This window comes from Lissotriton helveticus, chromosome 5_1 (genome assembly GCF_964261635.1).
Source record: "Lissotriton helveticus chromosome 5_1, aLisHel1.1, whole genome shotgun sequence".
NCBI lineage: Eukaryota > Metazoa > Chordata > Amphibia > Caudata > Salamandridae > Lissotriton > Lissotriton helveticus.
In genome coordinates, this window is record NC_136065.1 from 2,138,160,635 (window position 1) to 2,138,232,373 (window position 71,739).

The window sequence follows — 71,739 nt, forward strand, 5'->3', positions numbered from 1 at the left end:
ATCTATGCCAACTGAATTGGCTGTCCATTGATGCAAGAATCAAATATAGGATAGCTTGCCTAACCCACAACACTCTGCATCATAACACGCCCTCTTACCTAGCAGACAACATCACTTACATTTTTAAATGCTGCTCACATCTTAAGTGCTACCTGTCCTTCATTGCAAACTACCCTGTGCGCAACACAATGGTGACGTGCTACCTTTGTATGTAATCTGCTTTTACTGTTGTTACTGTGACTTCGACTATATCTTCCCGCTCTGGTCTAACAAGGGGGCGACGATTTACAGCACTCTGATACCCTGTCGGGTCATGTTCACACTTAATAAAACTTTTCAAATAAAATAAAATAAATATTAATGCTAATAGCCAGTGACACATCACTAAACAATATATTACTGGCTATCAATCAGCAGCTTTCTAATCAATACAGCACTAATAGTCAGTGACACATAACTTATTTATTTATTTATTTAAAACATTTGTATAGCGCAGCTATCACCTTACAGGAATCCTGGCGCTGAGATAGCTCCTAAGAAAGATGCACTGGGAGACAACAGTTGAATAAGCAGCAGTTAACATTTTGGAAACAGCCAAGTTTTGACCCGTTTCCTAAAAGGGAGAAGTTCACTTGTTTGACGGACATCCAAAGGCAAGCTGTTCCAGAGTTTCGCTGCTGCAACCCTGAAAGATCTTCCTCCTGTCCTGACTTTTTTAAATCTTGGTACTTTGACAAGACAGGCCGTTGTAGGTCGGAGGGCTCTGGTTGGAATGTACCAGTCAAACATAGATTGCAGGGGGTCGGGCCCGACTCCATGCAAAGCTTTAAAAACAAGACAGAGAGATTTAAAAGCAACTCGCTGTTTCATAGGGAGCCAATGAAGCTCAGCCAGTGCCGCTGTGGCCGAGGATCTCCTAGGCCAGCTCAGGGCCAGTTTGGCAGCGGCAGTTTGAACTCTTTGCAGTCTGTCTAGCAGCACAGACGGGGCCTCGAGCAACAGCGCATTGCAATAGTCAAGGCGACTAAGAATGGTGCACCTGACTATTAAGGCCCGGGCCTGTGAGGGAAGGAGTGGCAAGATCTTGCGAAGTGATCGAATAAGGGCGGAGCAGGTGGACACTGTTTTCGCAACCTGGGCTTCCATGCTGAGTTTGTTGTCCATCATAACCCCCAGATTGCGAACAGTGGTGACCGGCTGTGGCTTTTCCAAGGTTTCAGGGGGCCAAAACTCCGCCGGGAACGGGCGAGGAATCCGACTTCCGGCACAGAACAGAACCTCGGTTTTAGAGGCGTTGAACTGTAAGGAATTTTTGTGTAGCCAGCCAGCCGTGTCTCGCAGACAGTCATGAAATGACTCCAAAGGAATCGCTTCCTCGCCCTCCCAAGAGAGAATGAGCTGAGTGTCGTCGGCATAGTTAATTGCTTTTAGCCTGTGGGATTTTATTAACGTAATCAGTGGTTTTAGATAGACGTTAAATAAAATCGGGCTGATGGACGAGCCTTGAGGCACCCCATGGATCACCGGGGAGAGGGCAGATTGAAACGGGAGGAGGGACACAGCCTGCTTCCTATCCCGCAGGAAGGAGTGAAACCAATGCAGGGCAGTGCCGCCCACCCCGGCCTCTCTTAGTCTCTCCAATAGAATCATGTGATTGACCGTATCGAATGCGGCAGACAGGTCCAACAGGATCAAGGCTGTTGCCTGGCCCCTGTCTGCATGCATACGAAGGTCCTCCATGGCAGTAAGTAAAGCTGTTTCAGTGCCATGGGCTGGACGAAAGCCAAATTGTATTTCGTCCAGGAAATGATTCTGCTCCAGATGTTTGGAGAGACACGAACTCACCCAGCGCTCGGTAATTTTTGCCGGGAATGGTAGCAGGGAGATAGGCCGATAATTCTGTAGACACTCAGGGTTCAGAGAGGGTTTCTTCAACAGAGGCCTAATGAGAGCCTGCTTCCAAGGGGCAGGGACTAGGCCAATGCTCAGGGACTGATTGCAGATCCTGCGGAGAGTGGGAAAGAGTTCCTCTCCGGATGCCTTCCAGTTTTTAGGAGGAATTGGGTCAAGAGGAGAGCCCGAAGAGATCCCTTGAGCGAATCTGTTAAATTCTACCTCAGTCATAGAGGGAAACTCCCACAAGCGGTCCATAGGCTGGCACCCTGGGCTCGCTGCTCCATAATCACTGATGACGACCCCAGGGCCGGTGGGGCCGACCAGAGTGGGGGAGATGCTCAGGTTTCGAATGATAATCTCAATTTTTTCTTTGAAAAACAGCGCAAGATTGTCGCAAAGGGATTGTGTGGGAGGGATTGATTTTTTAGCGCAGTCAGGGTGGGTAAGGTTGTTCAGAATCTGGAAGATACTTTTGGAGCTGTTGGCGGCTGTACAAATTGTGGATCAATAGTAAGCGGACTTGGATTTCATAATCGCAGTTTTATATTCCAAAAGTTTGGTTTTCCAGAGTTGCTTGTTAGCATCAAGGTAACCCTGTCTCCATTTTCTTTCAGCCTGCTTACAGGCCAGTTTAAGGGCCTTTAGAGAGTCGTCGAACCAAGGAGCTGATAGTCTACCCTTGTGCTTACATTTTTTAGTGGAACTAAGGAGTCAATAGTTGTTGCTATCCTAAGGCAGAAGGCCTCATAGTTGTCCTCAGCTGGACAATTTGGAGAGAAGCTGTCCTCCACTTGGAACACGGCACCAGTAGTTCTCCGCCTTTCCAGAGCTTTCCAGTCTTTGTACATGACTTCAGAGGAGGTACTGCGTGCCGGCATTTTAGCTCCCTTACAGTTGATATAGAATTTAAGGAGAGAGTGGTCAGTCCAGCCCATGGGCAGGATATCATTCAAATGTACTAGCTGCGGGGTGGAGAAGATAAGATCAAGTTGGTGCCCTGCTCTATGAGTTGGTTCCCTGACTAGTTGTTGCAGCCCCACGCTCTCACAGGAGAGCAAAAGATTGTGCAGTCCAGTATCTAAAGGACCGTTCGGCCATAAATTAAATCCCCTAAGATAATTAGCTTATTGTGGGAAGTCGCCATGTTGGAAAGAGAAGTAAGTAGCGATTGTTGATGCTGGGCACTGAAGGCCCCCGGAGGACGATAACAGATGATTACCGTTAAGGTAGCTCCTATATGACTGTTAATTGAAAGGCCGATGAGCTCAGTCCCAACAACCGGGTCCATATCTAGGATGTTAACGTGCCAGGAGGCTCTATAGATAATTCCCACCCCACCCCCTGACCTTTGGGTCTGGGTAAATGCAGGATTTTATAATCCTACGGACAAGCCCAGTCAAGTTCGATTTCACAGTCAGAGTGGGTCCACTTCTCGGTACAAAAAAGAGCATCTACCTGATAAGTTTCTACTAATAGTTGAATTTCAGCAGCATGCTTCGGCAGTGATCTTACATTAAGAAGTCGGCATGATAGTAGACCCCTGAGCGCAAAGTCATTCAGAGGGAAAGCAGTATCGGCAAATGAAAAGTGTCCTTCACACGCATACTCACTCAGGTTGAGCAGAGTCTCCCAAGAGTATAGTGAAGGGGAAGCCCCATGGCTTATGGTAAGTTGGGCAGAGTGGCCCGCGCTCGCCGCGGCCCAGTCGCGGACGGGCCCAGACGGGCGCAGACGGGCTTGCCTTTGGCGCGCTGCCTGCGCGCCCGCTGCGCTCGTCCGCTGCGCTCGTCCGCTGCGCTTCCGATTAGTGAACATTCTTATTGGCAGAGGCAAGATAAGGGGCGTGGCTTGTTGTGGGGGGCGTGGCCTATCGACTCGAGGGTGATGGCGTCACTGTAGTGACCCTCCCAGCAACAGCGCTGGGACCGCTGTGCAAGGTAACCCCAAGACCAGGAGCAGCAATAAACAACAGCAAGTAAGCACACACAGTTTTAAAATCACAGTAGTGCAAATAGGCAATTTTTAAAATAATCCAAAATGTGACTCCCGGCTTCCGCCTCAGGAGAAACTAAACAATATATCAGTGAGTATCAAACAGCAGACTTCAAATCAATACAGCACTAATAGTGACACATCACTAAACAATAAATCACTGGCTACCAATTGTCAGCCTTCTAATCAATACAGCGCTAATAGTTATACATCAACTAAATAAAATATTACTGGTATCAATCAGCATCCTTCTAATCAGTACAGCGCTAATAGCCAGCGACATAACACTAAACAATATATCACTGGCTATCAATCATCAGCCTTCTAATCAATACAACGCTAATAGCAAGTGACACATCACTAAACAATATATCACTGGCTATCAATCATCAGCCTTCTAATCAATACAACGCTAATAGCCAGTGACACATCACTAAACAATATATCACTGGCTATGGATCAGCAACCTTCTAATCAATAAAGCACTAAGAGTCAGTGAGTCAACAACTAAACAATATGTACCTGGTATCAATCAGTAGCCTTCTAATCGATTCAGTGCTGATAGGCAATGACACATCATTAAACAATATATCACTGGTATCAAACAACAGCCTTCCAACCAATACAGCACTAATAGCCAGTGACATATCAACTAAACAATATATCAATGGTTCCAATCAGCAGCCTTCTAATCAATACAATGCTAATAGACAGTGACACCCCACTAAACAATATATCACTGGCTATCAATCAGCAGCCTTCTAATCAATACAACACCAATAGTCAGTGACATATCACTGAACAATATATCAGTGTGTTCCAATCAGCACCCTTCTAATCAATAAAGCGCTAATAGCCAATGACACATCACTAAACAATATATCACTGGCTATCAATCGTCAGCATTCTAATCAATACAGCGCTAATAGCCAATGACACATCACTAAATAAAATATCATTATGTATCAAACAGCAGCCTTCTAATCAATACAGCACTGATAGTGACACATCAATTCAACAATATATCACTGGTATTAATCAGTAGCCTTCTAATCAATTCAGTGCTGATAGGCAATGACACATCACTTAACAATATATCACTGGCTATCAATCAGCAGCCTTCTAATCAATACAGCACTAATAGTGACACATCACTATACAATAAATCACTGGCTACCAATTGTCAGCCCTCTAATCAATACAGCGCTAATAGTGATACATCAACTAAACAAAATATTACTGGTATCAATCAGCATCCTTCTAATCAATAAAGCGCTAATAGCCAGCGACACATCACTAAACAATATATCACTGGCTATCAATCATCAGCCTTCTAATCAATTCAACGCTAATAGCCAGTGACACATCACTAAACAATATATTACTGGCTATCAATCAGCAACCTTCTAATCAATAAAGCACCAGGGGCCTCATTTATGAAAAGTGACGCATCGCAGCCAGGCCTCACTTTTCACTGCGTCCTCCTTGCGACACCAATGATGCGTCATATTTACAGTATGACGCATCATGTCGCAAGGAGTTACAGATACGTCAGTATTTCTGACGTATCTGTATGGCGCAAAAGTCGCGCATTGCTGGGGTGTGTCACAAAAGTGACGCAACTCCAGCAATGCGTCCTTTCACATGGGGCAAGCCTCATGTGAAAGGGCTTGTGTCAGTCTTACGCCTGCTGTGAGGCAGGCGCAAGATTTTGATGCAACAGCGTCCTAAAAGTGACGCAGTGAAATCTCATAGATTTCACTGCGTCACTATTACGAGGCTTTTTGCGGGGGAACGCCCCCTCTGCATACATTATACCTGACACTAGTATAATGTAGCGCAGAGGTTTACAAAGTGACGCATCTGCTTAGATGCGTCACTTTGTAAATAGTGCGCAACAGGAGGCATGTTTTACGCCGCCGATGCGTCACAAAAAGTGACTCATCGGAAGCGCAAAACTGATGTTAGGCCTCATAAATGAGGCCGTAGGAGTCAGTGAGTCATCAACTATACAATATATGACTGGTATCAAGCACCAGCCTTCTAATCAATACAGCGCTAATAGCCAGTGACACACCACTCAACAATATATCACTGATATTAATCAGTAGCCTTCTAATCAATACAGTGCTGATAGGCAATGACACACCACTAAACAATATATCACTGGCTATCGATCAGCAGCATTCTAACCCAGTGGTACCCAAACTTTTGACTCCTGAGGACACCCAGTAAGTCACTACTGGAAGCCGGGGACTCCCAAGCAATTTGTACTATTTAAATTTCAAACATTAACACAGGGTCGGTGAAAAATACACAAACAAGTGCATACCAAACAAATACTCTAATAGCTAAAGATTAGATTTTTTTATATTGAAAAAATTGGCAAAAATTTAAAGATTTTATTGGGAAGGTTGGTGACGCACCTCGGCGACTAACTTTTCAATGTTTGCTTTTATTTTGCAGTATGAGACTCCTGCTTCCGGCAGGGCCGTACTGGACACCCAAGGCAGCCCTGGCAAATGTTGTCAAAACAGTCCCTCCACTGTGCGCACCAAGTGTAGCGAGTGAGCCCGACCACTACCAAGGGAGCATTGGGGGGGCTGCCCCCCTCAAGAAAATTTAGAAAAAATTATGCATTTCACATACATTTGTCATTATATATTGAATTGAATTAGCTTTTAACCCCTTGCGTGCTGGCCGAATATTCGCGCTGTGCAGGCAAAATAAAGAGTGGGCGGGATTCGGCCGTTCTCCGCACACGCCCACCATGACAGCCGGAGGCCATCCGCAGCACGCAAGGGGTTAAAGCATAGTAAATGATGACCTTACTGTGCAGCAGGATACAAATATCTTTTGTTGGGGCTCCTCAATGATTCCCTCACTATCACCCCCCAACAGTGCCTCTTATCTCTCCGTAGCTCCTCTGTCACATGTATTGCATTTGTTTCATAGCATCACTCATATCAGTGTAGGGCAGAGACAATGAATCATATATGTGCAAATCAGTGTATAGAAAATGTTACATAAGGCAAAGGGGACTTCAAGGTGTGGGATTCATGTCATCTATACTGGTTCAGAAAAGGGGGTGGTGATCAACAGAGTGTCTGATTTAAGCAGACCACTCTTACCCAGTCCAAAGATCAGGGCTTGATCCATCACCGTTATTTAGCTCACTGCCCCATCCCAGCTCAGAACCTGGCTATATGCAAATTAGTCTGTCCCTGGCCCAGTGCATCATGGGAACAGGGCAGACCAAACTACCAAGCCAATTCTTCACCAGAAAGGAGACAAGCTTCCGGGGACCGGTTTCTGGCATTTCAGCCGTCGTCGGCCCGGCTTGCTTGAATCCTGATGGAGCAGTGAGCAAGGGACTCATGTCTGAGTATACCCTGCCACACCTATAGTGGCCAAAAACGATTCAGAAAAGGGGGTGGTGATGAACAGAGTGTCTGAATTAAGCAGACCACTCTTACCCAGTCCAAAGATCAGGGCTTGATCCATCACCGTTATTTAGCTCACTGCCCCATCCCAGCTCAGAACCTGGCTATATGCAAATTAGTCTGTCCCTGGCCCAGTGCATCATGGGAACAGGGCAGACCAAACTACCAAGCCAATTCTTCACCAGAAAGGAGACAAGCTTCCGGGGACCGGTTTCTGGCATTTCAGCCGTCGTCGGCCCGGCTTGCTTGAATCCTGATGGAGCAGTGAGCAAGGGACTCATGTCTGAGTATACCCTGCCACATCTATAGTGGCCATAAACGATTCTGAATCTATACTGATAGGCATTTTTGTAAAGAGTGCTTGGTCTGGAGAAGCACAAACTCAGGATTCAGAACATAACAGTGGTTAGCTTTGACGTTAATAATAAGGATTTATTTCTACCCCAAATAAACCTTTATTAGCAGGATAGTGAAAGACTGAGAGAAAGCATAACTTACTATCTTGTACCATGCAGTTTGAATGCAGCTCTTTGATGGCAGTTTATAGCTCACTCTGCTCGTTTACGATTGCAACTTATGAACTGCGCAGTAACAACAGAAGCTCAGTGACAAAAGCCGAAACCCACTGAGCTATGCACATAAAATATTGTTTTTTTGAATGCATGGTACATGTCCTTTGCAGCAGGCATATTAAATTAAAATTACCATCTCTCTCCAGCAGGTACATTACTGACTGAAGTTATCTTGAAACTTTTATTGTTACTTTGAAAACTGTTGATTATACAAGGAACTTTGCAGTGCTTTAAAAACTAACTGCCTGGGGACCCCCTGGGAATGTGTCACGGACCCGTAGGGGCCCAGGGACCCCAGTTTCGGAACCACTGTTCTAATCAATACAGCGCTAATAGCCAGCGACACATCACTAAACAATATATCACTGGCTATCGATCAGCAGCCTTCTAATCAATAAAGAACTAATAGTCAGTGACACATCACTAAACAATATATCACTGGCTATCGATCAGCAGCCTTCTAATCAATACAAAACTAATAGCCATTGTCACATCAATAAACAATATATTACTGCCTATCAATCATCAGCCTTCTAATCAATTCAGCACTAATAGCCATTGTCACATCACTAAACAATATATAACTTGCTATCAATCATCAGCCTTCTAATCAATACAATGCTAATAGCCAGTGACACAACAATAAACAATATATTACTGTCTATCAATCATCAGCCTTCTAATCAATACAGGGCTAATAGCCAGTGACACAGCACTAAACAATATATCAGTGGCTATCGATCAGCAGCCTCCTAATCAAAACAGTGCTGATAGTGATACATCAACTAAACAATGTATCACTGGTATCAATCAGTAGCCTTCTCATCAATATAATGCTTATATCTAATCAGTGTAACCTTGTATAACAATTTGGAGCAATCGAATCAGTGCGCAGTTATTAACCAACTAGCAGCCTTTTAATCAATGCATCGGTAAACGACCAAAAATAGAATCCAAAATATAGAATGGACAGAATATCGACTCTTAAATATAGATAGGACAGAATATAAAATATAGTCAGTCAGAATATCGAATTTGGGGTATGAAATATCAATTTTCATAATATCGAATTTAAAATATCGATTTACATAATATCGATTTTTTTAGTGTTATGTATGGTAGTATATGTGTTTAAATTATGTATTAATTTTGTAATGTAGGTTTAATTTTTTTGAAGTAATGAATGTTATGTAATTTAATTTTTGCATAATTTAATTCCATAGCGGGCTTTGGGTTTATAGTGGAATAGGGTGGGAAGTAATTTAATTATTGTAAATTAAATATTAATTTTTATTTATATATATTGATAATTAATTGATTGATAATTAATTATTAATTGATAATGCATTGGTAATAATTGGAAATACATTTTGATTAATTAGTAATTAATTTTTATTAATTTATTAATTGATAATTATGTTGATTGCATTATTTATTTGGACCTGGTTGTGGGTTCATAGGGGAATAGGGTGGGAACTAATTTAATTGTAATGAAGTTATTATTTATTTTGATTTATATGTATTGATAATTAATTGCCTGATAATTAATTATTAATTGGTAATTAATTGTTATTAATTGGTAAAAAAATTATTCATTGATTAATTGATAATTATGTTAATTGTTTTTTTTATTATTTGGAGCGGGTTGTGGGTTTATAGGGGAATAGGGTGGGGAGTAATTTAATTGTAATAAAGTAAATATGTATTTTTATTTATATGTATTGATAATTAATTCATAATTAATTATTAATTGGTCATTCATGTGTATTAATTGGTAATACATTTTTTTAATTGGTAATAAATTTTTGTTAACTGGTAATTATTTTTTTATTTTTTTTTATTGGTATTGATAATTAATTTAATTTCATTTTAATATTAAATCATTACTTTCCCTACTGTTGCACACTCTGGAGTGGGAATAGTAATTTTTACCCCTACGCTACCCAACGCTTTCACTACTATTGCACTCACTGGAGTGGGAATAGTAATTTTTACCCTCTCACTATCCAACAAATTCTCTACTTTTTTTACATTACATTTATTATTTTTACATTTTAAGCTTGTTTACATAATTTTAAGGATGTTTTATTTAATTGTTTTTAATATTTAATTAATTTTATATTATTTTTAATACATTTAAGAAATTCCATATTTTGAGCATTCTATATTATGTCCCTCGATATTAAGCCACTGAACCCAATGCATCATTACTTACCAATCAGCAGCCTTTTAAGTAATACACCATTACGTATCAATATCAAGTCCTCTAATGCACTATTAATATCCATCCAACAGCTCTCATTCATTGTTGCCAATCAGCAGCCTTCTCATCAATGCACAGTTACTTTCCAATCAGCAGCCTTCTCATCAATGCACCGTTACTTGCCAAGCAGCAGTCTTTTCATCAATGCACCGTTACTTACCAATCAGCAGCCTTCTCATCAATGCACCGTTACTTACCAATCAGCGGCCTTCTCATCAATGCACCGTTACTTGCCAATCAGCAGCCTTCTCATCAATGCACCGTTACTTACCAATCAGCAGCCTTCTCATCAATGCACCTTTACTTACCAATCAGCAGCCTTCTCATCAATGCACCGTTACTTGCCAATCAGCAGCCTTCTCATCAATGCACAGTTACTTGACAATCAGCAGCCTTCTCATCAATGCACTGTTACTTGCCAATCAGCAGCCTTCTCATCAATGCACCTTTACTTACCAATCAGCAGCCTTCTCATCAATGCACCGTTACTTGCCAATCAGCAGCCTTCTCATCAATGCACCGTTACTTACCAATCAGCAGCCTTCTCATCAATGCACCGTTACTTACCAATCAGCAGCCTTCTCATCAATGCACCGTTACTTGCCAATCAGCAGCCTTCTCATCAATGCACCTTTACTTACCAATCAGCAGCCTTCTCATCAATGCACCATTACTTGCCAATCAGCAGCCTTCTCATCAATGCACTCCCAGCCGAGTATCGACGCTGTGGAGTTGGTCCCAGGCACAGACTTGCGGCGGCCATATTGTGTGTGGCTCTAATCTTCGCGCTCTAGTTGCGCATAAAAGGGGCTCCCTCTGTCCCAGCGCTCGATTGACTGAGTGTTTGTGGCCCTCCTGAGGCGGAAGCCGGGAGGATGTGTTGCTCTGTTTGAAATGTTACCTTTAAATTGTTTTTAAATTGTCTGCTTGCGCAATACGGCGTTTTCTTAAACTTACTCGCAACATCTCCTAAAATTGCTTGACTGAATAAGCTTTACCGCTGACTTATTCCCCCTCCTCCCCGCTGCCTTGGGCCACTCCCAGCTGAGTATCGACGCTGTGGAGTTTGTACAAAAGGGGGTGGTGATGGACGGAGCATCTGAATCAATCAAACACTCACACCCAGTCAAAAGATCTGGGTTTAATCCATCACCGTTCTTTAGCCCACTCTGCCACCCCAGTTCAGACATGGCTATATGCAAATCAGTCTGACCCTGTGCCTCATGGGAACAGTCCAGCCCGAACTGCCAAGCCATGCCTTCCCTGGACCGGAAACAAGATTCCGAGGACCGGTTTCTGGCATTCCAGCCGTCTTCAGCCCGGCCCAGACTTGCGGTGGCCATATTGTGTGTGGCTCTAATCTTCGCGCTCTAGTTGCGCATAAAAGGGGACGTCCATGTCTCCGCGCAGCGGACGCGTTCAGCGGCCACGCCGGACCTGTGCCGGAGTCGTGCCAGAGTCCTGCCCGTCTGCGCCCGTCCGCGGCCGGACGGACCCAGGGGCTAGGGATACTGCCACTCTCCTCACTTACTCTCCCACTGCCCTCAGGAAACTACAATCCGCACACTGCGTTCTTTCTCAAGTTATGTTATGTTATGTTATTTATATTTTTATAGCGCGCTGATACCCCAGCAAAGGGGCGTCCAGGCGCTCAGACAGGTACTGTAACATAACATGCAGAACAAAAGAAAGACTATTCAGAAGCAGAAAACAGGAACGTTTTAATAGTGCGCCTAAAAATAGATAAATCATTCAGAGCTCGTAAGCCGAGAACGTGCCTCCTCATGCGGCATTGTGCGTAATACTTTCCCCCTACGCCCCAGCTGCAAGCCTTCAGCCTGCCCTAGCACTACTGAGACGCACATTCGTGTATTATATTTAAATACACGTTCATTTGTAAAACACCAGGCCGACCTTTTCCTCGTTCTTCTTGATGAAAAACCTGATATCCTCCTTCTCACTGAGACCTGGCTGACTGACGACTCTCTCCCTGACATCTTGGCAGCACTGCCCCCCGATTACTACATGCTTAACATGAACCGACCCTCTGGTCGGGCTGGTGGTGGGGTGGCAGCTGTCATTCGAAAGGAATTCAAATTAATTTCCACCTCCTCTCTTACCCTCGCTGATGTGGACAACCTTATCATCAGCCTGGAGACTGGAGAGGGAGCTCTTACTCTTATCGTGCTCTACCACCCCCCCCACCCCCCCCGACCCCATGCCTCTGTTCCCTACTGCCTTCAGCAAACAGCTAGCCAACTTAATCACTTCCTCTGCTCGAGTCGCTGTCTTCGGCGACTTTAACTATTGGTACAACGACTGCAATGCTGGCCCTCATGCGGCTGAGCTGTTCGAAGTTCTCACCAGTCTTAACCTGACCCAACTTATCACTTCTCCCACTCACATCAAGGGCCATATACTAGATCATATCTGGACCCACAAGCTCATGCTCTCCTGCCCCGTGATCACACCTTGCATCTGGTCGGATCATTATATGATCGACACCGTGATCACTGTCAGGGGTCGGGTAAAGGCCCCCCCTCTGATAGGCGGGGCTGCCCGTAAATGGAGCGCACTTGACTCTCAAGGCTTTCTTTCGTTCCTGGCCAATACCCGTCCCCAGCCGCGCTCCGTCGCAACTGTTCATATACTGGAGGAAGACGTCTCCGGTTGGATCACCAAGGCCAGCGACCAATTTGCCTCTCTCTCAAGATACCCTCGCTCCAGGCACAGTAAATCACACACGTGGTTTAACACCACTCTGAAAACTCAGCAACTTGAATTACGCCAGATGGAACGTAGGTGGAGACGTAACTACTCGCCCACCGACAGAGGGTTATACGTCACTGCACGAAAAAAATACAAAAGTGCAATCTTGACAGCAAAATCCCTACATGTCTCTGAAAGGATTCTCACCGCCCCTAATAAATCCAAGGAGATCTTTACAGTTATGCGCGAGCTCACGTCCGACACTAGAACCCTCCCATCTCAGACCCCTACCCAGGAGTCCTGCGACGCCTTAAATAGTTTCTTCATCGATAAGATCACTAAGATTAAGAATACTATTCCCTCTGTCCTTCCTGCCGCCATATCAGTCCCTTCCCCTGGAAACCCACTCTCATTCCTAAACTTTCCTACCCTTGACTCTAACACTCTAGCCAAACTCGTTGCCGGAGTCAAGTCGGGCTCGCCCAATGACTGTTGTCCCCCCTCCATGTTTCAAGATATCTTCCTGGCTTTGCCGGACTGTAGCCTACCCCTGTTAAACACTTCCCTCGAGACAGGTACGTTACCCAACTCTTTTAAGGAGGCAGTCTTGGTGCCTCTGCTGAAAAAAACTGGTGCCGACCCTGAGGACTTTGCCAACTATCGGCCTATTTCTCTTTTGCCCTACTTATCCAAACTTTTGGAGGCACATGTCACCAGTTGCCTCTCTCACTTCATCGAGTGTTCCAACTATCTTGAACCTAACCAAGCCGGTTTTAGACCAGCCCACTCCACCGAGGCTGTGATCCTGGCAGTTATGGATTCTTTAAGGGGCAATGCCGACAAAGGGGCACCTCAAGCGCTCGTCCTATTTGATCTGTCAGCAGCGTTCGACACGGTGGACCATAACATCCTTCTCCACCGTGTCGAGCAGGCCGGCATTCATGGCCTGGCCTCTGCCTGGCTTAAATCTTTCTTATCGGGCAGAACCCAAGCGGTTCGCTTAGGCCCTTTTACGGCCGCCAAGGTGCCATCTACTTGTGGAGTGCCCCAGGGATCCTCCCTGTCCCCTCTACTTTTTAACCTCTACCTTCAACCCCTCATTCACTCCCTGAAGAGGTGGGATATCACCGTCTTCAATTATGCAGACGATCTGCAAATCATCTTCCCTCTTAACACCCCGAATGCAGCCTCTGACTGTCAAGCGGTGATGCTACACATCCAACAATGGATGAACCTTAACCAGCTTAAGCTGAACCCGGGGAAAACAGAACTAATTCTCCCGAACAACAGCCCCTCTTACTGGGGCCCACAGTTCTGGCCAGTAGAATTCGGCTCCCCACCCGCTCCAGCTAAGTCAGCAAAAAGTCTTGGGGTCATTATCGACACTGAGCTCTCCCTCAAGCCCCAGGTGGGTGCGGTAGTGTCATCTTGCATGTTTCAGCTCAGAAAAATCAGGAAAGTCTCCCACCTCCTTACACCTGAGGCTTTGATACAAGTCCTGATTGCCCTGGTACTGTCCCGCCTGGATTTCTCAAACTCTCTGTACCATGGCCTACCAAAATCCTTCTATGCAGGCTTCAAATTGTACAGAACCAGGCGGCCAGATTGGCCTTCAAGACCCCGAAGTGGCAGTCTGCGAAGCCACTACTTCGCAAACTCCATTGACTACCGGTTGAACGTAGGGCTGCATTTAAGATCGGCTGCCTGGCATTCAAAGCTATCTCTGGGACTTCTCCCACCTTTCTTAAATCCCTGGTCACCCTCTACCGTCCGGCACGTAACCTACGGTCCTCTCATCACCAGCTCTTAGCTATCCCCCCAGTTAAACTTAAAAAATTCGGTGACCGCAGATTTTCTCACTTAGCCCCCACCCTTTGGAATCCTCTGCCTCTCCCACTCAAATTCTCTAAATCCCTTCCGGAGTTTAGAAAACTTCTGAAAACTTTCCTTTTTATACAGTCCGGCTAAATCCCCGTGCCTACACCTCTTAGCACTCAATCAGCGCCACGAAACTTATGGTGATAGAGCGCTATACAAAATCCCCTTAAGATAAGATAAGATAAGATCAGCAGCCTTTTCATTAATGCACCGTTACTTACCAATCAGCAGCCTTCTCATCAATGCATCGTTACTTGCCAATCAGCAGTCTTTTCATTAATGCACAGTTACTTACCAATCAGCAGCCCTCTCATCAATGCACCGTTACTTACCAATCAGCAGCCTTCTCATCAATGCACCGTTACTTGACAATCAGCAGCCTTCTCATCAATGCACCGTTACTTACCAATCAGCAGCCTTCTCATCAATGCATCGTTACTTGCCAATCAGCAGTCTTTTCATTAATGCACAGTTACTTACCAATCAGCAGCCCTCTCATCAATGCACCGTTACTTACCAATCAGCAGCCTTCTCATCAATGCACCGTTACTTGACAATCAGCAGCCTTCTCATCAATGCACCGTTAATTGCCAATCAGCAGCCTTTTCATTAATGCACCGTTACTTACCCATCAGCAGCCTTCTCATCAATGCACCGATACTTGCCAATCAGCAGCCTTCTCATCAATGCACCGTTACTTGCCAATCAGCAGCCTTTCCATTAATGCACCGTTACTTACCAATCAGCCGCCTACTCACTAATGCACTGTTACTTGCCAATCAGCAGCCTTCTCATCAATGCACCGTTACTTACCAATCAGCAGCTTTCTCATCAATGCACTGTTACTTGCCAATCAGCAGCCTTCTCATCAATGCACCGATACTTGCCAATCAGCAGTATTTTCATTAATGCACCGTTACTTACCAATCAGCAGCCTTCTCATCAATGCACCGTTACTTGCCCATCAGCAGCCTTCTCATCAATGCACCGATACTTGCCAATCAGCAGCGTTTTCATCAATGCACCGTTACTTACCAATCAGCCGCCTACTCACCAATGCACTGTTACTTGCCAATCAGCAGCCTTCTCATCAATGCACCGTTACTTGCCAATCAGCAGCCTTTCCATTAATGCACCGTTACTTACCAATCAGCCGCCTACTCACCAATGCACTGTTACTTGCCAATCAGCAGCCTTCTCATCAATGCACCGTTACTTGCCAATCAGCAGTATTTTCATTAATGCACCGTTACTTACCAATCAGCAGCCTTCTCATCAATGCACCGTTACTTGCCCATCAGCAGCCTTCTCATCAATGCACTGTTATTTACCAATCAGCAGCCTTGTCATCAATGCACTGTTACCTACCAATCAACAGCCTTTTCATTAATGCACCGATACTTGCCAATCAGCAGCCTTCTCATCAATGCACTCTTACTTGCCAATCAGCAGCCTTCTCATCAATGCACTGTTACTTACCAATCAGCAGCCTTCTCATCAATGCACTGTTATTTACCAATCAGCAGCCTTGTCATCAATGCACTGTTACTTACCAATTAGCTGCTTTCTCATCAATGCACCGATACTTGCCAATCAGCGGCCTTCTCATCAATGCACAGTTACTTGCCAATCAGCAGCCTTCTCATCAATGCACTGTTACTTGCCAATCAGCAGCCTTCTCATTAATGCACCGATACTTGCCAATCAGCAGCCTTCTCAGCAATGCACCGTTACTTGCCAATCAGCAGCCTTCTCATTAATGCACCGATACTTTCCAAGCAGCAGCCTTCTTTGAATCCACCAAATCCTAGAGTCCTCCCAATCTGGCTTTCGACCAGGCCATAGCATGGAGACGGTGCTCCTGGCCGAGCCCGATTCCCTGCGCAGTGGGCTGGACGCAGGTAACCCAGTGATGCTCGTGCTGTTAGATCTCTCAGCAGTCATTATGCCAAGTGAGGACGGACGGAAGCAGTTCCTCGCTAGAGACCATTCTTTCATCATACTTGGGGCCATATGTATCAACAAACCCTTTTGCGATTCCTAAATAGCGATTTTTAAGGAATCGCTATTTAGGAATCGCAAAATGGTATGTATGAAGAAATTCACTATTTTTTAGCGGTTCCTTAATCTTCCTTATTTGCGAATTTGCATTTTGCGAATTTGCAATTAAGGAATATTTTCCAATGCATTCATACGGGCCAGGAGGCCCATAGGAATGATTACGAAATATTTCTCAATTTGCGAATTCGCAATTTGCTAATTGCAATTTGAGAATTATTTCAAGGTTGCAGGGGTGTCTCAAAGACACCCTGCTGCACCCCTGAAATGTACATGTGTGTGCATATGGCGCACATACATGCCCTATGGGCGTGTGTGTGCATCACATGCCACCTTCAAAAATGCCAAATTGTGCATTTTTGGAAGAATTCGCAAGTTACCATCAACTACAAGTTGGTGGTAATTTGCGAATTCTTAACCATAATTCGCAACCCAAAAATGCTACATACATAGCATTTAAGGAATCGCAAAATTACGATTCCTTAAATGCTATCGGCAAAATAAGGAATCGCAAATCTTTGTTATTCCTTATTTTGCGATTCGTAAAAGGCTTGATACATATGGCCCAAAGACTCAACCTAGGCTGCGGTGATTGCGATCCAGCGCCCGCATACTCAAGATCCTCATACGAAAAGGAATCCTCGAAACAGAAAGGACAGCCACTGGGCACCCTACGGAATTGTTAGAGTCACGCACTTACTAGGGAACCCGTCTGGGTTTCCTAGTGAGTAATCTTACCTTATTTCACTTGCACACGGTTTTTCCACGCACCTTTACATTGAGCAGTTCCAATACCAGATGTCCCCCACATCAGAAGTCCTGAAGAGACCCTTTATCCTTGTTCGGGTCAAAACGCCGTCGACAATTGAGAAAAAGCGAACCTCTATAAACTGACATTCTATCATCTTATAGATGTTGTGTAAATGAAAAAAAGAAACGGGTCGCTTTTGTAGATAAAAAAACTTTATTTATAACAAATGTTATTCATATGCCTTGGTTCAAAATTTCACTTGGGACACCATCCACATTTGTAAATACTTGCTGTAGAAATTGTTTAAAAAAGTCGTTTGTGTTTTTCAATGCAATTACCATACAAACCAATCAGTGCTTTTGAGTCCCTTTCTATCTGACATCTCAACTACACCCTGTCTATACAGGCGAATTTTCGCACTTCTTTTATCCAATTATATTAAGTACTTTTCCCCACAGGAACCACTGTCTTTCTCAAATTAATTGTTAGATCTCTCACCAGCCTTTGACACAGTCTCTCCCACGAGGCTACTGGAAAGGCTGCGAGACATCGACATACAAGGCCTTGCACTAAAATGGTTGCATCATTTTTTGGAAGCGAGACATCAAACCATCATCCTGGGCCCATATTCAACTTGTAAGTCAATCCTGGACAAGAGTGTTCCGCGGGGCTCTTGTCTGAGCCCTACTTTGTTTAATGTCTATATGGCTCCCCTGGCCAGGATCGCCGAGTGTTTTGGCTTTGAAATAATCTTATATACGGATGACACCCAATTGATGTTTACATTTGACCCCGATCTGATAGCGGCAAAAATATGTTTCACCTTGGGTATGCTAGCCATCGCGGATTGGATGAACAAGAACTATCTGCAATTAAATGCAGACAAGACGGAGATCATGCTGTTTGGGAAAGCTGCTTCTATTTGGATGGACGATTGGTGACCTCACCAATTGGGCTCCATTCCGGTACCCAAACAAGCAGTAAAAAATCTTGGCATGAAAATAGACCAAGCTCTAACAATGAAAGAGCACATCTGGGCCACCTCCGGAGTATGCTACCATAAACTGCACCTTCCGCGCAGAATGTTTCCCTTCCTTCCAACCCCTGCACGTAAGACTCTAGTCCAAGCCTTAGTAATAAGCAGGTTGGACTACGGCAATACCCTCCTAGCGGATGTCAGCAATACCCCTGCGCGCCGGCAGGCGTCGTCCGCGGCTTCGCGTCCGTCAGCGGCGTTGTTAGCGCTGGAATGATGTCGTCAGAGTACCTTGACGCCGCCCTCGCGCGCTGACGTCAGTTCTGATACACAGCTTTTCCGCGCCAGATACACAGAGCCATGATAGAACCAATAATGGTGCCATGAAACTAGGGCCCTGAAAGGGGATGACCTTAACCCTAGATATCGGTTCGCAGAACGGGGAGGATGGGTGGGTCGGTAAGGAATCTATCACTAACTAATGTCTCTTGCAGATATATCGTTACACAAGTAGTAACTTGTGCATCTGAAAGAGACACGTTAGTGATAGATTCCTTACCTTAGAATAGATACCCCAGCAATACCAACCCCGGTGGTGGGTCTGCGAACCAAGATCACACCAGAAAGTCCTGGAGGACGGAACGGCCAAAGAAGCCATCCCTCCGGACTTGGCTGTCCAGGCAGTAGTGTCTCGCAAACGTGTGCAGCGAGGCCCACGTAGCTGCCTGACAAATGTCTTGCAAGGGCACTCCTCGGCCCAGGGCAGTGGTAGTCGCCGTGGCCCGAGTGGAATGAGCCCTCAGTCCAACAGAGGGCTCCTTCTTAGCCAAGGAGTAACACGCCTGGATGCACAAGATGATCCACCAAGAGATGGTCCACTTGTGCACCGCCTTTCCCTTCTTAGCGCCCACGTAACCAACAAAGAGTTGGTCATCCACCCGGAGCTGGCATGTGCGATCCAGATAGCAAGAGAGCGCACGTTTTGGGTCCAGACGGTGGAGCCTCTCTTCCTCTTTCGAGGGATGCGGAGGCAGAAAGAAGGTGGGCAAGGTAATGGACTGCCCGATGTGGAAGGCCGTGACAACCTTGGGCAGGAAAGAGGGTCTCGTCCGCAACACAACCTTGTCCGGATAGACAGAGAGGAAAGGAGGTGTGTAAGAAAGAGCCTGGAGCTCACTCACTCTCCTGGCAGAGGTGATGGCAACCAGGAAAGCAGTCTTCAAAGTAAGTAAACGGAGAGGGCAGTTATGGAGCGGCTCAAAGGGAGCACACATTAGGTAAGTAAGTACAAAGTTCAAGTCCCACTGGGGCATCACGAAAGGAACAGGAGGAAACATGTGTGTGATTCCCTTCAAAAACCTATTTACAATTGGGGACTTGAACAAGGAAGGCTGATCAGGTAGCCTTAAGAAGGCGGAAAGAGCAGAAAGGTACCCCTTGATAGTGCCCAGAGCAGAGCCCTGCTGGGCAAGAGAACGAAGAAAGAGGAGAACCTCAGAAAGGGGGGCAGAAAGGGGATCCACAGCCTTTGCTGTGCACCATGCCACAAATCTGTTCCACCTGCAGGCGTATACCGACTTTGTGGAGGGACGCCTGTCTGCCAGAATGACATTACAGACTTCAGGAGGCAAGTCAAATGGCCTCAACTGTCACCGCTCAATCTCGAAGCTTATAAGTGGAAACTGGACAGGTTCGGGTGGAGGACCGTCCCCTGCTGCTGCGACAGAAGGTCCTCCCGAAGAGACAGACGAATCGGGGGATCGACTGACATGCTTAGTAGCTCGGGATACCAGTATCTTCGTGCCCAGTCCGGAGCCACAAGAATAACCTGCGCCGGTCGCGTCTGATCTTCTTCAACACTCTGGGCAGAAGTGGTATAGGCGGAAAGGTGTACAATAGACCGCAACTCCACTCGCGATGAAAAGCGTCTCCGTGCGAGTGCCGCCTTGGAAATTCCAACGCGCAGAACTGATGACATTGCGCGTTCTCTTCGGTGGCGAATAGATCTAACCAAGGCTCTCCCCACTGCCGAAAGAGACCTTGCGCCACGTCCGAGTTCAGACAACATTCATGATCCATCATGCACCGACGGCTGAGTTTGTCCACCCTGGCGTTCAGAGAACCAGCCAGGTGTTGAACCACCAGGGTCACGCCCTGATGTTCCAGCCACTGCCAGAGGCGCAGAGCCTCCTGGCATAGGGTCCACGACCCCACCCGCATTGTTTGTTGCAGTACCACATGACGGTGGTGTTGTCAGTGAACACCTGCACTACACTCCCCCGGACAGAGGGGAGGAATGCCTTCAGTGCCAGTCGGAACGCCCGCTGCTCCAGAAGGTTTATGTGGAGCTGGGACTCCGCTGGGGACCAGAGGCCTCTGTTGTCCTCCTCTCCCATGTGGCGTCCCCGCCCAGGAGGGACGCGTCCATCACAACCACGTGCTCTGGGTGGGGTAGGGAGAGGGATCTGCTACTGACCCAATCGCGGTCCATGAGCCACCACTGCAGCTGTCTCGCAGTGCCCTCCAAGATCAAGAAATGTCGGACAAGTTGCCCTGATGCTGGGCCCACTGAAACTTCAGGTCCCACTGCAGAGCCCGCATCCGCCACCGGGCGTGATGCACCAGAAGGATTCAGGAGGCCATCAGCACCAGAAGCCGCAGCGTCAACCTGACTGAGACTCGGGATAAAGGCTGAAAGATCGGAATCAGAGCCTGAATATCCCGAGCCTGCTGTTCGGGAGGATAAACCTGAGTCCAGAACCGCTCCGATGAAGAGGAGCTTCTGAGAGGGACACAGGTGTGACTTCTGCACGTTGATGGAGAACCCCAGCAAATGCAGGAGATCGGCCGTAGTCTGGAGGTGGCTGACGACTGTCTGGGGCGAGCCCGCCTTCAACAACCAGTCGTCGAGGTAGGGGAAGACTGACACCCCTAACCTGCGCAGATGAGCTGCGACCACCGCCATCACTTTCGTGAACACCCGTGGGGCGCTGGTAAGGCCGAAGGGGAGCACGGTAAACTGAAAGTGCTCGTGGCCTACCGTGAACCGCAGGTAGCGCCGGTGGGCCGGCAGGACGGGGATGTGGAAATAGGCGTCCTGCAAGTCCAACGCTACCATCCAGTCTCCGTGGTCCAGGGCAGCTAAGACCTGAGCCAAAGTCAGCATCTTGAACTTCTCCTTCTGGAGGAAGCCGTTGACGTTCCGTAGGTTCAAGATAGGGCGTAGGCCCCCTTTGCCCTTCTTGGTTACCAGAAAGTAGTGGTGAATAACAACCACACCATACTTCTGGCCCAGGAACGCGCTCGATGGTCCCCTTGGCCAAGAGGGCCGTGACTTCCTCTTGCAGAAGTTGCAAGTGATCCCCCGATACGCGGTGGAATTGCGGTGGCATGGCTGGAGGGGTCGCCTCGAAGGGGAGGGAGTAGCCCCTTCGGACGATCTGCAGCACCCAACTGTCTGACGTGAAAGTGCACCAGTGGAGGAGGTGAGGGCGAACCCTGCCCCCCACTGGCGTCACATGGGCCTGAAAGCACGGACTAGGAGGGTTTTGAGGCAGGTGCTGCGGGGGAAGGTGTGGATTGGCCTCGCCGTTGTCCCCGACCGCCGCCACGGCGGTTTCCACGGCCACCACCGCGCTGTTGAACATTCTGCGGTGCGTGGCTGGCAGCAGGTGTGGGGGCGCCCCTTCCGTGGCCACGAAAGGAGCGAAAGGCACCCGATTGCTGGCATGGGGCCGAGAGGCCCAAGGACTTGGCCGTAGCCTTAGAGTCCTTAAAACGCTCAAGTGCATGGTCTGCCTTTTCGCCAAAGAGGCGACGGCCATCGAACGGCATGTCCAGAAAAGTGGCCTGGACATCGGCCGAAAAGTTGGCAGACCTCAACCAGGTGTGGCGTCGAACCGCCACCGTCGTTGCCATCGCCCTGCCCTGACAGGATACGCAAAACTTTCCGGATCCTGTCTGATGCCTGGGGATATTCTAAGGTAAGGAATCTATCACAAACGTGTCACTTTCAGATAAGCGCCCACACCCCAGCCCAGTACACCACGTCCTGTATGTGAGGTGATCACACCTCCTTGTGACAGGAAACCTATTTTTCTACCTTTCTGTGCTCGAGCTTGGTTCAGTAGCAGGGGGGCAGAATCGTGTCTGTGGTCAGCAGCGGCACCAGCTAAAAGGCTATCACCGGCAGTACAGTGGGGTACCCCAAGGGAGACCCCAGTACATGGGATCGTGCTTCGAACACTGGAATCAGTGTTGGGGCATGATTACATGTTTGATACCAAAACATGACTGTGTCCGGGGCAGCTACTACATAGTTAGACATCCTGTAATGATTGATGTCCACTATATGTATTAAAATGACTGACCGCGCTTACTAAGCCTGGAGAATAAACTCTGGGGTTTTTAGGGGTGTCCTTCTCATGCAGGGGCCCCCTCACCCTTATAACCAAGCACCCTGCCTTCAGGACTGAAGAGCTCGCCATAGGGGGGACTTATAGGTTTTAAGTGCCGTGATCTCAGATATAAGTAAACGTATATTTGTCAGCAGTGGTGCTGGCACCAGCTCACACAGGCTGCAATGGCAGGCCTGCAGTCACAGTTTGAGTGGACTCTAATGGGTGGCACAGTACATGCGCCAGCCCATGGGAGACACCTGGTGTACCTATGCACTGGGAAACTCAGTACCATATACTAGGGACTTACAAGGGTGCACCCGTAGCCAATTGTGGATGTACAGAAGTACTTACCATGGTCAATTTAGGGAGAAAGAACAGTGACTGGGGTCCTGATTACCAGGAGCCCCGTCAGACTAGCCACAAACACACTGAAACCAAGAAAAGAGTGGGGGTAACCATGAAAGTAGATCCTACTTTCCTACAGGCAGACAGTGTCTGTAGAGAGGCAGGGAGTGTCTGTAGAGGGGCAGGAAGTGTCTATAGAGGGTCAGGGAGTGTCTGTAGAGGGTCAGGGAGTGTCTGTAGAGGGTCAGGGAGTATCTGTAGAGGGGCAGGGAGTGTCTGTAGAGGGGCAGGGAGTGTCTGTAGAGGGTCAGGGAGTGTCTGTAGAAGGTTAGGGAGTGTCTGTAGAAGGTCAGGGAGTGTCTGTAGAGGGTCAGGGAGTGTCTGTAGAGGGACAGGGAGTGTCTGTAGAGGGTCAGAGAGTGCCTAGATAGGGTCAGGGAGTGTCTGTAGAGGAGCAGGGAGTGTCCAGGTAGGGGCAGGGAGTGTCTGTAGAGGGGCAGAAAGTGTCTGTACAGGGGCAGGTAGTGTCTGTAGAGGGGCAGGGAGTGTCTGTAGAGGATCAGGGAGTGTCTGTAGATGGGCAGGGAGTGTCCAGATAAGGTCAGGGAGTGTCTGTAGAGGGGCAGGGAGTGTCCAGGTAGGAGCAGGGAGTGTCTGTAGACGGGCAGGGAGTGTCTATAGTGGGGCAGGGAGTGTCTGTACAAGGGCAGAGAGTGTCTGTAGATGGTCGGGGAGTGTCTGTAGGGAGTGTCCTTAGATGGGCAGGGAGTTTCTGTAGAGGGGCAGTGAGTGTCTATAGAGGGACAGGGAGTGTCCAGAGATGGGCAGGGAGTGTCTGTAGAGGGGCAGGGAGTGTCTGTAGATGGGCAGGGAATGTCTGTAGAGGGGCAGGCAGTGTCAAGATAGGGGCAGGACTGACTGTAGAGGAGCAGGGAGTGTCTGTAGAGGGGCAGGGAGTGTCTGTAGAGGGGCAGAGAGTGTCTGTAGAGGGTCAGGGAGTATCTGTAGAGGGGCAGCGAGTGTCTGTAGAGGGTCAGGGAGTGTCTGTAGAGGGGCGCAGAGTGTCTGTAGAGGGTCAGGGAGTGTCTTTAGAGGGCCAGGGAGTGTCTGTAGAGGGTCAGGGAGTGTCCAGAGAGGGACACGGAGTGTCCAGATAGTGGCAGGGAGTGTCTGTAGAGGGTCAGAGAGTGTCCAGAGAAGGGCAGGGAGTCTCTTTAGAGGGGCAAGGGGTGTCTGTAGAGGGGCAGGGGGTGTCTGTATAGGGGCAAGGAGTGTCTGTAGAGGGGCAGGGAGTGTCTCTAGCAGGGCAGGGAGTGTCTGTAGAGGGGCAGGGAGTGTCTGTAGAGGGGCTGGTAGTGTCTGTAGGTTGGCTGGGAGTGTCTGTGTAGGGGCAGGGAGTGTCTGTAGAGGGGCAGGGAGTGTCTGTAGAGGGGCTGGGAGTGTCTGTAGAGGGGCTGGGAGTGTCTGTGTAGGGGCAGGGAGTGTCTGTAGAGGGGTAGGGAGTGTCTGTAGAGAGGCAGGGAGTGTCTCTAGCAGGGCAGGGGGTGTCCGTGGAGGGGCAGGGAGTGTCTGTAGAGGGGTAGGGAGTGTCTGTAGAGGGGTAGGGAGTGGGGCAGGGAGTGTCTGTAGATGGACAGGGAGTATCTGTAGCGGGCCAGGGATTGTCTGTAGAGGGGCAGGGAGTGTATGTAGAGGGGCAGGGAGTGTCCAGATAGGGTCAGGGAGTGTCTGTGTAGGGGCACGGAGTGTCTGTAGAGGGTCAGGGAGTGTCTGTAGAGGGACAGGGAGTACCTGTAGCGGGCCAGGGAGTGTCTGTACAGTGGCAGAGAGTGTCAGTAGATGGTCGGGAGTGTCTGTAGGGAGTGTCTTTAGATTGGCAGGGAGTGTCTGCAGAGGGGCAGGAAGTGTCTGTAGATGGGAAGGCAGTGTCCATATAGGGGCAGGACTGAGTGTAGAGGGGCAGGGGGTGTCTGTAGAGGGGCAGGGAGTGTCTGTAGAGGGGCAGGGAGTGTCTGTAGAGGGTCAGGGAGTGTCTGTAGAGGGTCAGGGAGTGTCTGTAGAGGGGCAGGGAGTGTCTGTAGAGGGACAGGGAGTGTCTTTAGAGGGGTAAGGAGTGTCTATAGAGGGGCAGGGAGGGTCTGTACCGGGCCAGGGAGTGTCTGTAGAGGGGTAGGGAGTGTCTGTAGATGGGCAGGGAGGGTCTGTAGCAGGGCAGGGAGTGTCTGTAGAAGGTCAGGGAGTGTCTGTAGAGGAGCAGGTAGTGTATGTAGAGGGTCAGGGAGTGTCTGTAGAGGGGCAGGGAGTGTATGTAGAGGGACAGGGAGTGTCTGTAGAGGGGCAGGGAGTGTCTGTAGAGGGTCAAGGAGTGTCTGTAGAAGGTCAGGGAGTGTCTGTAGAAGGTCAGGGAGTGTCTGTAGAGGAGCAGGTAGTGTATGTAGAGGGTCAGGGAGTGTCTGTAGATGGTCAGGAAATGTCTGTAGAGGGGTAAGGAGTGTCTATAGAGGGGCAGGGAGTATCTGTAGAGGGGCAGCGAGTGTCTGTAGAGGGTCAGGGAGTGTCCAGATAGGGGCAGGGAGTGTCTGTAAAGGGTCAGGGTGTGTCCAGAGAGGGGCAGGGAGTGTCTGTAGAGGGTCAGGGAGTGTCCTGAGAGGGACTGGGACTGTCTGTAGAGCGGCCGGGAGTGTCTGTAGAGGGGCAGGGAGTGTCTGTAGAGGATCAGGGAGTGTCTGTAGAGGGTCAGGGAGTGTCCAGATAGGGTCAGGTAGTGTCTGTAGAGGGGCAGGGAGTGTCTGTAGAGGGACAGGGAGGGTCTGTAGCGGGGCAGGGAGTGTCTGTAGAGGGGCAGGGAGTGTCCATATAGGGTCAGGGAGTGTCTGTAGAGGGGCAGGGAGTGTATGTAGAGGGACAGGGAGTGTCTGTAGAGGGTCAGGGAGTGTCTGTAGAAGGTCAGGGAGTGTCCAGATAGGGTGAGGGAGTGTCTGTAGAGGGGCAGGGAGTGTCTGTAGAGGGACAGGGAGTGTCTGTAGAGGGGTAAGGAATGTCTGTAGAGGGGCAGGGAGGGTCTGTAGCGGGCCAGGGAGTGTCTGTAGAGGGGTAGGGAGTGTCCATATAGGGTCAGGGAGTGTCTGTAGAGGAGGGGCAGGGAGTGTATGTAGAGGGACAGGGAGTTTCTGTAGAGGGTCAGGGAGTGTCTGTAGAAGGTCAGGGAGTGTCAGTAGAAGGTCAGGGAGTGTCTGTAGAGGAGCAGGTAGTGTCTGTAGAGGAGCAGGTAGTGTCTGTAGAGGGTCAGGGAGTGTCTGTAGAGGGTCAGGAAGTGTCCAGATAGGGTCAGGGAGTGTCTGTAGAGGGGCAGGGAGTGTCTGTAGAAGGACAGGGAGTGTCTGTAGAGGGTCAGGGTGAAGAACCGGGCTTTTTAGTACCCAGTGGTGCGAGGGGCACGCCCAAAGTCTTCAGGTTCACCTGTCTTAGAATACAGAGACACAGGAAACTTCTCGGTGGCGTCAAAGATCGAATTTATTGGCGGCAACCAGAAACAGAGGTCCACGAAGTACAACACAGCGTATATTCGTAGGAGACTGCTCAAATTTATAAAAACGAGTCATCCCTTTTATGCCAAAAAACCACATTCCGGACAAACACCTATTATTTACAATTTGTCCAATCGCAGGCATTATTACAGAAGGTATCAAATAACGGCAAACCCACTTTTCAGTTGCCCGGCCCACCATCAATTATACAGAAAAGCCCAACATTCCTTCTTACATAAGTCAAACGATACCCATAATAAAAGGACCACAACCCATCATAAAAGAGGCCATAAAGGAAGAAACAGGAATAGATACAGAGCAAGATAAGGGATATGTGTGTATATCAAACTTTACAATTACAATATCCTGTGCTCTGATCCTTAATCTTGATCAGCTATCGGGCAAGGAACTGGTAAAACAAGGTCAGCTTCAGGCAACGAGGTCAGTTCACTTGGTTCATCCAGAAGTCAGCACGAACTCGAGCCGACATGTACGTGTACAAAGTTCTCGCTCGGCCCCAGTTGACGGCCTATGTGAGGGCAACCAAAGAATGGCTGCCATGCACAAAATGGAACCCATGGTTCGGAACGAAATCTCCAAATACATAGTGAATCTGTAGGTCTAGCATGACGAGATCACTCGTACTTGCCGAATTCACGAGTTACAGTTTGCTATTATCAAATTCGTTACGAAACCATGCTATTTATAGAACGGGTTCAGAATTCACGGAACCACAAGGGAGTGTCTGTAAAAGGTTAGGGAGTATCTGCAGAGGGGCAGCGAGTGTCTGTAGAGGGTCAGGGAGTGTCCAGATAGGGGCAGGGAGTGTCTGTAAAGGGTCAGGGTGTGTCCAGAGAGTGGCAGGGAGTGTCTAAAGAGGGTCAGGGAGTGTCCAGAGAGGGGCTGGGAGTGTCTATAAAGGGGCAGGGAGTGTCTGTAGAGGGATAGTGAGTATCAGTAGAGGGGCAGGGAGTGTCTGTAGAGGGTCAGGGAGTGTCTCTACAAGGTCAGGGAGTGTCTGTAGAAGGTCAGGGAGTGTCTGTAGAGGGTCAGGGAGTGTCTGTAGAGGGTCAGGGAGTGTCTGTAGAGGGTCAGTGAGTGTCCAGATAGGGTCAGGGAGTGTCTGTAGAGGGGAAGGGAGTGTATGTAGAGGGACAGGGAATGTCTGTAGTGGGGTAAGGAGTGTCTATAGAGGGACAGGGAGGGTCTGTAGCGGGCCAAGGAGTGTCTGTAGAGGGGTAGGGAGTGTCTGTAGAGTGGCAGGGATGGTCTGTAGCAGGCAGGGAGTGTCTGTAGAGGGGCAGGGAGTGTCCAGATAGGGTCAGGGAGTGTCTGTAGAGGGGCAGGGAGTGTATGTAGAGGGGCAGGGAGTGTCCAGATAGGGGCAGGGAGTGTCTGTAAAGGGTCAGCGTGTGTCCAGAGAGGGGCATGGAGTGTCTGTAGAGGGTCAGGGAGTGTCCGGAGAGGGGCTGGGAGTGCCTATAGAGGGGCAGGGAGTGTCTGTAGAGGGATAGTGAGTATCAGTAGAGGGGCAGGGAGTGTCTGTAGAGGGTCAGGGAGTGTCTGTACAAGGTCAGGGAGTGTCTGTAGAAGGTCAGGGAGTGTCTGTAGAGGGTCAGGGAGTGTCTGTAGAGGGTCAGGGAGTGTCCAGATAGGGTCAGGGAGTGTCTGTAGAGGGGCAGGGAGTGTATGTAGAGGGACAGGGAGTGTCTGTAGTGGAGTAAGGAGTGTCTATAGAGGGGCAGGGAGGGTCTGTAGCGGGACAAGGAGTGTCCGTAGAGGGGTAGGGAGTGTCTGTAGAGTGGCAGGGAGGGTCTGTAGCGGGGCAGGGAGTGTCTGTAGAGGGGCAGGGAGTGTCCAGATAGGGTCAGGGAGTGTCTGTAGAGGGGCAGGGAGTGTATGTAGAGGGACAGGGAGTATCTGTAGTGGGGTAAGGAGTGTCTATAGAGGGGCAGGGAGGGTCTGTAGCGGGCCAAGGAGTGTCTGTAGAGGGGTAGGGAGTGTCTGTAGAGTGGCAAGGACGGTCTGTAGCGGGGCAGGGAGTGTCTGTAGAGGGGCAGGGAGTGTCCAGATAGGGTCAGGGAGTGTCTGTAGAGGGGCAGGGAGTGTATGTAGAGGGGCAGGGAATGTCTGTAGAGGGGCAGGGAATGTCTGTAGAGGGGCAGGGAGTGTCTGTAGAGGGTCAGGGAGTGTCTGTAGAAGGTCAGGAAGTGTCTGCAGAGGGGCAGGAAGGGTCTGTAGCATGCCAGAGAGGGTCTGTAGAGGGGCAGCGAGTGTCTGTAGAGGGTCAGGGAGTATCTGTAGAGGGGCAGTGAGTGTCTGTAGAGGGACAGGGAGTGTCCAGAGATGGGCAAAGAGTGTCTGTAGAGGGTCAGGGAGTGTCTGTAGAGGGGCAGTGAGTGTCTGTAGAGGGACAGGGAGTGTCCAGAGAAGGGCAAAGAGTGTCTGTAGAGGGGCAGGGAGTGTCTGTAGATGGGCAGGGAATGTCTGTAGAGGGGCAGGCAGTGTCCAGATAGGGGCAGGACTGACTGTAGAGGGGCAGGGAGTGTCTGTAGAGGGGCAGGGAGTGTCTGTAGAGGGTCAGGGAGTGTTTGTAGAGTGTCCAGATAGGGGCAGGGAGTGTCTGTAGAGGGCCAGGGTGTGTCCAGAGAGGGGCAGGGAGTGTCTGTAGAGGGGCAGGGAGTGTCTGAGTGTCTGTAGAGGGATAGTGAGTGTCTGTAGAGGGGCAGGGAGTGTCTGTAGAGGGTCAGGGAGTGTCTGTAGAAAGTCAAGGAGTGTCTGTAGAAGGTCAGGGAGTGTCTGTAGAGGAGCAGGTAGTGTCTGTAGAGGGTCAGGGAGTGTCTGTAGATGGTCAGGGAGTGTCTGTAGAGGAGCAGGTAGTGTCTGTAGAGGGTCAGGGAGTGTCTGTAGATGGTCAGGGAGTGTCCAGATAGGGTCAGGGAGTGTTTTTTTTAATAAGGCTCTGACCATTGCTCTTTTCCATAGAGGTGGAACAGTACCAGTGTGGAGGGAAGAGTTGAGCAGGTCTAGGATGGTAGGCGAGATCTGATGGATTATCTGGGTGAGAGCACTAGGGGGAGCTGGGTCGATAGGTGATTCAGATTTGACTTGTCCCATGAGTTTTTCTAGGTTAACAAGATCTAATAGAGGAAAGCTATTGAGCACATTAGGAGGGACTGTCGTGCAGCCTATGTTGGCAAAATATATGAGCAAAGCAACGGGATGGGGAAAAGAAGAATTGATGATTTCTATCTTCTGATGAAAAAACTCAGCTATTTCCTCATAATGGGTCTGAGTGTTGTTATGATCCCTTGGGGCCTCAGGAAGTTGCAAAAGGGATTTGGCTATCCGGTAGATCTCCTTAGGTTTGGACGCCGCTTTCTCGATCTTATGTTCAAAATATTTAGCCTGAGCTAGATGGATGTCCGCTTTATAGTTTTTAATTGCTGTTCTATAGCTCATTTTGTCTGCTGGAAGGTAATTGAGGCGCCATTTCCTCTCAAGTCGTTTACAGACACGTTTAGCCTCTCGTAGATCATTCGTTTACCACAGCGCAGTGGGATTGCCCGGCTTGGGATGGGAATTTTTTGGCGGTAGTACTAGATCTAAGGAGCTAATGATCCATCTGTTATAGTTCTTGTTGTCCTGAGTAGGAATGAATGTGTTAGTGGGTTTGGTACGTTGTAGGAGATCCTGCCACTCAGATAAAGGGATTTTAGACCAATTGCGCGATCGTTGAATTGTCGGGGGTTTGGGAGGGGGGTGATGGGGCAGGGTCCAAGTGAACGGGATAAGGAAATGGTCAGACCAGGGAAGGGGGGAAGGGTTTCCAGCAAGAAGGTTTTGGCAGTTACTGAAAATGGGGTCTAGGAGATGTCCTTTTAAGTGGGTGGGCCCACGGACATGTTGATGTAATTCGAGGGCGTTTAAGCTAGAGGATAGTTCTTTGGTTGTGGTGTCGTTTAAGCCATCCAGGTGGATGTTAAGGTCACCCAAAATTGTAAAATTGGCAGAGCTGACTGCAAGGCTTGCAGCAATCGAAGTAAGATCACAAAGAAACTGCCCTTATGGTCCTGGCGGACGGTATATGAGCATACCCGAAAAGGTATGTGTGGCGCTAAATTTTATAAAAAAAGGAAGATATTCGCAGTCTGAGAAATTTACGGGGATACTAGTGACAACGTAGTCTGCTTTGTGAATTACTGCTAGACCACCGCCAATGCCTGTTTTGCGGTCACGGCGGAGTATTCTGTAACCGAATGGGAGTGCTTGTACCAGGTCAGGTTCAGAGTGTTCCTGTAACCATGTCTCTGTGACGAAAAGAACGTCTGGGCTTGTCTCCTCTAACAATAGGGAGATTTCCGTAGAATGTTTGGGAAGTGAGCGGCAGTTGAGCAGAAGCATAGAGAATAATGTAGGTTTCTTTTCAACATGGGATGAGAAATGAAATCCGCACTGGTTGCAGGCGGAATGTTGAGTGGAGGGGTCCCATGTGTGTAAACAGGATGGCGTAGCTGTCTGGTTTAGTTGGTGCAAAAACTGCGATTGGTAGGTGATGGTCTGGCATGATGGCTGATCAGGGGGCGTGGCCCCTGGCCCCGGTCGGTCGCGGACGCGCAAACGTCGCGCCCGCTGCTCGACCGGAAGATGCACATGATTTATACTGCTCCAAAGAGTGAGGATCCTGGGGGCGTGGCCTCAAAAGGGGCGTGGCCTACGCTCTTGGCGAGATGGCGCCAAAGGGTTGTTTGGAAATAAAAGTGCAGCGTCAGCGCTAACTCCGCTGCTACTGACCACTTGTTCCCAAAGAAAGTAAGTGCTTTTTAAAATACACAAGTAATAAGTGACAGTTACAATTTTTTTTAAAAAGTGTGGCTCGCTCCCAGCTTCCGCCTCAGGAGCACAACTCAGTCTTTCTACTCGGCGCCCTAAATCGGCGTCTTAAGTAGAAGTCGGCGGGGGGGGCGGGGCCTCGAAAGGGGCGTGGCCTCCGCTCTTGGCGAGATGGCGCCAAAGGGTTGTTTGGAAATAAAAGTGCAGCGTCAGCGCTAACTCCGCTGCTACTGACCACTTGTTCCCAAAGAAAGTAAGTGCTTTTTAAAATACACAAGTAATAAGTGACAGTTACAATTTTTTTTAAAAAGTGTGGACAGGTAGTGTCAGATAGGGTCAGGTAGTGTCTGTAGAGGGTCAGGGAGTGTCTGTAGAGGGTCAGGGAGTGTCTGTAAAAGGTCAGGGAGTATCTGTAGAGGGGCAGCGAGTGTCTGTAGAGGGTCAGGGAGTGTCCAGATAGGGGCAGGGAGTGTCTGTAGAGGGCCAGGGAGTGTCCAGAGAGGGGCAGGGAGTGTCTGTAGAGGGCCAGGGAGTGTCCAGAGAGGGGCTGGGAGTGTCTGTAGAGGGGCAGGGAGTGTCTGTAGAGGGTCAGGGAGTGTCCAGATAGGGTCAGGTAGTGTCTGTAGAGGGACAGGGAGTGTCTGTAGAGGGGTAAGGAGTGTCTATAGAGGGGCAGGGAGGGTCTGTACCGGGCCAGGGAGTGTTTATAGAGGGGTAGGGAGTGTCTGTAGAAGGTCAGGGAGTGTCTGTAGAGGAGCAGGTAGTGTCTGTAGAGGAGCAGGTAGTGTCTGTAGAGGGTCAGGGAGTGTCTGTAGAGGGTCGGGAAGTGTCCAGATAGGGTCAGGGAGTGTCTGTAGAGGGGCAGGGAGTGTCTGTAGAAGGACAGGGAGTGTCTGTAGAGGGGTAAGGAGTGTCTATAGAGGGACAGGAAGTGTCTGTACAGGGTCAGGGTGAAAAACCGGGCTTTTTAGTACCCAGTGGAGCGAGGGGCACGCCCAAAGTCTTCGGGTTCACCTGTCTTAGAATACAGAGACACGGGAAACTTCTCGGTGTCGTCAAAGATCGAATTTATTGGCTGCAACCAGAAACAGAGGTCCACGAAGTACAACACAGCGTATATTCGTAGGAGACTGCTCAAATTTGTAAAAACGAGTCATCCCTTTTATGCCAAAAAACCACATTCCGGACAAACACCCATTATTTACAATTTGTCCAATCGCAGGCATTATTACAGAAGGTATCACATAACGGCAAACCCACTTTTCAGTTGCCCGGACCACCATCAATTATACAGAAGAGCCCAACATTCCTTCTTACATAAGTCAAACGATACCCATAATAAAAGGACCACAACCCATGTCATAAAAGAGGCCATAAAGGAAGAAACAGGAATAGATACAGAGCAAGATAAGGGATATGTGTGTATATCAAACTTTACAATGTCCTGTGCTCTGATCCTTAATCTTGATCAGCTATAGGGCAAGGAACTGGTTCAACAAGGTCAGCTTCAGGCAACGAGGTCAGTTCACTTGGTTCATCCAGAAGTCAGCACGAACTCGAGCCGACGTGTACGTGTACCAAGGACTCGCTCGGCCCCAGTTGACGGCCTATGTGAGGGCAACCAAAGAATGGTTGCCATGCACAAAATGGAACCCATGGTTCGGAACGAAATCTCCAAATACATAGTGAATCTGTAGGTCTAGCATGATGAGATCACTCGTACTTGCCAAATTCCCGAGTTACAGTTTGCTACTATCAAATTCGTAACAAAACAATGCTATTTATAGAACGGGTTCAGAATTCACAGAACCACAAGGGAGTGTCTGTAAAAGGTCAGGGAGTATCTGTAGAGGGGCAGCGAGTGTCTGTAGAGGGTCAGGGAGTGTCCAGATAGGGGCAGGGAGTGTCTGTAAAGGGTCAGGGTGTGTCCAGAGAGGGTCAGGGAGTGTCTGTAGAGGGTCAGGGAGTGTCCAGAGAGGGGCTGGGAGTGTCTATAGAGGGGCAGGGAGTGTCTGTAGAGGGATAGTGAGTATCAGTAGAGGGGCAGGGAGTGTCTGTAGAGGGTCAGGGAGTGTCTGTACAAGGTCAGGGAGTGTCTGTAGAAGGTCAGGGAGTGTCTGTAGAGGGCCAGGGAGTGTCTGTAGAGGTGCAGGGAGTGTATGTAGAGGGACAGGGAGTGTCTGTAGAGGGTCAGGGAGTGTCTGTTGAGGGTCAGGGAGTGTCTGTAGAGGGTCAGGGAGTGTCTGTAGAGGGGCAGGGAGTGTATGTAGAGGGACAGGGAGTGTCTGTAGTGGGGTAAGGAGTGTCTATAGAGGGGCAGGGAGGGTCTGTAGCGGGCCACGGAGTGTCTGTAGAGGGGTAGGGAGTGTCTGTAGAGTGGCAGGGAGGGTCTGTAGCGGGTCAGGGAGTGTCCAGATAGGGCAAGGAATGTCTGTAGAGGGGCAGGGAGGGTCTGTAGAGGGGCAGGGAGTGTCCAGATAGGGCCAGGGAATGTCTGTAGAGGGGCAGGGAGTGTATGTAGAGGGGCAGGGAATGTCTGTAGAGGGGCAGGGAATGTCTGTAGAGGGGCAGGGAGTGTCTGTAGAGGGTCAGGGAGTGTCTGTAGAAGGTCAGGGAGTGTCTGCAGAGGGGCAGGAAGGAACTGTAGCGTGCCAGAGAGGGTCTGTAGAGGTGCAGCGAGTGTCTGTAGAGGGTCAAGGAGTATCTGTAGAGGGACAGGTAGTATCTGTAGTGGGCCAGGGAGTGTCTGTAGAGGGACAGGGAGTGTCCAGAGTTGGGCAAAGAGTGTCTGTAGAGGGGCAGGGAGTGTCTGTAGAGGGGCAGGGAGTGTCTGTAGAGGGTCAGGGAGTGTCTGTAGAGTGTCAGGGAGTGTCCAGATAGGGTCAGGGAGTGTCTGTAGAGTGTCAGGGAGTGTCCAGATAGGGGCAGGGAGTGTCTGTAGAGGGCCAGGGTGTGTTCAGAGAGGGGCAGGGAGTGTCTGTAGAGGGTCAGGGAGTGTCCAGAGAGGGTCAGGGAGTGTCTGTAGAGTGTCAGGGAGTGTCCAGATAGGGGCAGGGAGTGTCTGTAGAGGGCCAGGGTGTGTCCAGAGAGGGGCAGGGAGTGTCTGTAGAGGGTCAGGGAGTGTCCAGAGAGGGGCTGGGAGTGTCTGTAGAGGGTCAGGGAGTGTCCAGAGAGGGTCAGGGAGTGTCTGTAGAGTGTCAGGGAGTGTCCAGATAGGGGCAGGGAGTGTCTGTAGAGGGCCAGGGTGTGTCCAGAGAGGGGCAGGGAGTGTCTGTAGAGGGCCAGGGTGTGTCTAGAGAGGGGCAGGGAGTGTCTGTAGAGGGTCAGGGAGTGTCCAGAGAGGGGCTGGGAGTGTCTATAGAGGGGCAGGGAGTGTCTGTAGAGGGATAGTGAGTATCAGTAGAGGGGCAGGGAGTGTCTGTAGAGGGTCAGGGAGTGTCTGTAGAAGGTCAGGGAGTGTCTGTAGAGGAGCAGGTAGTGTCTGTAGAGGGTCAGGGAGTGTCTGTAGAGGGGCAGGGAGTGTCTGTAGAGGGTCAGGGAGTGTCTGTAGAGTGTCAGGGAGTGTCCAGATAGGGGCAGGGAGTGTCTGTATAGGGCCAGGGTGTGTCCAGAGAGGGGCAGGGAGTGTCTATAGAGGGTCAGGGAGTGTCCAGAGAGGGGCTGGGAGTGTCTGTAGAGTGTCAGGGACTGTCTGTAGAGGGGCAGGGAGTGTCTGTAGAGGGCCAGGGTGTGTCCAGAGAGGGGCAGGGAGTGTCTGTAGAGTGTCAGGGACTGTCTGTAGAGGGGCAGGGAGTGTCTGTAGAGGGGCAGGGAGTGTCTGTAGAGGGATAGTGAGTGTCAGTAGAGGGGCAGGGAGTGTCTGTAGAAGGTCAGGGAGTGTCTGTAGAGGAGCAGGTAGTGTCTGTAGAGGGTCAGGGAGTGTCTGTAGATGGTCAGGGAGTGTCTGTACAGGAGCAGGTAGTGTCTGTAGAGGGTCAGGGAGTGTCTGTAGATGGTCAGGGAGTGTCCAGATAGGGTCAGGGAGTGTTTTTTTTTAATAAGGCTCTGACCCTTGCTCTTTTCCATAGAGGTGGAACAGTACCAGTGTGGAGGGAAGAGTTGAGCAGGTCTAGGATGGTAGGCGAGATCTGATGGATTATCTGGGTGAGAGCACTAGGGGGAGCTGGATCGATAGGTGATCCAGATTTGACTTGTCCCATGAGTTTTTCTAGGTTAACAAGATCTAATAGAGGAAAGCTATTGAGCACATTAGGAGGGACTGTCGTGCAGCCTATGTTGGCAGAATCTATGAGCAAAGCAACGGGATGGGGAAAAGAAGAATTGATGATTTCTATCTTCTGATGAAAAAACTCAGCTATTTCCTCATAATGGGTCTGAGTGTTGTTATGATCCCTTGGGGCCGCTTTCTCGATCATATGTTCAAAATATTTAGCCTGAGCTAGATGGATGTCCGCTTTATAGTTTTTAATCGCTGTTCTATAGCTCATTTTGTCTGCTGGAAGGTAATTGAGGCGCCATTTCCTCTCAAGTCGTTTACAGACACGTTTGGCCTCTCGTAGATCATTCGTATACCACGGGGCTGTGGGATTGCCCGGCTTGGGATGGGAATTTTTTAGCGGTAGTACTAGATCTAAGGAGCTAATGATCCATCTGTTATAGTTCTTGTTGTCCTGAGTAGGAATGAATGTGTTAGTGGGTTTGGTACGTTGTAGGAGATCCTGCCACTCAGATAAAGGGATTTTAGACCAATTGCGCGATCGTTGAATCGTCGGGGGTTTGGGAGGGGGGTGATGGGGCAGGGTCCAAGTGAACGGGATAAGGAAATGGTCAGACCAGGGAAGGGGGGAAGGGTTTCCAGCAAGAAGGTTTTGGCAGTTACTGAAAATGGGGTCTAGGAGATGTCCTTTTAAGTGGGTGGGCCCACGGACATGTTGATGTAATTCGAGGGCATTTAAGCTAGAGGATAGTTCTTTGGTTGTGGTGTCGTTTAAGGCATCCAGGTGGATGTTAAGGTCACCCAAAATTGTAAAATTGGCAGAGCTGACTGCAAGGCTTGCAGCTATCGAAGTAAGATCACAAAGAAACTGCCCTTGTGGTCCTGGCGGACGGTATATGAGCATACCCGAAAAGGTATGTGTGGCGCTAAATTTTATAAAAAAAGGAAGACATTCGCAGTCTGGGAAATTTACGGGGATACTAGTGACAACGTAGTCTGCTTTGTGAATTACTGCTAGACCACCGCCAATGCCTGTTTTGCGGTCACGGCGGAGTATTCTGTAACCGAATGGGAGTGCTTGTACCAGGTCAGGTTCAGAGTGTTCCTGTAACCATGTCTCTGTGACGAAAAGAACGTCTGGGCTTGTCTCCTCTAACAATAGGGAGATTTCCGTAGAATGTTTGGGAAGTGAGCGGCAGTTGAGCAGAAGCATAGAGAATAATGTAGGTTTCTTTTCAACATGGGATGAGAAATGAAATCCCCACTGGTTGCAGGCGGAATGTTGAGTGGAGGGGTCCCATGTGTGTAAACAGGATGGCGTAGCTGTCTGGTTTAGTTGGTGCAAAAACTGCGATTGGTAGGTGATGGTCTGGCATGATGGCTGATCAGGGGGGGTGGCCCCTGGCCCCGGTCGGTCGCGGACGCGCAAACGTCGCGCCCGCTGTGCGACCGGAAGATGCACATGATTTATACTGCTCCAAAGATAGAGGATCCTGGGGGGTGTGGCCTCGAAAGGGGCGTGTCCTCCGCTCTTGGCGAGATGGCGCCAAAGGGTTGTTTGGAAATAAAAGTGCAGCATCAGCACTAACTCCGCTGCTACTGACCACTTGTTCCCAAAGAAAGTAAGTGCTTTTTAAAATACACAAGTAATAAGTGACAGTTACAATATTTAAAAAAAAGTGTGGCTCGCTCCCAGCTTCCGCCTCAAGAGCACAACTCAGTCTTTCTACTCGGCGCCCTAAATCGGCGTCTTAAGTAGGAGTCGGCGGGGGCCTCGAAAGGGCGTGGCCTCCGCTCTTGGCGAGATGGCGCCAAAGGGTTGTTTGGAAATAAAAGTGCAGCGTCAGCGCTAACTCCGCTGCTACTGACCACTTGTTCCCAAAGAAAGTAAGTGCTTTTTAAAATACACAAGTAATAAATAACAGTTACAATTTTTTTTAAAAAAGTGTGGTCAGGTAGTGTCAGATAGGGTCAGGTAGTGTCTGTAGAGGGTCAGGGAGTGTCTGTAGAGGGTCGGGGAGTGTCTGTAGAGGGTCAGGGAGTGTCTGTAAAAGGTCAGGGAGTATCTGTAGAGGGGTAGCGAGTGTCTGTAGAGGGTCAGGGAGTGTCCAGATAGGGGCAGGGAGTGTCTGTAGAGGGCCAGGGAGTGTCCAGAGAGGGGCAGGGAGTGTCTGTAGAGGGCCAGGGAGTGTCCAGAGAGGGTCTGGGAGTGTCTGTAGAGGGGCAGGGAGTGTCTGTAGAGGGTCAGGGAGTGTCCAGATAGGGTCAGGTAGTGTCTGTAGAGGGACAGGGAGTGTCTGTAGAGGGGTAAGGAGTGTCTATAGAGGGGCAGGGAGGGTCTGTACCGGGCCAGGGAGTGTCTGTAGAGGGGTAGGGAGTGTCTGTAGATGGGCAGGGAGGGTCTGTAGCGGGGCAGGGAGTGTCTGTAGAGGGGCAGGGAGTGTCCATATAGGGTCAGGGAGTGTCTGTAGAGGGGCAGGGAGTGTATGTAGAGGGACAGGGAGTGTCTGTAGAGGGGCAGGGAGTGTCTGTAGAGGGTCGGGAGTGTCTGTAGAAGGTCAGGGAGTGTCTGTAGAAGGTCAGGGAGTGTCTGTAGAGGAGCAGGTAGTGTCTGTAGAGGGTCAGGGAGTGTCTGTAGATGGTCAGGGTGTCCAGATAGGGTCAGGGAGTGTCTGTAGAGGGGTAGGGAGTGTCTGTAGAGGGACAGGGAGTGTCTGTAGAGGGGTAAGGAGTGTCTATAGAGGGGCAGGGAGTGTCTGTAGAGGGTCAGGGAGTGTCTGTAAAAGGTCAGGGAGTATCTGTAGAGGGGCAGCGAGTGTCTGTAGAGGGTCAGGGAGTGTCTCTAATGGGTCAGGGTGTGTCCAGAGAGGGGCAGGGAGTGTCCAGAGAGGGGCAGGGAGTGTCTGTAGAGGGTCAGGGAGTGTCCAGAGAGGGGGGAAGGGAGGGTCAGTAGAGGGGCAGGGAGTGTCTGTAGAGGGATAGTGAGTGTCAGTAGAGGGGCAGGGAGTGTATGTAGAGGGACAGGGAGTTTCTGTAGATGGTCATTGAGTGTCTGTAGAGGGTCAGGGAGTGTCTGTAGAAGGTCGGGGAGTGTCTGTAGAGGAGCAGGTAGTGTCTGTAGAGGGTCAGGGAGTGTCTGTAGAGAGTCAGGAAGTGTCCAGATAGGGTCAGGGAGTGTCTGTAGAGGGGCTGTGAGTGTCTGTAGAAGGACAGGGAGTGTCTGTAGAGGGGTAAGGAGTGTCTATAGAGGGACAGGGAGTGTCTGTAGAGGGTCAGGGTGAAAAACCGGGCTTTTTAGTACCCAGTGGCGCGAGGGGCACGCCCAAAGTCTTCGGGTTCACCTGTCTTAGAATACAGAGACACGGGAAACTTCTCGGTGGCGTCATAGATCGAATTTATTGGCTGCAACCAGAAACAGAGGTCCACGAAGTACAACACAGCGTATATTCGTAGGAGACTGCTCAAATTTGTAAAAACGAGTCATCCCTTTTATGCCAAAAAACCACATTCCGGACAAACACCCATTATTTACAATTTGTCCAATCGCAGGCATTATTACAGAAGGTATCACATAACGGCAAACCCACTTTTCAGTTGCCCGGCCCACCATCAATTATACAGAAAAGCCCAACATTCCTTCTTACATAAGTCAAACGATACCCATAATAAAAAGACCACAACCCATGTCATAAAATAGGCCATAAAGGAAGAAACAGGAATAGATACAGAGCAAGATAAGGGATATGTGTGTATATCAAACTTTACAATGTCCTGTGCTCTGATCCTTAATCTTGATCAGCTATAGGGCAAGGAACTGGTTCAACAAGGTCAGCTTCAGACAACGAGGTCAGTTCACTTGGTTCATCCAGAAGTCAGCACGAACTCGAGCCGACGTGTACGTGTACCAAGGACTCGCTCGGCCCAAGTTGACGGCCTATGTGAGGGCAACCAAAGAATGGCTGCCATGCACAAAATGGAACCCATGGTTCGGAACGAAATCTCCAAATACATAGTGAATCTGTAGGTCTAGCATGACGAGATCACTCGTACTTGCCGAATTAACGAGTTACAGTTTGCTACTATCAAATTCGTAACGAAACCATGCTATTTATAGAACGGGTTCAGAATTCACGGAACCACAAGGGAGTGTCTGTAAAAGGTCAGGGAGTATCTGTAGAGGGGCAGCGAGTGTCTGTAGAGGGTCAGGGAGTGTCCAGATAGGGGCAGGGAGTGTCTGTAAAGGGTCAGGGTGTGTCCAGAGAGGGGCAGGGAGTGCCTATAGAGGGTCAGGGAGTGTCCATAGAGGGGCTGGGAGTGTCTATAGAGGGGCAGGGAGTGTCTGTAGAGGGATAGTGAGTATCAGTAGAGGGGCAGGGAGTGTCTGTAGAGGGTCAGGGAGTGTCTGTACAAGGTCAGGGAGTGTCTGTAGAAGGTCAGGGAGTGTCTGTAGAGGGTCAGGGAGTGTCTGTAGAGGGTCAGGGAGTGTCTGTAGAGGGTCAGGGAGTGTCCAGATAGGGTAAGGGAGTGTCTGTAGAGGGGCAGGGAGTGTATGTAGAGGGACAGGAAATGTCTGTAGCGGGCCAAGGAGTGTCTGTAGAGGGGTAGGGAGTGTCTGTAGAGTGGCAGGGAGGGTCTGTAGCGGGGCAGGGAGTGTCTGTAGAGGGGCAGGGAGTGTCCAGATAGGGTCAGGGAGTGTCTGTAGAAGGTCAGGGAATGTCTGAAGTGGAGCAGGTTGTGTCTGTAGAGGGTCAGGGAGTGTCTGCAGAGGGTCAGGAAGTGTCCAGATATGGTCAGGGAGTGTCTGTAGAGGGGCAGGGAGTGTCTGTAGAAGGACAGGGAGTGTCTGTAGAGGGGTAAGGAGTGTCTATAGAGGGACAGGGAGTGTCTGTAGAGGGTCAGGGTGAGAAACCGGGCTTTTAGTACCCAGTGGCGCGAGGGACACGCCCAAAGTCTTCGGGTTCACCTGTCTTAGAATACAGAGACACGGGAAACTTCTCGGTGGCGTCAAAGATCGAATTTATTGGCTGTAACCAGAAACAGAGGTCCACGAAGTACAACACAGCGTATATTCATAGGAGACTGCTCAAATTTGTAAAAACGAGTCATCCCTTTTATGCCAAAAAACCACATTCCGGACAAACACCCATTATTTACAATTTGTCCAATCGCAGGCATTATTACAGAAGGTATCACATAACGGCAAACCCACTTTTCAGTTGCCCGGCCCACCATCAATTATACAGAAAACCCCAACATTCCTTCTTACATAAGTCAAACGATACCCATAATAAAAGGACCTCAACCCATGTCATAAAATAGGCCATAAAGGAAGAAACAGGAATAGATACAGAGCAAGATAAGGGATATGTGTGTATATCAAACTTTACAATGTCCTGTGCTCTGATCCTTAATCTTGATCAGCTATAGGGCAAGGAACTGGTTCAACAAGGTCAGCTTCAGGCAACGAGGGCAGTTCACTTGGTTCATCCAGAAGTCAGCACGAACTCGAGCCGACGTGTACGTGTACCAAGGACTCGCTCGGCCCAAGTTGACGGCCTATGTGAGGGCAACCACAGAATGGCTGCCATGCACAAAATTGAACCCATGGTTCGGAACGAAATCTCCAAATACATAGTGAATCTGTAGGTCTAGCATGACGAGATCACTCGTACTTGCCGAATTCACGAGTTACAGTTTGCTACTATCAAATTCGTAACAAAACCATGCTATTTATAGAACGGGTTCAGAATTCACGGAACCACAAGGGAGTGTCTGTAAAAGGTCAGGGAGTATCTGTAGAGGGGCAGCGAGTGTCTGTAGAGGGTCAGGGAGTGTCCAGATAGGGGCAGGGAGTGTCTGTAAAGGGTCAGGGTGTGTCCAGAGAGGGGCAGGGAGTGCCTATAGAGGGTCAGGGAGTGTCCATAGAGGGGCTGGGAGTGTCTATAGAGGGATAGTGAGTATCAGTAGAGGGGCAGGGAGTGTCTGTAGAGGGTCAGGGAGTGTCTGTACAAGGTCAGAGAGTGTCTGTAGAAGGTCAGGGAGTGTCTGTAGAGGGTCAGGGAGTGTCTGTAGAGGGTCAGGGAGTGTCTGTAGAGGGTCAGGGAGTGTCCAGATAGGGTCAGGGAGTGTCTGTAGAGGGGCAGGGAGTGTATGTAGAGGGACAGGAAATGTCTGTAGTGGGGTAAGGAGTGTCTATAGATGGGCAGGGAGGGTCTGTAGCGGGCCAAGGAATGTCTGTAGAGGGGTAGGGAGTGTCTGTAGAGTGGCAGGGAGGGTCTGTAGCGGGGCAGGGAGTGTCTGTAGAGGGGCAGGGAGTGTCCAGATAGGGTCAGGGAGTGTCTGTAGAAGGTCAGGGAATGTCTATAGTGGAGCAGGTAGTGTCTGTAGAGGGTCAGGGAGTGTCTGCAGAGGGTCAGGAAGTGTCCAGATATGGTCAGGGAGTGTCTGTAGAGGGGCAGGGAGTGTCTGTAGAAGGACAGGGAGTGTCTGTAGAGGGGTAAGGAGTGTCTATAGTGGGACAGGGAGTGTCTGTAGAGGGTCAGGGTGAAGAACCGGGCTTTTAGTACCCAGTGGCGCGAGGGGCACGCCCAAAGTCTTCGGGTTCACCTGTCTTAGAATACAGAGACACGGGAAACTTCTCGGTGGCGTCAAAGATCGAATTTATTGGCTGCAACCAGAAACAGAGGTCCACGAAGTACAACACAGCGTATATTCGTAGGAGACTGCTCAAATTTGTAAAAACGAGTCATCCCTTTTATGCCAAAAAACCACATTCCGGACAAACACCCATTATTTACAATTTGTCCAATCGCAGGCATTATTACAGAAGGTATCACATAACGGCAAACCCACTTTTCAGTTGCCCGGCCCACCATCAATTATACAGAAAAGCCAAACATTCCTTCTTACATAAGTCAAACGTTACCCATAATAAAAGGACCACAACCCATGTCATAAAATAGGCCATAAAGGAAGAAACAGGAATAGATACAGAGCAAGATAAGGGATATGTGTGTATATCAAACTTTACAATGTCCTGTGCTCTGATCCTTAATCTTGATCAGCTATAGGGCAAGGAACTGGTTCAACAAGGTCAGCTTCAGGCAACGAGGTCAGTTCACTTGGTTCATCCAGAAGTCAGCACGAACTCGAGCCGACGTGTACGTGTACCAAGGACTCGCTCGGCCCAAGTTGACGGCCTATGTGAGGGCAACCAAAGAATGGCTGCCATGCACAAAATGGAACCCATGGTTCGGAACGAAATCTCCAAATACATAGTGAATCTGTAGGTCTAGCATGACGAGATCACTCGTACTTGCCGAATTAACGAGTTACAGTTTGCTACTATCAAATTCGTAACGAAACCATGCTATTTATAGAACGGGTTCAGAATTCACGGAACCACAAGGGAGTGTCTGTAAAAGGTCAGGGAGTATCTGTAGAGGGGCAGCGAGTGTCTGCAGAGGGTCAGGGAGTGTCCAGATAGGGGCAGGGAGTGTCTGTAAAGGGTCAGGGTGTGTCCAGAGAGGGGCAGGGAGTGCCTATAGAGGGTCAGGGAGTGTCCATAGAGGGGCTGGGAGGGTCTATAGAGGGGCAGGGAGTGTCTGTAGAGGGATAGTGAGTATCAGTAGAGGGGCAGGGAGTGTCTGTAGAGGGTCAGGGAGTGTCTGTACAAGGTCAGGGAGTGTCTGTAGAAGGTCAGGGAGTGTCTGTAGAGGGTCAGGGAGTGTCTGTAGAGGGTCAGGGAGTGTCTGTAGAGGGTCAGGGAGTGTCCAGATAGGGTAAGGGAGTGTCTGTAGAGGGGCAGGGAGTGTATGTAGAGGGACAGGAAATGTCTGTAGTCGGGTAAGGAGTGTCTATAGATGGGCAGGGAGGGTCTGTAGCGGGCCAAGGAGTGTCTGTAGAGGGGTAGGGAGTGTCTGTAGAGTGGCAGGGAGGGTCTGTAGCGGGGCAGGGAGTGTCTGTAGAGGGGCAGGGAGTGTCCAGATAGGGTCAGGGAGTGTCTGTAGAAGGTCAGGGAATGTCTGAAGTGGAGCAGGTAGTGTCTGTAGAGGGTCAGGGAGTGTCTGCAGAGGGTCAGGAAGTGTCCAGATATGGTCAGGGAGTGTCTGTAGAGGGGCAGGGAGTGTCTGTAGAAGGACAGGGAGTGTCTGTAGAGGGGTAAGGAGTGTCTATAGAGGGACAGGGAGTGTCTGTAGAGGGTCAGGGTGAGAAACCGGGCTTTTAGTACCCAGTGGCGCGAGGGACACGCCCAAAGTCTTCGGGTTCACCTGTCTTAGAATACAGAGACACGGGAAACTTCTCGGTGGCGTCAAAGATCGAATTTATTGGCTGTAACCAGAAACAGAGGTCCACGAAGTACAACACAGCGTATATTCGTAGGAGACTGCTCAAATTTGTAAAAACGAGTCATCCCTTTTATGCCAAAAAACCACATTCCGGACAAACACCCATTATTTACAATTTGTCCAATCGCAGGCATTATTACAGAAGGTATCACATAACGGCAAACCCACTTTTCAGTTGCCCGGCCCACCATCAATTATACAGAAAAGCCCAACATTCCTTCTTACATAAGTCAAACGATACCCATAATAAAAGGACCACAACCCATGTCATAAAATAGGCCATAAAGGAAGAAACAGGAATAGATACAGAGCAAGATAAGGGATATGTGTGTATATCAAACTTTACAATGTCCTGTGCTCTGATCCTTAATCTTGATCAGCTATAGGGCAAGGAACTGGTTCAACAAGGTCAGCTTCAGGCAACGAGGGCAGTTCACTTGGTTCATCCAGAAGTCAGCACGAACTCGAGCCGACGTGTACGTGTACCAAGGACTCGCTCGGCCCAAGTTGACGGCCTATGTGAGGGCAACCAAAGAATGGCTGCCATGCACAAAATGGAACCCATGGTTCGGAACGAAATCTCCAAATACATAGTGAATCTGTAGGTCTAGCATGACGAGATCACTCGTACTTGCCGAATTCACGAGTTACAGTTTGCTACTATCAAATTCGTAACAAAACCATGCTATTTATAGAACGGGTTCAGAATTCACGGAACCACAAGGGAGTGTCTGTAAAAGGTCAGGGAGTATCTGTAGAGGGGCAGCGAGTGTCTGTAGAGGGTCAGGGAGTGTCCAGATAGGGGCAGGGAGTGTCTGTAAAGGGTCAGGGTGTGTCCAGAGAGGGGCAGGGAGTGCCTATAGAGGGTCAGGGAGTGTCCATAGAGGGGCTGGGAGTGTCTATAGAGGGGCAGGGAGTGTCTGTAGAGGGATAGTGAGTATCAGTAGAGGGGCAGGGAGTGTCTGTAGAGGGTCAGGGAGTGTCTGTACAAGGTCAGGGAGTGTCTGTAGAAGGTCATGGAGTGTCTGTAGAGGGTCAGGGAGTGTCTGTAGAGGGTCAGGGAGTGTCTGTAGAGGGTCAGGGAGTGTCCAGATAGGGTCAGGGAGTGTCTGTAGAGGGGCAGGGAGTGTATGTAGAGGGACAGGAAATGTCTGTAGTGGGGTAAGGAGTGTCTATAGATGGGCAGGGAGGGTCTGTAGCGGGCCAAGGAATGTCTGTAGAGGGGTAGGGAGTGTCTGTAGAGTGGCAGGGAGGGTCTGTAGCGGGGCAGGGAGTGTCTGTAGAGGGGCAGGGAGTGTCCAGATAGGGTCAGGGAGTGTCTGTAGAAGGTCAGGGAATGTCTATAGTGGAGCAGGTAGTGTCTGTAGAGGGTCAGGGAGTGTCTGCAGAGGGTCAGGAAGTGTCCAGATGTGGTCAGGGAGTGTCTGTAGAGGGGCAGGGAGTGTCTGTAGAAGGACAGGGAGTGTCTGTAGAGGGGTAAGGAGTGTCTATAGTGGGACAGGGAGTGTCTGTAGAGGGTCAGGGTGAAGAACCGGGCTTTTAGTACCCAGTGGCGCGAGGGGCACGCCCAAAGTCTTCGGGTTCACCTGTCTTAGAATACAGAGACACGGGAAACTTCTCGGCGTCAAAGATCGAATTTATTGGCTGCAACCAGAAACAGAGGTCCACGAAGTACAACACAGCGTATATTCGTAGGAGACTGCTCAAATTTGTAAAAACGAGTCATCCCTTTTATGCCAAAAAACCACATTCCGGACAAACACCCATTATTTACAATTTGTCCAATCGCAGGCATTATTACAGAAGGTATCACATAACGGCAAACCCACTTTTCAGTTGCCCGGCCCACCATCAATTATACAGAAAAGCCAAACATTCCTTCTTACATAAGTCAAACGTTACCCATAATAAAAGGACCACAACCCATGTCATAAAATAGGCCATAAAGGAAGAAACAGGAATAGATACAGAGCAAGATAAGGGATATGTGTGTATATCAAACTTTAAAATGTCCTGTGCTCTGATCCTTAATCTTGATCAGCTATAGGGCAAGGAACTGGTTCAACAAGGTCAGCTTCAGGCAACGAGGTCAGTTCACTTGGTTCATCCAGAAGTCAGCACGAACTCGAGCCGACGTGTACGTGTACCAAGGACTCGCTCGGCCCAAGTTGACGGCCTATGTGAGGGCAACCAAAGAATGGCTGCCATGCACAAAATGGAACCCATGGTTCGGAACGAAATCTCCAAATACATAGTGAATCTGTAGGTCTAGCATGACGAGATCACTCGTACTTGCCGAATTCACGAGTTACAGTTTGCTACTATCAAATTCGTAACGAAACCATGCTATTTATAGAACGGGTTCAGAATTCACGGAACTACAAGGGAGTGTCTGTAAAAGGTCAGGGAGTATCTGTAGAGGGGCAGCGAGTGTCTGTAGAGGGTCAGGGAGTGTCCAGATAGGGGCAGGGAGTGTCTGTAAAGGGTCAGGGTGTGTCCAGAGAGGGGCAGGGAGTGCCTATAGAGGGTCAGGGAGTGTCCATAGAGGGGCTGGGAGTGTCTATAGAGGGGCAGGGAGTGTCTGTAGAGGGATAGTGAGTATCAGTAGAGGGGCAGGGAGTGTCTGTAGAGGGTCAGGGAGTGTCTGTACAAGGTCAGGGAGTGTCTGTAGAAGGTCAGGGAGTGTCTGTAGAGGGTCAGGGAGTGTCTGTAGAGGGTCAGGGAGTGTCTGTAGAGGGTCAGGGAGTGTCCAGATAGGGTCAGGGAGTGTCTGTAGAGGGGCAGGGAGTGTATGTAGAGGGACAGGGAATGTCTGTAGTGGGGTAAGGAGTGTCTATAGATGGGCAGGGAGGGTCTGTAGCGGGCCAAGGAGTGTCTGTAGAGGGGTAGGGAGTGTCTGTAGAGTGGCAGGGAGGGTCTGTAGCGGGGCAGGGAGTGTCTGTAGAGGGGCAGGGAGTGTCCAGATAGGGTCAGGGAGTGTCTGTAGAAGGTCAGGGAATGTCTGTAGAGGAGCAGGTAGTGTCTGTAGAGGGTCAGGGAGTGTCTGCAGAGGGTCAGGAAGTGTCCAGATATGGTCAGGGAGTGTCTGGATAGGGGCAGGGAGTGTCTGTAGAAGGACAGGGAGTGTCTGTAGAGGGGTAAGGAGTGTCTATAGAGGGACAGGGAGTGTCTGTAGAGGGTCAGGGTGAAGAACCGGGCTTTTAGTACCCAGTGGCGCGAGGGACACGCCCAAAGTCTTCGGGTTCACCTGTCTTAGAATACAGAGACACGGGAAACTTCTCGGTGGCGTCAAAGATCGAATTTATTGGCTGCAACCAGAAACAGAGGTCCACGAAGTACAACACAGCGTATATTCGTAGGAGACTGCTCAAATTTGTAAAAACGAGTCATCCCTTTTATGCCAAAAAACCACATTCCGGACAAACACCCATTATTTACAATTTGTCCAATCGCAGGCATTATTACAGAAGGTATCACATAACGGCAAACCCACTTTTCAGTTGCCCGGCCCACCATCAATTATACAGAAAAGCCCAACATTCCTTCTTACATAAGTCAAACGATACCCATAATAAAAGGACCACAACCCACGTCATAAAATAGACCATAAAGGAAGAAACAGGAATAGATACAGAGCAAGATAAGGGATATGTGTGTATATCAAACTTTACAATGTCCTGTGCTCTGATCCTTAATCTTGATCAGCTATAGGGTAAGGAACTGGTTCAACAAGGTCAGCTTCAGGCAACGAGGTCAGTTCACTTGGTTCATCCAGAAGTCAGCACGAACTCGAGCCGACGTGTACGTGTAACAAGGACTCGCTCGGCCCCAGTTGACGGCCTATGTGAGGGCAACCACAGAATGGCTGCCATGCACAAAATGGAACCCATGGTTCGGAACGAAATCTCCAAATACATAGTGAATCTGTAGGTCTAGCATGACGAGATCACTCGTACTTGCCGAATTCACCAGTTACAGTTTGCTACTATCAAATTCGTAACGAAACCATGCTATTTATAGAACGGGTTCAGAATTCACGGAACCAAAAGGGAGTGTCTGTAAAAGGTCAGGGAGTATCTGTAGAGGGGCAGCGAGTGTCTGTAGAGGGTCAGGGAGTGTCCAGATAGGGGCAGGGAGTGTCTGTAAAGGGTCAGGGTGTGTCCAGAGAGGGGCAGGGAGTGTCTGTAGAGGGTCAGGGAGTGTCCAGAGAGGCGCTGGGAGTGTCTGTAGAGGGGCAGGGTGTGTCTGTAGAGGGTCAAGGAGTGTCCAGAGAGGGGCTGGGAGTGTCTATAGATGGGCAGGGAGTGTCTGTAGAGGGATAGTGAGTATCAGTAGAGGGGCAGGGGCAGGGAGTGTCTGTAGAGGGTCAGGGAGTGTCTGTACAAGGTCAGGGAGTGTCTGTAGAAGGTCAGGGAGTGTCTGTAGAGGGTCAGGGAGTGTCTGTAGAGGGTCAGGGAGTGTCTGTAGAGGGTCAGGGAATGTCCAGATAGGGTCAGGGAGTGTCTGTAGAGGGGCAGGGAGTGTATGTAGAGGGGCAGGGAGGGTCTGTAGCGGGCCAAGGAGTGTCTGTAGAGGGGTAGGGAGTGTCTGTAGAGTGACAGGGAATGTCTGTAGTGGGGTAAGGAGTGTCTATAGAGGGGCAGGGAGGGTCTGTAGCGGGCCAAGGAGTGTCTGTAGAGGGGTAGGGAGTGTCTGTAGAGTGGCAGGGAGGGTCTGTAGCGGGGCAGGGAGTGTCTGTAGAGGGGCAGGGAGTGTCCAGATAGGGTCAGGGAGTGTCTGTAGAGGGGCAGGGAGTGTATGTAGAGCGGCAGGGAATGTCTGTAGAGGGTCAGGGAGTGTCTGTAGAGGGTCAGGGAGTGTCTGTAGAAGGTCAGGGAGTGTCTGCAGAGGGGCAGGAAGGTTCTGTAGCGTGCCAGGGAGTGTCTGTAGAGGGGCAGCGAGTGTCTGTAGAGGGTCAGGGAGTGTCTGTAGAGGGACAGGGAGTATCTTTAGTGGGCCAGGGAGTGTCTGTGTAGGGGCAGAGAGTGTCTGTAGATGGTCGGGGAGTGTCTGTAGGGAGTGTCTTTAGATGGGCAAGGAGTTTCTGTAGAGGGGCAGTGAGTGTCTGTAGAGGGACAGGGAGTGTCCAGAGATGGGCAAAGAGTGTCTGTAGAGGGGCAGGGAGTGTCTGTAGATGGGCAGGGAATGTCTGTAGAGGGGCAGGCAGTGTCCAGATAGGGGCAGGACTGACTGTAGAGGGGCAGGGAGTGTCTGTAGAGGGGCAGGGAGTGTCTGTAGAGGGGCAGGGAGTGTCTGTAGAGTGTCAGGGAGTGTCCAGATAGGGGCAGGGAGTGTCTGTAATGGGCCAGGGTGTGTCCAGAGAGGGGCAGGGAGTGTCTGTAGACGGTCAGGGAGTGTCCAGAGAGGGGCTGGGACTGTCTGTAGAGGGGCAGGGAGTGTCTGTAGAGGGATAGTGAGTGTCAGTAGAGGGGCAGGGAGTGTCTGTAGAGGGTCAGGGAGTGTCCAGATAGGGTCAGGGAGTGTCTGTAGAGGGGCAGGGAGTGTCTGTAGAGGGACAGGGAGTGTCTCTAGTGGGGTAAGGAGTGTCTGTAGAGTGGCAGGGAGGGTCTGTAGCGGGGCAGGGAGTGTCTGTAGAGGGGCAGGGAGTGTCCAGATAGGGCCAGGGAGTGTCTGTAGAGGGGCAGGGAGTGTATGTGGAGGGGCAGGGAGTGTCTGTAGAGGGGCAGGGAATGTCTGTAGAGGGTCAGGGAGTGTCTGTAGAGGGTCAGGGAGTGTCTGTAGAAGGTCAGGGAGTGTCTGCAGAGGGGCAGGAAGGGTCTGTAGCGTGCCAGGGAGTGTTTGTAGAGGGGCAGCGAGTGTCTGTAGAGGGTCAGGAAGTGTCTGTAGAGGGACAGGGAGTGTCTGTAGAAGTTCAGAGAGTGCCCAGATAGGGTCCGGGAGTGTCTGTAGAGGGACAGGGAGTGTCTGTAGAGGGACAGGGAGTGTCTGTAGAGGGTCAGGGAGTATCTGTAGAGGGGCGGGGAGTGTCTGTAGAGGGTCAGGGAGTGTCTTTAGAGGGCCAGGGAGTGTCTGTATAGGGGCAGGGAGTGTCTGTAGAGGGGCAGAGAGTGTCTGTAGAGGGTCAGGGAGTATCTGTAGAGGGGCGGGGAGTGTCTGTAGAGGGTCAGGGAGTGTCTTTAGAGGGCCAGGGAGTGTCTGTAGAGGGGCAGGGAGTGTCCAGATAGGGTCAGGGAGTGTCTGTAGAGGGGCAGGGAGTGTCTGTAGAGGATCAGGGAGTGTCTGTAGAAGGTCAGGGAGTGTCTGCAGAGGGCCAGGAAGGGTCTGTAGCGTGCCAGGGAGTGTCTGTAGAGGGGCAGCGAGTGTCTGTAGAGGGTCAGGGAGTGTCTGTAGAGGGGCAGGGAGTGTTTGTAGAGGGGCAGGAGTGTCTGTAGAGGGTCAGGGAGTGTCTGTAGAGGGATAGTGAGTGTCAGTAGAGGGGCAGGGAGTGTCTGTAGAGGGTCAGGGAGTGTCCAGATAGGGTCAGGGAGTGTCTGTAGAGGGGCAGGGAGTGTCTGTAGAGGGACAGGGAGTGTCTCTAGTGGGGTAAGGAGTGTCTGTAGAGTGGCAGGGAGGGTCTGTAGCGGGGCAGGGAGTGTCTGTAGAGGGGCAGGGAGTGTCCAGATAGGGCCAGGGAGTGTCTGTAGAGGGGCAGGGAGTGTATGTGGAGGGGCAGGGAGTGTCTGTAGAGGGGCAGGGAATGTCTGTAGAGGGTCAGGGAGTGTCTGTAGAGGGTCAGGGAGTGTCTGTAGAAGGTCAGGGAGTGTCTGCAGAGGGGCAGGAAGGGTCTGTAGCGTGCCAGGGAGTGTTTGTAGAGGGGCAGCGAGTGTCTGTAGAGGGTCAGGAAGTGTCTGTAGAGGGACAGGGAGTGTCTGTAGAAGTTCAGAGAGTGCCCAGATAGGGTCCGGGAGTGTCTGTAGAGGGACAGGGAGTGTCTGTAGAGGGACAGGGAGTGTCTGTAGAGGGTCAGGGAGTATCTGTAGAGGGGCGGGGAGTGTCTGTAGAGGGTCAGGGAGTGTCTTTAGAGGGCCAGGGAGTGTCTGTATATTTATTTATTTATTTATTTATTTGCTGGTTTTTATAGCGCTTGAATCGACTCCAGATGGAGTATCTCTGCGCTTTTGGTGCCGGCTAAACAGAAGATGTGAAATTGGAGCAGATGCTAGATCTCATTTTTAAATAAAACAGTTTTCAGTTGCCTTCTGAATTTCAAGTGCTCAGTACACTGTCTTAGGGACAGAGGAAGAGGAAGTCTTAGGGGCAGGGAGTGTCTGTAGAGGGGCAGAGAGTGTCTGTAGAGGGTCAGGGAGTATCTGTAGAGGGGCGGGGAGTGTCTGTAGAGGGTCAGGGAGTGTCTTTAGAGGGCCAGGGAGTGTCTGTAGAGGGGCAGGGATTGTCCAGATAGGGTCAGGGAGTGTCTGTAGAGGGGCAGGGAGTGTCTGTAGAGGATCAGGGAGTGTCTGTAGAAGGTCAGGGAGTGTCTGCAGAGGGCCAGGAAGGGTCTGTAGCGTGCCAGGGAGTGTCTGTAGAGGGGCAGCGAGTGTCTGTAGAGGGTCAGGGAGTGTCTGTAGAGGGGCAGGAAGTGTTTGTAGAGGGGCAGGAGTGTCTGTAGAGGGTCAGGGAGTGTCTGTAGAGGGGCAGGGAGTGTTTGTAGAGGGGCAGGAGTGTCTGTAGAGGGCCAGGGAGTGTCTGTACAGGGGCAGGGAGTTTCTGTAGAGGGGCAGTGAGTGTCTGTAGCGGGGCAGGGAGTGTCTGTAGAGGGGCAGGGAGTGCCCAGATAGGATCAGGGAGTGTCTGTACAGGGGCAGTGAGTGTATGTAGAGGGGCAGGGAGTGTCTGTAGGGGGGCAGGGAGTGTCTGTAGAGGGTCAGGGAGTGTCTGTAGAGGGTCAGGGAGTGTCTGTAGAAGGTCAGGGAGTGTCTGTAGAGGGGCAGGGTGTGTCTCTAGAGGGGCAGGTAGTGTCTGTAGAGGATCAGGGAGTGTCCAGAGAGGGACAGGTAGTGTCCAGATAGTGGCAGGGAGTGTCTGTAGAGGGTCAGGGAGTGTCTGTAGAGGGTCAGGGAGTGTCTGTAGAGGGTCAGGGAGTGACTGTAGAGGGTCAGGGAGTATCTGTAGAGGGGCAGCGAGTGTCTGTAGAGGGGCAGGGAGTGTCTGTAGAGGGGCAGAGAGTGTCTGTAGAGGGTCAGGGAGTGTCTGTAGAGGGCCGGGGAGTGTCTGTAGAGGGTCAGGGAGTGTCCAGATAGGGTCAGGGAGTGTCTGTAGAGGGGCAGGGAGTGTCTGTAGAGGGACAGGGCGTGTCTCTAGAGGGGTAAGGAGTGTCTATAGAGGGGCAGGGAGGGTCTGTAGCGGGCCAGGGAGTGTCTGTAGAGGGGTAGGGAGTGTCTGTAGAGGGGTAGGGAGTGTCCGTACAGGGGCAGGGAGTGTCTGTTGAGGGGTAGGGAGTGTCTGTAGAGGGGCAGAGAGGGTCTGTAGCGGGGCAGGGAGTGTCTGTAGAGGGGCAGGGAGTGTCCAGATAGGATCAGGGAGTGTCTGTAGAGGGTCAGGGAGTGTCTGTAGAGGGGCAGGGAGTGTCTATAGAGGGCCAGGGAGTGTCTGTAGAGGGTCAGGGAGTGTCCAGAGATGGGCTGGGAGTGTCTGTAGAGGGGCAGGGAGTGTCTTTAGAGGGATAGTGAGTATCAGTAGAGGGGCAGGCAGTGTCTGTAGAGGGTCAGGGAGTGTCTGTAGAGGATCAGGGAGTGTCCAGAGAGGGACAGGGAGTGTCTGTAGAGGGTCCAACTAGTCGATCTGGTGTATGATCCAGTTACTCTCTCATGTGGTGTACCGGAGGGCTCAGCACGCTCGCCCCTTCTTTTTAACGCCTATCTACAGCCTCTGATCTCTGCACTAATCCAGCTGGAGTGTCGGATTTATAACTACGCCGACGACACCCAAATTATCATCCAGATTGACAGTTCACCATCAGCTCACCTAAAGATGCAAAACATTCTAAAATTCACTGTCAACTGGATGGCGGCAAACTCCCTAATGATAAATCCCGATAACACAGAGGTACTGGCGGTCACCACACCCCTCCAACCCTTGGAACGATCTCTTCTGGCCTAAGGAACTTGGGCCTTTTCCAGAACCAGCTATGGCCGTAAAAAGTCTGGGCACCAAGATTGATGCCAAGCTATCTATGGCACAACAGGTGTCGGCAGTCGTAGGAACCTGTGTTGGAATGTTGAGACAACTGCGAAAACTGTCCCCGCTCCTCACCTTTGCCACTCTTAGACGGGCAGTATCTGCCTTGATCCTGTCGCGCCTGGACTATGGCAACTCTCTGTACTCTGGCATCTCACAACAACTACTGGCCAGACTACAGGTTGTTATGAATGACACAGCCAGATTGATCTTTAAAAAACCAAGACGGGCATATGCCCGCTTCTACTACGCGACCTACATCGGCTTCCGGTCAGACAGAGAATCAAGTTTAAGGGGCTCCGCATCACTGATAAAACCCTGTATGGTCAAGCCCCAAGGAACATCAAGGACCGCCCAACCAACTATGTCCCCAGGAGGGCACTTCGGTCAGCAGAAGCCAACCTACTGGTATGCCCCCGCTTCAACTTGTCCTCTATGGGCGGGAGAGCGTTCTCGACTTCTATCCCACAAGCGTGGAATGGCCTCCTGGCAAGCCTTCGCAAGGAAGCTAACCTCCTTCCTTTCAGGAAAAAGCTGAAGACGCTGCTTTTCTCAGAGGCTTGGGGCAATATCTAAGCATCCACCCACTCACCCCTCCTGGCTTAGGTGCACCCTCCATACAGCGCTTAGTGACCCCTGGGTGATAATGTGCTCTACAAATTTAACTACAATTACAATTACAATTACAACCCGTGCGACGTGTGGTGTCCCACGGGTTCATCTGAAGCTCCGCCTCCAGGTGCCTACGGACGAGTGTGACCAATGGATCCCCACCCAGGACACTCTGCCTGCACTCCATGCACACAAAAGGCCAGATTAGCACCAGTTTTGTTACAACCAGTGAGCAGTAGCACCACGTCAAGGTTCTGACCATTGCTACTGACCATTCAAACCATTCATAACCCCCGTCCTCCTGGGAGCCATTTTTTTTCTATCTTGGACACCATGCCCCCCCCCCCCACTACCTAAAGACCCCCATATATGAATGGTGTTCCTGGACAGTAGCAATGGTCAGAACCTTGACGTGGTGCTACTGCTCACTGGTTGTAACACAACTGGTGCTAATCTGACTTTTGTGTGCATGGAGTGCAGCCGGAGAGTCCTGGGTGGGGATTCGTTTGTCACGCTCTTCTGTAGGCACCTGGAGGTGGAGCTTCAAGTGACCCCGTAGGACATCACCTGTCGCACTGGTTGTAGGATCAGACCAAGTGCTGAATTCATCTGAAGAGCCAGCTCTTGAGGTTGATGTGCGACAGGTGGTCCCGAGGGGGCATCTGAAGCTCCGCCTCCAGGTGCCCTCGGAAGAGCGTGACGTAGGGATCCCCACCCAGGACACTCCAGCTGCACTCAATGCACACAAGTCAGAGGAGCACCATTTATGTTACAACCAGTGCGACGGGTGGTCCCACGGGGTCATCTGAAGCTCCGCCTCTAGGCGCCCTCGGACGATCGTGACCTACGGATCCCCACTTAGGACACTCAACCTGCACACCATGCACACAAAAGGTCAGATTAGCACCAGTTGTGTTACAACCAGTGAGCAGTAGCACCACGTCAAGGTTCTGACCATTGCTACTGACCATTCACACCATTCATAACCCCCGTCCTCCTGGGAGCCAGTTTTTTTTCTATCTTGGACACCATGCCCCCCCCCCACTACCTAAAGACCCCCATATATGAATGGTGTTCCTGGACAGTAGAAATGGTCAGAACCTTGACGTGGTGCTACTGCTCACTGGTTGTAACACAACTGGTGCTAATCTGACTTTTGTGTGCATGGAGTGCAGCCGAAGTGTCCTGGGTGGGGATTCGTTCTTCACGCTCTTCCGTAGGCACCTGGAGGTGGAGCTTCAGATGACCCCGTAGGACATCACCCGTCGCACTCGTTGTAGGATCAGACCAAGTGCTGAATTAATCTGAAGAGCCAGCTCTTGAGGTTGATGTGCGACAGGTGGTCCCGAGGGGACATCTGAAGCTCCGCCTCCAGGTGCCCTCGGAAGAGCGTGACGTAGGGATCCCCACTCAGGACACTCCAGCTGCACTCCATGCACACAAGTCAGATTAGCACCAGTTATGTTACAACCAGTGCTACGGGTGGTCGCACGGGGTCATCTGAAGCTCCGCCTCTAGGCCGCCCTCGGACGAGCGTGACCTACGGATCCCCACTTAGGACACTCCACCTGCACTCCATGCACACAAAAGGTCAGATTAGCACCAGTTGTGTTACAACCAGTGAGCAGTAGCACCACGTCAAGGTTCTGACCATTGCTACTGACCATTCACACCATTCATAACCCCCGTCCTCCTGGGAGCCATTTTTTTTCTATCTTGGACACCATGCCCCCCCCCCACTACCTAAAGACCCCCATATATGAATGGTGTTCCTGGACAGTAGCAATGGTCAGAACCTTGACGTGGTGCTACTGCTCACTGGTTGTAACACAACTGGTGCTAATCTGAATTTTGTGTGCATGGAGTGCAGCCGGAGAGTCCTGGGTGGGGATTCGTTTGTCACGCTCTTCTGTAGGCACCTGGAGGTGGAGCTTCAGATGACCTCGTAGGACATCACCTGTCGCACTGGTTGTAGGATCAGACCAAGTGCTGAATTCATCTGAAGAGCCAGCTCTTGAGGTTGATGTGCGACAGGTGGTCCTGAGGGGGCATCTGAAGCTCCGCCTCCAGGTGCCCTCGGAAGAGCGTGACGTAGGGATCCCCACCCAGGACACTCCAGCTGCACTCAATGCACACAAGTCAGATTAGCACCATTTATGTTACAACCAGTGCGACGGGTGGTCCCACGGGGTCATCTGAAGCTCCGCCTCTAGGCGCCCTCGGACGAGCGTGACCTACGGATCCCCACTTAGGACACTCCACCTGCACACCATGCACACAAAAGGTCAGATTAGCACCAGTTGTGTTACAACCAGTGAGCAGTAGCACCACGTCAAGGTTCTGACCATTGCTACTGACCATTCACACCATTCATAACCCCCGTCCTCCTGGGAGCCAGTTTTTTTTCTATCTTGGACACCATGCCCCCCCCCCCCACTACCTAAAGACCCCCATATATGAATGGTGTTCCTGGACAGTAGAAATGGTCAGAACCTTGACGTGGTGCTACTGCTCACTGGTTGTAACACAACTGGTGCTAATCTGACTTTTGTGTGCATGGAGTGCAGCCAAAGTGTCCTGGGTGGGGATTCGTTCTTCACGCTCTTCCGTAGGCACCTGGAGGTGGAGCTTCAGATGACCCCGGAGGACATCACCCGTCGCACTGGTTGTAGGATCAGACCAAGTGCTGAATTAATCTGAAGAGCCAGCTCTTGAGGTTGATGTGCGACAGGTGGTCCCGAGGGGGCATCTGAAGCTCCGCCTCCAGGTGCCCTCGGAAGAGCGTGACGTAGGGATCCCCACTCAGGACACTCCAGCTGCACTCAATGCACACAAGTCAGATTAGCACCAGTTATGTTACAACCAGTGCTACGGGTGGTCGCACGGAGTCATCTGAAGCTCCGCCTCTAGGCCACCCTCGGACGAGCGTGACCTACGGATCCCCACTTAGGACACTCCACCTGCACTCCATGCACACAAAAGGTCAGATTAGCACCAGTTGTGTTACAACCAGTGAGCAGTAGCACCACGTCAAGGTTCTGACCATTGCTACTGACCATTCACACCATTCATAACCCCCGTCCTCCTGGGAGCCATTTTTTTTCTATCTTGGACACCATGCCCCCCCCCCCACTACCTAAAGACCCCCATATATGAATGGTGTTCCTGGACAGTAGCAATGGTCAGAACCTTGACGTGGTGCTACTGCTCACTGGTTGTAACACAACTGGTGCTAATCTGACTTGTGTGCATGGAGTGCAGGTGGAGTGTCCTGGGTGGGGATTCGTTCGTCACGCTCTTCCGTAGGCACCTGGAGGTGGAGCTTCAGATGACCCCGTAGGACATCACCCGTCGCACTGGTTGTAGGATCAGACCAAGTGCTGAATTCATCTGAAGAGCCAGCTCTTGAGGTTGATGTGCGACAGGTGGTCCCGAGGGGGCATCTGAAGCTCCGCCTCCAGGTGCCCTCGGAAGAGCGTGACGTAGGGATCTCCACTCAGGACACTCCAGCTGCACTCCATGCACACAAGTCAGATTAGCACCATTTATGTTACAACCAGTGCGACGGGTGGTCCCACGGGGTCATCTGAAGCTCCGCCTCTAGGCACCCTCGGACGAGCGTGACCTACGGATCCCCACTTAGGACACTCCACCTGCACTCCATGCACACAAAAGGTCAGATTAGCACCAGTTGTGTTACAACCAGTGAGCAGTAGCACCACGTCAAGGTTCTGACCATTGCTACTGACCATTCACACCATTCATAACCCCCGTCCTCCTGGGAGCCATTTTTTTCTATCTTGGACACCATGCCCCCCCCCCACTACCTAAAGACCCCCATATATGAATGGTGTTCCTGGACAGTAGCAATGGTCAGAACCTTGACGTGGTGCTACTGCTCACTGGTTGTAACACAACTGGTGCTAATCTGACTTTTGTGTGCATGGAGTGCAGCCAAAGTGTCCTGGGTGGGGATTCGTTCTTCACGCTCTTCCGTAGGCACCTGGAGGTGGAGCTTCAGATTACCCCGTAGGACATCACCCGTCGCACTGGTTGTAGGATCAGACCAAGTGCTGAATTCATCTGAAGAGCCAGCTCTTGAGGTTGATGTGCGACAGGTGGTCCCGAGGGGGCATCTGAAGCTCCGCCTCCAGGTGCTCTCGGAAGAGCGTGACGTAGGGATCCCCACCCAGGACACTCCAGCTGCACTCAATGCACACAAGTCAGATTAGCACCAGTTATGTTACAACCAGTGCGACGGGTGGTCCCACGGGATAATCTGAAGCTCCGCCTCTAGGCACCCTCGGACGAGCGTGACCTACGGATCCCTACTTAGGACACTCCACCTGCACTCCATGCACACAAAAGGTCAGATTAGCACCAGTTGTGTTACAACCAGTGAGCAGTAGCACCACGTCAAGGTTCTGACCATTGCTACTGACCATTCACACCATTCATAACCCCCGTCCTCCTGGGAGCCATTTTTTTTCTATCTTGGACACCATGCCCCCCCCCACTACCTAAAGACCCCCATATATGAATGGTGTTCCTGGACAGTAGCAATGGTCAGAACCTTGACGTGGTGCTACTGCTCACTGGTTGTAACACAACTGGTGCTAATCTGACTTTTGTGTGCATGAAGTGCAGCCGGAGTGTCCTGGGTGGGGATTCGTTTGTCAGGCTCTTCCGTAGGCACCTGGAGGTGGAGCTTCAGATGACCCCGTAGGACATCACCCGTCACACTGGTTGTAGGATCAGACCAAGTGCTGAATTCATCTGAAGAGCCAGCTCTTGAGGTTGATGTGCGACAGGTGGTCCCGAGGGGGCATCTGAAGCTCCGCCTCCAGGTGCCCTCGGAAGAGCGTGACGTAGGGATCCCCACCCAGGACACTCCAGCTGCACTCCATGCACACAAGTCAGATTAGCACCAGTTATGTTACAACCAGTGCGACGGGTAGTCCCACGGGGTCATGTGAAGCTCCGCCTCTAGGCGCCCTCGGACGAGCGTGACCTACGGATCCCCACTTAGGACACTCCACCTGCACTCCATGCACACAAAAGGTCAGATTAGCACCAGTTGTGTTACAACCAGTGAGCAGTAGCACCACGTCAAGGTTCTGACCATTGCTACTGACCATTCACACCATTCATAACCCCCGTCCTCCTGGGAGCCATTTTTTTTCTATCTTGGACACCATGCCCCCCCCCACTACCTAAAGACCCCCATATATGAATGGTGTTCCTGGACAGTAGCAATGGTCAGAACCTTGACGTGGTGCTACTGCTCACTGGTTGTAACACAACTGGTGCTAATCTGACTTTTGTGTGCATGGAGTGCAGGTGGAGTGTCCTGGGTGGGGATTCGTTCGTCACGCTCTTCCGAAGGCACCTGGAGGTGGAGCTTCAGATGACCCCGTAGGACATCACCCGTCGCACTGGTTGTAGGATCAGACCAAGTGCTGAATTCATCTGAAGAGCCAGCTCTTGAGGTTGATGTGCGACAGGTGGTCCCGAGGGGGCATCTGAAGCTCCGCCTCCAGGTGCCCTCGGAAGAGCGTGACGTAGGGATCCCCACCCAGGACACTCCAGCTGCACTCGATGCACACAAGTCAGATTAGCACCAGTTATGTTACAACCAGTGCGACGGGTGGTCCCACGGGATAATCTGAAGCTCCGCCTCTAGGCACCCTCGGACGAGCGTGACCTACGGATCCCTACTTAGGACACTCCACCTGCACTCCATGCACACAAAAGGTCAGATTAGCACCAGTTGCGTTACAACCAGTGAGCAGTAGCACCACGTCAAGGTTCTGACCATTGCTACTGACCATTCACACCATTCATAACCCCCGTCCTCCTGGGAGCCATTTTCTTTTCTATCTTGGACACCATGCCCCCCCCACTACCTAAAGACCCCCATATATGAATGGTGTTCCTGGACAGTAGCAATGGTCAGAACCTTGACGTGGTGCTACTGCTCACTGGTTGTAACACAACTGGTGCTAATCTGACTTTTGTGTGCATGGAGTGCAGCCGGAGTGTCCTGGGTGGGGATTCGTTTGTCACGCTCTTCCGTAGGCACCTGGAGGTGGAGCTTCAGATGACCCCGTAGGACATCACCCGTCGCACTGGTTGTAGGATCAGACCAAGTGCTGAATTCATCTGAAGAGCCAGCTCTTGAGGTTGATGTGCGACAGGTGGTCCCGAGGGGGCATCTGAAGCTCCGCCTCCAGGTGCCCTCGGAAGAGCGTGACGTAGGGATCCCCACTCAGGACACTCCACCTGCACTCAAGCACACAAAAGGTCAGATTAGCACCAGTTGTGTTACAACCAGTGAGCAGTAGCACCACGTCAAGGTTCTGACCATTGCTACTGACCATTCACACCATTCATACTGGGGCCTCCAACACCCCCTCCCCCTGAGAACCTTTTATTTTTGGGACACCATACCCCCACCCCCCGCCCCATAAAGACCCTCATTCACACCATTCATAACCCAAGGACTCAGGCGTACGCTGAGAAGCCCCCTAGGGACCCCCCAACGTATCGCGGCAGATCCAGGACACAAGAGGGGGCCCTGAGAGGGTGCAACAATGCAGCGGGGGGCCAAGGTGAGCCCCTACCTGGCCCCTCCCAGGGTGGAGGAGAATCAGAGGGGGGCCGGAGGGCGTACCCGCACTCAAACCATGCACACACCGAAGCCCCCCCCCCCCCCCCGCAGCCTGCTCCCTCACTGCCACCACTGGATAGAATATATTTAAATAGATTTGTAAGGCACAAACTACTCACCATTACGGGTCTCAAGGCGCTGGGGGTCGTCGTGGAAGTTAAGTGAGCTATTGCCCAGAGTCACACGGTGCTGAGCTGAGCTGCCGCCAGGGTCGGGGTTCGAGCCGTGAGCCCTGTGCTCCGAAGTCAGCTGCCCTGGCCGCTGCACCACACCTCTCACTGCCCCCTCTGGATATATAGGCTTGCAGGAGTGACATCACAGAGGAAGGGGGGTTAGGATGTACAGGGCTGGGGGAGTGACATCACAGAGGAAGGGGAGGGGCAGGATTTGCAGGCCTGAGGGAGTGACATCGCAGACTAAGGGGGGGGCAGGATGTACAGGGCTGGGGGAGGGCAGTGACATCATAGAAGCAGGTGGGGACAGGATTTACAGGCCAAGGGGAGTGACATTACAGACGAGGGGGGGCAGTATGTACAGGTCTGGGGGAGTGACATCAGAGACGAAGGAGGTGGGACAGGTTATGCAGGCTTGTGGTAGTGACATTATAGATGAAGGGGGGCAAGATGTACTGGGCTGGGGGAGTGACATTACAGAGGAAGGGGGGACAGGATATGAGGCCTGGGGGAGTGACATCCCATATGGAGGGGGGGACAGGATATGCAGGCCTGGGGGAGTGACATCCCAGATGGAGTGTTAGGATATGCAGGGCAGGGGGAGTGACATCATAGATGAATGAGGGGTCAGAGGATGGAGGCCTGGGGGAGTGACATCACAGACTAGGGGGGTGTGGTATCTCACGTGTCATCTGGAATCTGGAACACCCCGGAACACCACGGTGTTCGGGACTCTAGTGATGCCTGTTTGACCCAGGCTCGTTGAATAGACATATCTTGTCCAGTCTATCTAATAAAACATATATTTATATCAACTTGAGCGTGCAGCCTCATCAACTTAACATTGGCGACGAGGATGGGATCCACTTGAGATTAACTTCTTATTAAATGTTTTGATTGCGCAATATTTCATACTTAAATGCACTGTTAATTATGTTCAGTAAGCATTTGACACAATATGCGCTTTGTACAGTACTTTCCAGTTGAAACGATCTTTTTCCTTCAATATAACTGTATTGCCGGTGAAATGTCGCTTAAAATGGCTGCGACGTTGCGTCTCACATCCCAATTCAAAATGGCCGCGACGTTATGACTTAATAAAAGGAATGGGTCTTGTCAGGATTCTCAAGATAAAACTGTTCAAGGCAAAACTAGTCTTGTTAAGATGAATGATTGGGTTCGTGTTAAGAAGGGTAGATTTGTGAAATCAGGAGAATCTATGTTTTCTGATCCATTGAAGGTTGTACGTGTTGGTCGACAGGTTGTGGAATTATCTGATGGTAATGTTTGAAGTTTATCCAAAATTGCTAGAATTCCGCAGTGGTTATGGCCTGTTGAAAAATTAAATACATCTGTTAATCCTGGGTTTTCCAAATCTGCCAATAGTAGTGGAAATTGGAGAAAGTTTACCAATTCATTTTGTGAGACTCCACTTAACCAACATGTGCAAAGACCACGCCAATGTCCGGTGTGGTACAAAGACTATTATGTTGACAATTGACATCAACAGTACAATCTTGCCCTACATTTGTCAAGAAACATTTATGTTTAATAACACAAATCTGTTCTGTGCATTGGTGTTATGTTAATTTTAATTGTTTCTTTTATCCTTTTTGTGTAAATTGTTAACATTTTCTTTTATTAGTCTTATTGATAGTATATTTGTTAAAGTGTTTACGAAGGGGGATGTGTGGTATCTCACGTGTCATCTGGAATCTGGAACACCACGGAACACCACGGTGTTCGGGATCCAGTGAGGACTGTTTGACCCAGGCTCGTTGAATAGACATATCCTGTCCAGTCTATCTAATAAAACATATATTTCTATCAACTTGAGCGTGCAGCCTCATCAACTTTACAGGGGGCAGGATATAAAGGCCTTGGGGGGTGATATAACAGGAGGAGGGGACTATGCAGCACTGGGGGAGTGACATCACAGATGAAGGAGTGGACAAGATATGCTGGTTTGAGGCAGTGGCATGGCAGAAAAACAACTCTTGGGGGCAGATTTACAAGCCCCTTGCGCCACTTTTGCCTCACTGTTCCCATGTTAAAAGTGACGCAAAAGTGGTGCAAGGGCCTTGTAAATAAGCCCCTTAGCGCATATGTCCCCCTGTCCTGGTCGGACCATCTGTCCGTCCCCCTTGAATTCGCGCCTCCCCACCCTGCTATGTCCCCGTTGGACCACAATAAGTGGGAACTGAGGAGGAATTTTCGGGGGCCGAATAATGAAACGCTTGGACCTTTGATGACTAATCTTAGGCCCCTCCTTAGGGAGGATACGGACGCAGCCGCCCTTGTCCCGTCTAACTCTTTGGCAAGCGCCGTGGATATTCTTGCGCCGCTCAAACAACATTATTCTGCAAGGAAACGGCCTTCGGCCCCCGGGTTTTCAGACTCCCTTAGACTGCTTAGACCGGGGTGTAGGAAACAGGAAAGACAGTGGAGAGCACATTTGGACCCTAAAGAGAAAGATAAACATAAATGTTTACTTAACCCCTTCGACGCTCATGACGAGCTCAGCTCGTCATGAGTTACGCCTCTCGTACGCTCTCGTCATGAACCGCGGATTTTTTAAAACTTCAGCGCACAACCGGAAAATGCGCGGCACGCATGGAGTTAAGGGATATAAAACTGGGGTGCTGGCGAAAAGAAAGCCTACTTCGCTAAGTTGACTACATCACTTCGCTCCCCTAGGGAATTGTTTAAAGTTGTCGTACTCCTGTCTCTCCCCCAGTCACCTGATCCTATAGTGGCGACCCAAGAACTGTGTGATCAGATTTCCACTTTTTTCCACACAAAGATTATGGACATCCACACAGCTCTAGAAACCCTCAATCTTGACCTTGAGAGCTCCCTCTTGCTTGTGCCACCGCCCTTGGAAAGACAGGTCCGTGATTCCTGCAGTAACTTTTTCAAGTTCCCTCTCTTCACTCTTGAGCAACTTAGTACGCTTCTGGACAAGCTTAATTCGGGATCCCCCTTGGATCCCTGTCCACTCAGAATCTTCAAGGAGTGCAGGGAGGTAACGCTGCCCCCTCTTTTGGAGGTTATGAATTTGGCAATTTCCGAGGGTATCTATCCCTCATCTTGGAAAATGGCCATAGTCAAGCCCCTTTTAAAGAAGGCTACCCTAGATCCTGGGATTTTGAAGAACTTCCGCCCCATCTCCCTTCTCCCGGCCCCCGCTAAGATGCTTGAGGCCCACCTCAACCATCATGTGAGTGCCTTCCTGGATAGCTCCAGTTCTCTGGATCCCTCCCAACATGGCTTCCAGAAGCCCCACAGCACTGAGTCGGCTCTCACAGTGGTTGTCAATAATATACTCACTAAGGTCGACGGTGGGCAGACTACTCTGCTGGTACTGCTCGACCTTACTGCTGCATTTGACACCCTGTCTCCCTCCATTTTGGTTACTCGCCTCAGGGAGTTGGGAGTCGATGGATCAGCACTTAGCCCCCTGACATCTTTTCTTGATCAGCGAAACCAAAGGGTCAAGTTGGGTGACTTCCTTTCCCCTGTCAAGACTGTGCAGTGTGGGGTCCCCCAGGGCTCATCCTTGAGCCCCACGCTCTTTAACATCTATGTGGCCTCACTCGCCTGGCTTGTAAGGTCGTTCGGGCTGGAAGTTCTTTCCTATGCCGACGACACCCAGATCATGGTCTCCCTTGCACAATTAGTTAACATCACTGCCCTTAATTTCAGGAACTGTATGGAGGCAGTTGCAGACTGGATGATTAAGAACTTCCTCAAATTAAATGGGGAGAAAACCGAGGTTCTTATTTTCGGAGGCAAACAGGAGATCTGGTCCATGGACGGGTGGCCCGCTGCTCTCGGTACCTGCCCCATGCCCTCCTCATCGGCCCGCAATCTGGGTGTTATCTTGGACACTACCCTCTCTTTTGACAAACAATTTAGCAGGACGGTTTCCACCTGCTGTGGTGTCCTAAGGGTCTTGAGAAAAATTACCCATTATCTTTCGTTTGAAGCCTGAAACCAGGTTGCGGTGGCTCTCGTATCTTCCAGGCTGGACGACTGCAATGCACTATATCCAGGCACTAACAAAGGTCTGGTCCAACGCCTTCAGATAGTGCAGAATGCAGCTGCACGGTTTGTTGTAGATGCCCCGAAACGCTCCTCTGGCTCCTCCATCAGGAAGGATCTGCACTGGCTCCCTATGCAGGCCAGACTGCCAACAAAAAATTGCTAGCCGTCCCCCGAGTCTGTAAGGGCAGATGGGGAGGAAGGGCCTTCTGCTCTCTCACTCCGAGAATGTGGAACTCGCTTCCAGATTACCTCAAGGGTCTTGCTTCTCACGCGCTCTTCCGCAAAGCACTTAAGACCTGGCTCTTCCTTGTAGCCTACTTGGAACTGCTCTACTTTCTTCTCCGTTCAAACAGCTGTACCATCTTTAAGCGCCATGATGCCTCTGGGTTTAGTTGCGCTATACAAATCTTCAATTCAATTCATTCATAGTAGCATCTTGGCATCAAAGTCTGTCAGGAAACAAAGTCAGGCGTTCAAACAGCTGTACCATCTTTAAGCGCCATGATGCCTCTGGGTTTAGTTGCGCTATACAAATCTTCAATTCAATTCATTCATAGTAGCATCTTGGCATCAAAGTCTGTCAGGAAACAAAGTCAGGCGGCGATTGCAACTAGTAGTTTGGCTTTAAAATGGAAATAGCAGTTTTCGAAGCCTTTCCATATCTAAAACAGTCTTCGTCGTTTAAGCATTAGACCGGATTCACAGCCGCCGGCACAGGCACCCCGCCACAAGATGGTGACTTGCGGTGCACTGATGCAGGGCCACGCGGACTGAGCGTGTCCTCATCGATGTCCGAGGTGAATGTCGCAGAGGGTTGCGGCACACAGTGGAAGGTGTCCTCCAGGGCATGATGCAGAGGGCATAAGCTGTCGGAAGCAGCAAATGGAGGAGTAGAATGCTACAGCCTCGTTTCCACCAACATTTCGGTATGCCGGTACAATGACATGAACTCCGCCATTGCTAAATCAAGACTCACTTCCAACTGTGTGACCTTCTTGACCGCAGTGTAGGCTGGAGGCAGCAGTCAGCAGTGGCCCACAGACACGTGGTGTTGGAATGCTATGCCCATCGAATGGAGCATAGTGACTGTAAGTCAGCCATAAACATCATCCTCTGCCATAGTGTAATCAAGACTCACTTCCAAATGTGTGACCTACTAGTCCGCTGTGTCACCCGGTAGAGTACGTCAGGAGAAAGGAGTACTGCGGGCCTTGCTCGCGGAGGTCGTGATGGTCGTAGCAGGTTGCCAGGGTCTTGGGCCTCGGGCTTGGAGTGTGCACCGGCACGTGGTGGGCCCTCTTCAACACACACCAGTGTTGGCAGGTGGGCATTGAGGCCAGGGTGTGCAGGCTGGCAAGACTGGTTCCGGACCAGTATCCCAGGGTGCAGCAGGCGCACAGGATCACAGGCAACCCCGCTCACGGCGTCGGCTTCGTGGCGGGGTAAGAGGCGTCGCCCTGGCAGACACGTTGGGCATTCCGGAAGATGACCACGTCCAGAGTCATGTGCCTTTTATTCACACCCCTACGCTGGCCTGGCGTACCCTGGGCCAGCCCACTCCGCTCATGCCTATGGGGGGAACGTAACAAGCTACAGTTCCACAATCCTCCCCACTGGCTGGGGTGACATGGTTGTGTCCACTGTCTAATGCACTCCAAACACCAGCGGTGTATGTCGACATGGATATGTGTGTGGTCTGTATACTGCTGTTTGGCCATCACATCCACGCCACACGTGCATTGTGTACATTCTCATTCATCGGCCACTTGCCTCCTTCGCACATGCCTGGTCCCCACCTCTCCCCACAATCTGCTGTTGTGTGGCTGAGGTGCCATGCCGTTGATGGCTTATGTACATGGCTGGCCCAGCTTCCCACAGTGAGTTGTGCAGTCGTGTCTGGTGGGTGGGCATGTTGTTTGGCATGTTGTATGTGAGTTGGTTATGTGTGCATTCCCAGTGGCGTGCTTTACCTGATTATGGAGTCAAGGTGTGTGGTGTGTTCATTTGGTACTTGCCAACGAGCAATGCATTTCCATGGGTGCCATCCTGGTAGCGCTGGTTGATGATGGACTGTCGGAAGATGTGGGAATCATGCGCACTGCCTGGGTGGTTGGCGTCGAAGTTGGTGGAGATTCCCGGGAGGTCCACTATTGCCTGCAGATTGATGGAATGCGTGTGCTTTCTGTCGTGGTTATTGTGTGCAGTGTTGCCAGGGGGCACAAGTAGGACATGTGTGCATTCAATTGCCCCCTCACACGTGCGGAAAGCCAGCTATGGCGTAGACGCCTTGCTTGGTCTCCCGCTGTTGCTGCGCAGTGTGGAGGAAGTATAGATAGTGGGGTACCAGGCTGATGATGTCATCCACGACCGTTGTGTGAAACTTATATTGGGCTGGCTGTGAGACTCCTCCGACTCTGGCGGTTGTTGGTTGGAGGGTACCAGGGTCCGACACTTGCAGCACAGCCAGCAGCTTTGTCTGCGGAGGGATGTGGGTACCGTCAGCCTGTGGACAATGGTGGTCAGGGTGCGGAGGATGGCTGTCCTTTTGAGCCTGTAGTGGGCAAGGACATACTCTGGTGTCATGTCTGTAAGGCTGGTGCGTTTTCTGAGGGTCGCAGTCTTTGCGCTGCCTCAGTGTTGGTCCGGGTGGGTGGGGTTCTGGGGTAGGTGGTGGTGGGTGTTGTAGCCCTGTTGGGGCTCCGAGCTGCATCATCAGTAGCCCCATGGCTTCTGTTGATCTTCAGGTGTGGCTCTAGGCTGGGCTCCCTTTTCTGGTGCAGGCTGTGGTCCGACTTTACACCAGGTCAGAGCAGGTGTTAATTTCCTGCTGCTAACGCCCCTTATCGCCTGCTTTGGGTTCTCATCGCTGATCTGGCTGGTCGTTGGGAAAGTTGCGGAGTTGTGTTGTCGCAGGTTCTGGCACGGGAATGGCTACTCTGCATCTCATTAGCAATAGTTGCGGGGGTCATCTGTGGCGATGTTTTTTGCGGCTGCTATCACAGGTTAACTGGTGATATGGGCTGTTTGCACCAGCTTGTGAATATGGTGGTGTATTTATCACCACTTTGGCTGCGATAAAGTGCCGTTAACTTGGCAATAAGTCCTTGACAATATGCCCCGTAGTTAACAAAAATATCGATATAAAAATATTGAATACAAAAATATCAACTCCCTTTACTTAAACAGGTAAGTACAATAATATTGAATAAAAATATTGAATACAAAATATCAAAGTAAAAAATATAGATGTAAAATGTATTGACTTTAAAAAATATTAAATATTATTAATATTTTTAACAAAATAAATAAATACATATATATATATATATATATATATTTATTTTAAATAAAAAATATAAACACACAAAAATGTGTACATATACATATATTTACATAAAAACATTTTATTATCTTAAAAACGTGTTGTGCGCTGGAAAGTTGTTTCAAAGTAACTCAATGCAAAGTAAAGCAATGCTTTGTTTACCCTGCCCTAGTGCGGCGTTGCATTGGTGTAACATGGCTGTTCCTGTGCTACCACCCACGGTTGTTGATGCAAAATCGAATCTATTAACAATGGTACACAGGGTTTTGCAAGAAAAAAAAATGTAAACTCAAAGCAGGGGTTAAAAATTGAAATACTTTTATTTCTCCTTCCTTTTCCGACTTTTTATTTGGGCGGCACTGTACAGCACACATACAAAGTATGAAAAGTTTTAACCTCATGCGCGAGGCGGTTTTTCCCGCTGCGCGCTGAAGTTTTAAAAACCCCGCGGTTTATGACGAGCTCAGCTCGTCATGAGCGCACGGCAGGTAAAACTCATTACGAGCTGAGCTCGTCATCCGCCTCGAAGGGGTTAAAGTAAGTGTAAGCTTTGCATTCTGTACTGAGCCAATCCTAGACTCCCACAGTCACCCTCGCACTATAGTGCACAGGTGTGTGCGTGGCGCTCAGCTGCCTGATGGAGTCGCGGCGCTAGGGAGAAGTGAGGGGAGGGCCATACTTCTGAAGATATCACAGAAAAAGAAATGCCTCTGACACCATCGATGCGGTTTTCTTGTACTTCAGCGGTCTTCTTAACCCCTCGCATGCTGGTGACAAACCCCAGCCGTAACGCTCCGCGGTGCTCGTGTGCGGATGACGGCTGGGGTTCGTCACGGCCCCGCCCTGTTCGTTTGTTTACCGCACAGCGGCGAAAACGGGCCAGCAGCGAAGGGGTTAATTGACCCTGGGTTGTATTTATTTACGGTTTCAAACTTCAAACATTATTTTCAAAAAGGAAGTTCCTACCACGTGACACATTAAGACATACTCCTCTTAGGTTTTTTTTACAGCGACAACTCTTGACACATTAACTAACAAAAGCAAGTGACATTGAGACTATTTACATAACATACAATGATATGATTAGTGACCAAAAAAGGAAACATTCAAAAGGGTGAGCTTGTAAACTTAAAGCAGTCCTACTTCTTTACATACAGTACTGGGACTATGTTTTCTTTTGACCTCAATGTACTGCAATACAACAGGTCCTAAGGAGGTCAGAGAGATATTTCACAAACTCTAAGCAGTAGCTACAAACATTCTGCTCAAATGCGCCTATTGTGATGCAAGCAAATTCGTATCAGTTGCTCAGAGCCTCTCTCGGATGGGAGCCAACGCGTTTCGACCTTCAGTATGTGGTACCAAAAGGAATGATTCTTTTAAAGGTCTTCATCAGGGCGAGGATATATTCATGTAGGACATAGGGTGCCTGCATAAGTGAAAGCAATAAACTAGTGAAACCTTGAGTTGGGGATACTATTTACATTGGAATTAGGCTCTTCGGGTGAACTTAACATACCCTGTGCGACTTGCATAGTGGATTAAGACATAGCTTCTTCGCTTCCTCTATTGTGGCGACTTCTGGGGCTTTCTGGGAATTAAAAATGGAAGGAGAAGGGTGATGTTATGTCCTGTATGTGGCTGCGTATAAATATATTCTGATTTAGACTCTGTGAGGGGGCAGGATCAGGGGGAGCAGTGTATGGCGAGTCAGAGGCAGGGGGAACAGTATCAAGAGAGACAGAGTCAGGAAATAGCGCTCTAAGTGAAGGTTTTATTTTAAGATAAGCTTGCCTTCGTTTGGTAGTCACTCTGAGTCTTGCAAATTCAGAGGGTTCCATCCTGACGCCTCTTGTGAATCCCGAGCTAGCCAGAATGAAGCAGGTGCGTAAACAGCTGATCCGCTCTTCTCCTGCCTTGAGGGGGGGCTTGTAGCTCGCCGGGGTACAGGCTCGATTCTCCGTCCGGAGGTATCCCGAAAAGGAAAGGAAGAAAAGGAAACAGTCACTGGGGCGTCCGTGACGGACTTACAGGGGCCCGGGGTGTGAGGGAAACCAAGTGCCCAATTATATACAAACGTCCGTAGTGCTCGTGTGGGGGAGGGTTCACAGACTATACAATTTTACACTGGGTCTCGGGTGTTCGACTGGCCGCTCTGTCCCACCCAGCCCGCAACTTTACCCCGTACCTTGTCCAGCCACGCTCCTACCGTGGGACCGTGGCAGGGCGAAGCGCCAAATCGGTGGCCTCCTGGCTTGACGTACTCAGCTGGGCTCTCCTCGTACCCTCCTTCTCCGACACACGACTGCACCGCTCTCCGTCTCCACTCCAATACTCCTTCCGCCTCCAGGGAAACGCCGTCCGTCGTCTCTCTCGTTCTTCCGGCTTTTGGCTCTCCCTCGCTCTCAGGGGGCGGGGCCTCGTTGTCCTGCAGTCCTGGGTTAAAGGGACCCTGTTCAATTACCGGAGGGTAGTTCCACACACTGTTGACGTTAGTCATGAACCAGTCCCCTTGTTCGGTTGCCTCAGTCTGTGCAGGGATGATAGAAAGGGGGGTCAGCGGCACAGCGGACCACCAGTCCACGGACACATCAGTATCCACATCCCCATGGCCCGCCTCCCCGTCACAGACTCGTAATGCATGCATTGTCTAGTGCAATTACTGATCTTAACTCTGGATGTGGCATGGAGAACAGGAGAACAGGACACTTGTATGGATGACTTTCTTCGGTGAGTGTTGTGGACCCATGCGTGAAAAAAGTGTTTCTTCATGTGGCATCCTGTGATTCTGAGTTTGGGCATGCCTAACTGTAGGGGCTAGCTATGCTGAAGGTGTTTATGCTGCTATCAACACAACTTTCCTTTCACCTTTGTGAAGGCATGCTTTACATCCTGAGTCAAAGTGCGCCCACGTACCTTGAGCCGATTCTTCCGTAACCATCGCTAGTTCCAATTCTTGTTGTGCATTCGAGTTCTCTTGCACAGTTCGTCTTGTACTACCAGCGAGAGCAAAACCGTGTGTTGGAAATGGGATCCCCGGCTGGCCAGGGCTTTCGCCAAAGTCAGTCAGAGACCACCACACCCAAGTCAGGGCAAGGGAGTTACACGCCAAGATAACCCCTACTCACCCTCTAGGTAACGTGGCGCGAGCAGCAAGGCTAAACTTGGAGGCGATGTAGGCTAAGTATTTGCGCACGCACCCCAGCAACAACAACCAAAGGCCCACCACAAAGGAAACTCCACACAAGGTTATATAAAAATAGCCTTTGTATTACACCAAAACACATTAGATAAAACACACACTTTACAATGTGCCAGAGGCACGGGCAGAATTTACAAGGGATATGTACAAGACAGGGCCACCTGGACCACTGTCAGGAATCAGAAGTAGCACTTTCAGAAATAGCACTTAGTACATAGAATATAGCACAAAATAGCACACAACCAGTAATCACTGGTAACCAGGACCTCACTAGCACCACCTGTACTAGG